Raw genomic sequence first — 72,089 nt, 5'->3', positions numbered from 1 at the left:
ATCTCTGGGTGTAGCACCAAACTAAGGATGTAACTTCCACCTCACTTCCGTTTAATTTACTGACTAAAATCTCTCTTAACAGCCTACTCTTACTGTCCATCTACCAAAACCCAGAGGGAGCAGTTAATTGTGCTTTGAGTCCTGAATTTCGACTCTCAGGCTACAACAGCTTGCTACAACAGGCTACCCTAAACCTCTGACTCTTTTGTTGTTTGCTTGTTGGGTTCTATGCAGTTTGATAGCAACATTTGCAGATGCTACTCAAGGCTGAAAAAAGCACCTCCACTGCCTCTGCATGTTTTTCAGGGAAAAAAAACATCTATATTTTGATTTACAGGTACAATGTGTAATTACAATAGTTAATAGTTCATAATATTCTCCTAAATCAGTAGTTCACAACCTGAGAATTGGGACCCCAACAATGGGATGGTCACTCAGGGAGGAAATAAGAAATAATTTCTGCTCAAACAAATTATGTTTATTTTTCAGAATTTCTCTAATCTTTGCTTTTTTTAATCTTTTGAATACCATATATGTTTTACCTCTTCGGGCCAGAAAATAGTAATGCAACAATCTGACGAGACAAAATGACTCTGATTGAACTGCCCATTTCTTATGGACATGCTACCTATGCCAAAGATTCACAAGCTCACAAGTTATTGCTGTGTATTAAAGAGTCACAAGCTGTAAAATCCTGGGAAACACTGTCCTAAAAGACTGTAAAATATAAACTTCTGATAAAGTACTGTAGTAAAGGAAAGTGCTGTTTTACTAAAGCTGGAAATACAACGTTATAAATCATTAAAATCAGGTCTAATTGAATTGAATGTGATTTTAAGTAGGGTTAGTACATTAATAACAGCAATTTATATAGCATTTCTTTTTCTTTTTTAGACTACCAATATTATGGGAAAAGACAATACCCAATATCATCATAAAGTGTTATTTCAAGTTTTATATAAAGTAGATAAATAAATGCAGAAAACACACCCGTATCCACATACTTCTGGGTACTTTTAGTCTTGGGCTTTTTTTATGGTTTGGTGCTAGGCAGTAAGAGTGGGAATCAATTCAGAATTGAATTTCTATTCAAAATTGCTTCAGTAAATAGAAAAGGGGGCAATATTTTCAGGCTCTTACTCCAGTGCACTGTGTGCTAAACCATTCATTCTCTCTCCGTCCGGTGAATTGTTATATGAAACATAACTGGCTAACAAAGGCCTTACCAAACAAATAAAGCAGAAAATTGTGAGGGAGCATGTAAGATTTTTATTTGAAAAAGTTAATTTACTAATTTGGAAAATGTTACAGTCTTCTGCCTATTGTTATGTACGCTGTCTCCCCAGCGTTGGAGAAGACTCTCTCCACTGCAACACTAGTCACAGGGAAACCCATCATTATCCACAACGCTGTGCAGCTGCAGATCTTTTAAAATGAAAGAGGCCAGAGACTCAATTTCTTGTCGTGATCATATTTGGCAGGAAGTTTTGTAAAGTGGTGCAGTGTGTGTTAGTCTTTGGCTCTTTGGTGCTTCACTTTAGTTAGTCTCTGGGTGATGTCGTATGATCTACGAAAATAGTTAACCTTCGCTTTGCCATGTTCATTATTAAGTCATTAAATCTAAAACAGGCCCAAATGCTTGCAGTGTGCTCAAGCTGTTCCACCTTTTAAGTTCGGTCAAAATAGCAATGTGAAACCATAACATTATAAACAAATCTGTGATTCACAATTGCAGAAGACAATAATCTGTTCTTATTCCAATCAATATTTCCTGACCCACTAATAGGTCCTTAGTTCTAATTAACTGAAATCTTAATGCTACAGTGATATTGGAGACAACAATTTTCCTCCAACTTTATGGCAACAGTTTGGTTGTCCCTTTCCTGTTTCAACATGCCAATGCCTTGTGCTCAAAGCCAGCTCCATAAAGGAAAGGTTTTCCGTTTTTGGTGTGGAAGAGCTTCACTGGCCTGCACAGAGCCCTGGCCTCAACCCAATCCACCACCTTTGGAATGAAGTGGAACACTGACTTTGAGCCAGGCCTCATCACCTAACATCAACCACACTAATGCTCTTGTGGCTGAATGAGAGCAAAAGCCTGCAGAGAGGTTCCAATAAATGGTAAAAAGCCTTCCAAGAAGATTGAATGCTGTTATAGTAGCAGATTAATGTCCATGATATATCATAAAGTGGGTGAAGTTTAGGTTTCCACATAGTTTGGGTGTCCATAAACCAATGGCCATATAGTGTAGCGTATCCATAGTTTTATTTTGTTTGTTAAGAGAACCATGACTTCATTATGTCCCTTCACTGTTGATACCTAACCTATATAGACTCATGATGGAGATTTAGTGAGAGAGTGAAAAACAAAGTGAGAGGAGGAGAGAAAGAGAGAGAGAGAGAGAGCAAGAGAGAGAGACCAATCTGACCTCAAGAGGAGAGGCAGATAAAGAGATAAAAGGATAAAGAGGGATGAGAGACGAGATAGAGGATGCAAGAGAGGAAAGGGAAGGAACAGCCTGCTTGCTTCCTGTGTTCATCCATATTTCACAGCACTTTCAATTAGTACCAGTGTAGCTGCAGAGCTGAGAGAGATAAAGAGAGAGATGGAGAGAGAGAGGTTTGCTCCAGGTCACTGTGGCCAGGTAATGGCCTCTCACTCTCTCTTTAAAGGTGTTTACACACATAAAGTCTGTTTGCTTTGGCCTGAAGCAAGGCACAAGCTCTTGGTTTGTTACATCTACATATTACTCAGGTTATTTTTAATGTGGCTAAACTTTGAGCACGCTGTAATTTATCAAGAGAAGCCACAAGGAAGCATTCCTCTGTTTACTCAGTCAAAAAACTGGACTTCTTTTACTGTGGAAGCTGCTTTGAGGGGCTCAATTTATAACTTTTACCTCCAACCAAGAGGAGGTCAAGTTCAAAAATCTCTGAATATGATATTGTGACATGAAATGCATTTCAAAATAGCTGTCGAAACTGTTATAAACTGATAGTAGAAGGATTTTATGCCCTGAGTTCAACTCATGCAGATAAAAGTTCATTTACAAGTTTTTAAAATTTGTGTAAATGTTGACATCTATTCAATAAAGTGCTGGGAATATACCAATTTTTAGTTTGACATTTGGGGAAAGACACTTAGTGTTTTCTTGCCTAGAGTTAGGTGAGAAGATTGATACCACTCTCATATCTAGACACTGAGTGTGAAGCTGGATTCAGGAGTTGATTAGCATAGTTTAGCATAACGACTGGAAAGCTTGGATGCATTAAGAGAGCTGGATATGGAGCCACCACTCAGTCTTGTTGCCAATTTGTCCCTGTGCACTCCTGGTTTCACAACAGAAAAATCCTCTGTGGCCCAAAATACAATTTCCCCATGGACCACCATTATAAAAGAGACCTCTGTAAATCTGTTGACAAAACTGCAAACAAGGTCAGTTATTACTCTTTTTATTATGAATTTTTAATCCATGGAGGTTTTATATTTATAAAACTGTACCTTGAAAGCTTCTGATTTTGCACAACTAAACACAGCGACACTCACAGATGTTGCTGTATTGTTAATGTTGGGATCTAAGCAGAAGAATTTGCACCGGCAATCAGCTCAATTATTTTCTCCACAAAATTTTCCACATTGTGTTCAGTGGCCCCTCAATTCCTGGACTTAAATTGCATTTCAAGGAAGTGATCAACCACTGCTCCAACTGAACACAGGATATGCTGGTTACCCTTTGTTAAAATCTGAAATAATTGATTTTTGGGACACTTTGGGGCAGATTAAGCAGCTTTAAAAACAAAACTATTGGTATCACTATTAAAAATTGTAGGTTGAGATAATATATATTGCTCCCTGTGGCCATAACCTCCATCTCTCCAAGGCCTGTGTCTGATTTGCTTGATTACTGTGTGCTTATGCCCAATTGAACCCCCATAGAGTTAGAAACAACTGGTCTCTATACCAACTAAATACAGACACAAGCAAATGAAAGACCTGTTGTCAGAGGAAATCAGCGGTAGTAAGGCATTACTGATGATACCTCCTATGACGTGTCTGAGGTGGCTTCTACTGGGTCTGAGTTCTCAGCTGGTTATCCAAGCGTCAGGAGGGTTTGACTTTAACCACTCAATACAGTCAATGAATCCACAATCAGCCATGGAGGTGAAAGTCAAACTCTGTTGTTTTTGTTCGAGTACAACTCTGAGGTGGCCTCAAAGCGAAGAACGTCAAGTTGAAACATTTACTCTTGTGGAGGAAAACGCACATGTTAACAACCCAGCATCAGAAAACATCTTTTAAGTTTGAAATGGACTGCATGCTGAAAATTTTGCAATCAATTATGAAAAAGGTTTTTATTTTTTTTAGCTGCATCGATGAAAAGCTTTTACAATGAATCTTAGGCCAGTCAATTTGTGTTTGTACACCAAAGCTTCTTCAGTTCATCTTCAGCAAGTACTATTTCATCCAACTTTCATCCTCCGCTTTGAGATACATTTGGAATTTATTTCAATTTTTACTTTTCAAAATAAAATCTGCAAAGCTCTCTGTTTTATTAAGCTTTTTATAAAACCAGTCAAAGTCTGATTTAAAAACAAACAAACTATGATGCGAAAATCTGTGAGAAAACCTGACTTTAAAATTGTAGCACAAACACTTTTAAGTTCATCACTTGTTTTAAGTTACTTACTTAGGGACTCTCATAATTGTCGGTGTATCCATGACTTTTAATTTCAGTATTTTCTTAAGAATCACAGCTGTCACTGTCACTAGTGGCCTGTGTCCTCTTGCTGCTGAAAACATCACAACTTCTAGATGCATAATCATGTAACAGTGATCTGCTCCTTCTCGGGGTGGGTAACTAATGAAAAATCCTAGCTTGCCAATGGGGAAACTTAACATTAGCTACTAATAGCTATGGTGTGGTCAAATTCACAAAACTTCAGGGTTACATTGACTTTTTTAATTGATAGATAAGCTTAGCATTAAGTCTAATTCACGTTATCTTACACGTAGTTGATTTTCTGTCTTCTGTTTTTAAGTGACATCTGACCTTACCAGTATGCTATTTGGTTCATGGACATGACTCAGCTAAAACATTACCACTAGCAATGAACGCGCCCTGTACAGGAATGTGATTTAATGACCTTCACATAGGAGGTCAATGTCTACAGCAGGAATAATGGTAGAACATTTTTAAATAAATGATTTTATTGCTTAAATTATATTATTTAATGTACTGAAACTTTGAAGCTGCTGCATGTTCATTAACAACTTGTTTAATAACAGTACCACAGAACCTATGGCAAACATTCCAAAACACCACACTGGTCCAAGCATACTAGAGGAATTCACTGCAGGAACATGTAATACGGGTGATAAAGTACACAAAGACCATGACCAACCAACATTGCCGCCCCTAGAGCCATGCTACAAATGTGGCTAAAAATATTGAATGATTTTCAGCATTTTAATGCCACATGAAAGAATAGACAAGACAACTATGGGTTCTGCCATCTTTGTGTCATCTTTTGTGATACAAAAGCTCAACAGTTCATAGGTACTGCAACAGTGGGCCATTCATATGAAACTGTGGCTATGACCTCATCTGATGGCAACAAGTACAAACATCAAACATGTGACTGAAAAAGAATGTACACCAATCAGCCACAAAATTAAAACCCGCAACTGGTTTTTGGCTAATCGGTGTATATTGAGAGTACTCTTGGGCCTGCATGACACCCTGTTGAAAACCACTGGCGTACCACTCAGTGTACTGGTTAGACTGGGGAGAAGTGGATTTAAGGGTGCATGTGAGGAGCGACCATTCCTGCTGCATCCAGCAGCTGTTATCTGGCACCACCTGCTACTCAAGGGAGCCGAGGCCTACAGAGAAGGGATTTCAGCCCCCGGGCATAACCCCAGGCAATGCATGTCAGCCATATGCATGGCCTGCTGCAGGAACCATCACGGCGGGGAAAGAATGACTCCACTGTTAGGGTTGAGACAGAGAGACACTGTCAGTTTTGGGCTGTACTCTGGCTGACAGCTCAGCTGACACCAGGCCAGGTCAATCCTCGGCCACAGAGGACGAGGGGTTCAAGCTTACCCCTTTGTCACCACGGCAGACCATTTTGATGTCGAACATCTCGCCGTTTGATAAAAGCAGAGCAACAGGACACAGAACAGAAGATGTTACTGCAGGGAATGACGAAGAGTGACGCGTCAGGAAATTAATTAACATGGGGAAAGGAGCGAAGCACCTGCCGCTGGGCGTGCAGAGCAGAGCAGACATCTGAATCAGTGAAGCTGTGTTCAACTCTCTTTGACCATCCGGCCAACCTGCAGCAATTAGCAGTATATGAAAGTGTAATATGATGTGCATTGCCTGGCTCAATGTCACCCCCTCTGTTTCAAGCTACCCAGAGCTGGACGGCAACACTGAGATATGATACTACTGCTGACACCTTGGGAATTGCAGAGAATTTCCCCCTTCAAAAAAAAACAAGAGAGCAGAATCTGGAGGCGGATAGTGTTTTGGGGGAGATGATCCCTCTGTGATAGATGCAATCTACCTTTCATCCAATCTAACACTCCTGCTCTCTGCTCCTGCCTCTCAGTCTCAGTCTGATACTGCAGGTTTCCTCACACATCCTCTGAAATGGAATTTTAATCATGGTAGGATGGAGAATCAACATTCCTCCCTGCATTTTTGCGGCAGGTTCATCTTATGTCTTATCGAAACCTCAGTTTACTTAGCACACACACTGTCACACACACTGTGAATTACAGCCTTGAAAAAAACTACTTTGTCTTCATCCTTGGTGCTAAGTTCTTGTGGTGATATTTCTCCACTTTGTTTCTCAGAGATCATCTGTCAATCAAATTGTGTGTGCTTTCCTGTCTTTTTTGTCTTGGCAAATAACCAACATGTCTCAGTCATGCTGGTTATCTGCTACAGCTATTCACTTCCTTTTATTAAAAAAGTGAAAAAATACATCAAATACATCACTCGCTATGTTCCAAGAGCATTTTTCCCCAGAAAAGACCCACCTTATCTGGTCCAAACAGTACATGTTAAAGCTCTTCTTAAAGGATAGATTAAGCTGCTGGTTGCTTTAAGTGCTCAGTTGTCAAAACCACATTGGAAAGCAGACGTGTTTATAGTTGTTCCAAATGGCCATACTGGAACGCAGAGTGAAAAGCTGGCTGTCAATCGAGAGAAGGGAGATGCAGTATCGTTTAACTATGAGGATAACGGTGCACATTTTCAGACATTCTGTCCTGGAAGACATTGATTGATGTTGCACTCTGTTGTTCACATGAAAAGCGAAACATGAAAAGATCTTGTTATAGAAGTTCCATCCCTGGTTCCTTTCTGACCTCTGCACAGCTGGCCAGTAATGGCGTGAAGTGGGTGTGAATGTCAGATTGTCAATTTCAGATAGTTACAGAAATGGGCGGACACAGCCTTCCCTAATCCAACTTCCGAAAGGTGTGTGTGTGTGTATGTGTGTGTGTGTGGGGGGGGGGGGTCATCTTGACCCAGCCAGTCACAAGTAGGTTTTTTGCCAGTGTTTTGTGCCAGCAACAAGACTGGTATCTTTTAGCATTTTGTTTAGCTTGTTTTTTTTTTTTACTGTCCATCATGGACCCTACATTGATACAGAAGTGCAGTGCTAAATCGGTGGAATACTCTTTAAAGGTGAATTAAGAAAACAGCATATTTTACATGCAAATTAAGTTGCTGGACTGCAGTCTGTTTGTGTTTGCTGCCACCAGTGGTCCATACACCTAATTTCAAACCAAAATCTGGGACTCACATTATTCAAACACACCTAAAGTTCATTACCACCAGTAATAACAGGTGCACCAAAATCAGACACGAGTAAAATATTACAGATTTTTACTTCAATTGGTTAAAGGTTCAATTCCTGCTTAACACTATTACTATTCCTTTACACCTCTATATATTTGGATCATCAAACAGAGAGATCTGAGCTTTATAGCCACTTTAAATTTGGATCAGGAGTGAACCACCATCAAAATTGTCCAGTGATGATAGTTTGCAAGAGGTGATGATGCCACTCTTGTTTGCCCAGTTTGATCTTAGTTCCTCTCCACTAACACTCCTTTCTTGTAGCTTTTCCATCACCTGATATGGTGTTTCATTGATCTGTTTTCTCTCCTGCTTATTTTGGCATCTTAACATGGAGTCAACAAGAAAAAGTCCCAGGAGCAACAGAGACTTGCTAGAAGTAGGATCGCTCAGTTCAGGTTTAAGTCCCAGATAAATCATTTATTTTATTTTATTTTTTATTGTATGTCTTGTGTCAAATTGATTGTTTTTATACTGTTGTTCTTATAGCAACCTATATCTTGTTTTTTAAATTTCATTTTAATTTACGCTGGAATGAATTCTATGGTAATTACTTAGATAGTGCTATATAAATGAAATTATTATCATTGTTATGTATAACTAACCATGTTAGTGTTGCACGGTATACCAGTACTAGAAAGGTAACGCAATACCCTGCCATTAAAAATGGTACCATACCCCATTTTTATTTCTAGCATTACTTTAATAATCACAGTGTTTTAATAAGAGCCATATGTCCTATGAGTAGAATTGCATCGATGTGCGACAGCAGGGCAGTGTGTGTGTGCAGCGCTCTGCTTCCACTCCCTGCAGGCATAGTGGGAATGCCAACCGTTTTGTTTTTTTTTCTCTCATATACACGCTGCAGCTTTCATGGCTACAAAATGAGAGTCATGGCTGCAATACAAGTGCTCTTGCCGCCTGTCCACGGCTTGTCGACAAAGCAGACGCACAAAGCGAAATATGGCATTATTTTGCTTACATAGCTGACAGTCAGGGCAAGCCCACGTACACATAAAACTGTATGTAAAACTAACCAACGCAGACCAAGGGAGCTAACATGTCCAATTTGGCAAAGCATCTTGACAGACATGCTGACATGTCAAAGAATTCAAAGAGCAACAGGTTAGCAAATGTTAGAGGTAACAGAATTACATCATGCCCATGCGCTGAAATATAAAAAGTCAAACAAGTGGAATATATTTTATGACTTTTCTCACCTTCTGATATTGCCGTGGCAATTAAGAGCAATGATAACTTTAATTTTGCTTTAAAATTTTAGCTAACTTACTAACGTGGCAAGCATCTCTATATGCAAATGCAACATTCACGCTAGAAACATTAACTTTACCATAACTTGCAAGCTGCTAAAAATCAGGCATATCCCAAGTATGATCAACAAAACCAGTTATAAATTATCAATTTATACTCAGTAAGTGCTCGTAATGGTAATCATGGCATGTATATTTGTGTCGATAATTATTTTCTGCAACTAAAAATGCACTCAGTAGAGTGTAGACATCCACCAGTAAGTGATATCTGGTTGCAAATATAAAGCTGACTATCAAAGAAATCACATAAACTCAAGTATAGGGGACATCAGATTACAGCATACCATGTAAAAGCTTTAAAAACACTATGACCTTGATCTAATTATTTACAATAATCCAATTATTAATGTTATAAATGTACCAATTAATTGTCAAAAACACACCTACGTGTATTAAAAAACAAAACAAAAAGGAAAACACTTAACAGCACATAAACTACAATTCTATTGAGCCTGGAAATAATAAAAATAAATGACATTAACTTTAAATCAGCCTAATTGGGATGTCATTACCTTTGCAGATTTTTGGTCATAAACCAAAGTAATGGATTTTGATTTGACGATAGTGCTAGATGAAAAATCAGGGAATCATCAAAGTTATTACAGCTCTTTCTGAGGTTATGACATGAGGCATGAACATCTGTAGCAAATTTTCATCACAATAAATGCACTCTGCCCCGCCCTCCACCCAAAAGCCCCAAACCTTTTTTCCACCAAAAGACATGGACAAATGATCTCAAGTTAGGGTGTTACACAAGGATTTTGACAATTATCACACATGAGCAAAGATGCAAAGAACAAAGACTGCATATAAATGAGCAGCTGCATACAGCAGGCAGACCAGAGGGTAATAGTAGGACAAATGGTATTCGTCCCAACAGACTATTGTCAATAGTATTTAAACAAAGAGATGCCTAATACATTTCATTAGACAAAAACTGGGACACTGGTTGAGTAACACATCCTTGGCTTTGTTTCTACAGCATGATGTATAATGAACACTTGAAAGAAATATCTAAGAATTAATGAAAACTCCAAATTTTAAGGAAGAAAAAAGACTTTTTCAGAAACACACCGATTGAATACATTTTGAAACTTCAACTAGCAAAATTGAGCCAGAAGGAATTCTGAAGAAAGTGCATCTTTGATAAAGTAATTTTATTTACTGTATTAATAAATGATCTGCTTCTGAAGGTTAGCGAAAATTAATTGTAGAAGACTATCTTTCATGCTTATTCTCACCAAAGATTTTCCTTTCTGACTTGCAAATTAATCAGCTGCCTCAGGGGATTGACAGTTTTCACTTCAAACAATCAAATGTCGCCACAACCTTTTTGAGCCAGTGATCAAGTTGCTGTACAAATCTTTCCAACTTTAACCCATTCACCTCCATCAGAACCAGTTGTTCAGTGGGTTCTTCCGGTGTACTCATCTGGAATTCTACTTCAGGATTGGGTTGTCCAATGTAGCCTGTCACTAAATTCATATGGAAAGCCCCCCAGGTTTGTAGTAACTACTAAACAAGAAGTCACTCCAGCATCACCAGCTGTAGCGTCATTTACACAAAATCCACAAGTTTTAGGCAGCCGAACAATATCTGATCACACTAACCTAGCTGATCATCATGCCATTTAGTTGAACGTTAATGGTATTTATGGTATATGTATATGGTATATTAATGGTATATGTTTTGCAACTGGAAGTTTATTGTGTTATTTTTGTTAAATTTAATTTGAAATCTTCCCAGTTTACACCTTTATTCAACAGAATAAAAAGTGTCGGGTCAGATAGTGTATATCGACCATATCTCATTACCTCTTTACCTCTTCATTTTAATGGTGAATTGAAGGACCGCTACAACCTGCAAGATAAGGGTCACATGACCAAGTGACGCTGCCAAAGGCATCAGGCTCAGCGCGTAACACAGCTGTCCTTGAAGAAATTTGTAAAACTTTCAACAGAAATATAAAAATGTAGTAATGCTGTTAACCATTCTGTTGCATTTCTTTACTCTTTCACCTCAATTAAGTTTTGACAATTTGTGATTTGAACAGTATAACATTTTTAAAATAAATACTATGATCATGAGAGTAAAGATATACACCCTAGCAAGCTACTCTTCCTCTAAAATATGACAGATCTGTTATGAATAATCATTCAAATATAAATCCAAGTTATTCAGATTTTTAAAATGACTTTGAGGGATCCCTTCAAAGTTTTTCCTAAACTCTTGGTTCTGTCACCCAGCTAAATACTTCCAGCAGCTCTGTTTAGAATGTCTAGAAAAATATGAGAGAATTAAAAGGACACATCTCAATGCCATTGTAATTATCAAATAACAAACGCAATATTCACTAGTCAATTCCTACTGAAACAAGTCCATTGTGCCATTTTTTCAAATAAAACAACGAACAACATTGTCAAACCAGCAGATTAGCCCGCTAACCATCAGTCACATGACCCTCACCTGGCAGGTCGCAGTGGCCCTTTGAGAATCTTCCTCAGCCTAAATGGGTCATATATTAGCAAGATAACATTAGTTTTGTCATCTTATCCAGATAGCTGCCCTAAAGTTACCCCTGTTACTGGGTAAAAATATTTAGCGATAACTAATCTCTGAGTAAGAACAACTTTGTGTGGTGAAACCCTTTTAAGTGACGCGTAAATCTATACTTACTAACTAATTAAACTACTTAGTTTGTACTTACGAACAGCTAGCACAACCAGCTCCACATCTTAAGCTAGCCTTGTTCTAAATTCTGTTACCCCTACTGGATTCCATTGGGGGGATATTCAAGTATGGTTCATGTTGTGACTAACCCAGTAAAGTATTCTCGCATATCTCTTTAACCTTTTCTCTTTTGTGCATTCATTTTTGATAGCTCTTGAAGCCCCTTCTTTCAAATATCTGTTCCTGATTTCAATTACTTTATTAAATTGTATCGTTTCTCACATACTGAGAGCAAGTTGAGTGTCAGATGGAATGATGATGAGGAACAGTGCAACAAAAATTGATATTCCAACGCTGAAATATGTTATGCTAATTTCCTCTGTCTATGTTTTCCTGTGGATAGGACCAGTAATGTTAATAAAATATGAAATACTGTATATTCTCATACGGACTGACCCAAACACATTTCTTTGATAGAAAAATCTATCTCGAGTCTTCACTCTCTCTAGTAACTAGTAACAATAAACTTTTAGATCAATTAGTCAGTCAGTATCAAATCTCACTCAGTATGTACTAAGACCGAGCCATGTATTATTGAGTGGATAATTGTGGCCTTGCGGTGGTTTGAAGTTGCTTGCTGACTGACTGACTGACACTGATACATACACATACATGAAGAGTAATTACCAACAAACACATAGAGACACATAAAGAATGAGTGACACTGATAATTAACACACATGCAACACATCCTATCCTCTTTGTTGTGCCTTTCAGAGGGGCCTGTGTACACCCCAGTCAGAATAATCCATCTCCATCATGTCGACACAGCGCTCTGTCTCTGGGATTGTCACACTCACTAATTACTCTTTAAGATAATCAGTCTGTGTGGCTGGAGATGCAGCTCCCCTCCATGGCTCTGTCTTCCCAGGGAATGAGAGGTTTAATCTGTGGTGAGATCAGAGCTACTGGGAGCATTAGGAGGAGGGATGGGAGGCGGATGGAGGGAGGCGGGTGGAAATGAGAAGGAATTTGGGCATCTTAACAAACTCTTAATTACGTTTTCTATCCTCTGCTGGTGGCAGGCATAAATGGCGGTCCCCAGGGAGCCTCTGATCCACTTTCTGATCTGCAGAATTCACAGCCGAGCTGCTGATCAAAAAGATGGAGCGGCCTAGATGCTTCAAACACATGGGACCTTTTTCCAGCGTGGGACTCATAGCTTGTCATTGAGCGGAAGTTTGAAATTGTCGAATTTGTGCTCAAAAAAGCAAAAAAAACTTGGCTTCCTTTAAAGGCAAGAAAAAAGCTAAATTTGAAGAGAAACAGGGAGTGTTCAATGGCTCCATGAATTGATAATGAGCATTCATGCAATGTGCTGAAGGCATTTGTCCCATATATGAGGCAGAATTCATTGGAAATGACCTCCACCCACATCCTTGCTGTTCTGATATGCCAGACACAGCTTTGATGTTCGCCATCAGCTGAATCCCTGGGGAGGCTCTGCTGTAATAAACTACAGAAGTGAGCGTAATGTAACACACTCACCAGCAGGAAGTCCCCTCAGCCTGTCCCATTGGGTCAGGAGGCCACTGAGAGTGGCTCACGACACATTACTGTACAGTATACAGACTGACCACCAGTGTTACATATTACATCCTCTCTGGATGAGTAACTAAACATCAAATACAGCAAGACTATTGTCTCTGTGAAAAAATGCTTATCTCAGAATTTGGTGTTTGCATGCCCCTTTATAAGTTGAGACAATCTTTCATGCAATGGCCCTGAAAGAAACTAATTTCTAATTGGCTTGAAAGTGTCTATAGGGATTGATTAATGGCAACTATAAAACAAAGACCTAAAGCACAGTTTGACTACCATTATAAATTAGTGCAAAAGGTATATTAAACTGCGAGTTAGTATGGCAACAATCCTTCTGTTTGATAACTCTCACTGTAATATACAGTCCAAAAGTCTGAGACCACTTTCCCATTCACTTGAATGGGAAAGTGGTCTCAGAGTCAGATTCAACCACTACTGTACCGTGAGAAACACCCACTCAGAGGCCAAAGGCTTAGACCCAGTTTTCATGTGAAAATGGGCTTTCTTTTTTTTTTTGTCATCTTGTCATTCAATCTTATATTTCTGCATAAAAAGTGAGGAGAATTATCAAATAATAATAATTATGTAATCTCAATCTGAGTAGCTAACTTGTTTGTACTATCAAACAAGTTTAAAACAAGACTTTTAATTTTAAAGGTAGGTATGGCCCCCATGCTAAGTAGAATATGTGGCTCATGTGCGATATTAACAGTTTCATGAACCAATATTGAGGGAACTGTAATGGAGTTATACCAAAATTTGAGGATATCACTTTTCATTATAAATGGAATATGAACCAGCAAGGGTTATAAATCTCTTTATAAAACCTTTGAAAGCCATCCGTGCAGAGACAGTAGCTAAGTAGAATGTTGATATTTTCAGGATTTGTTGTGTTGTACCCCAACAAAGCTCCATGAATCAAATGGTTAGTTTGAGGTATTTCTGTAGGTTGGAGATGGTTCTATTAAGCCTGGAAGTGGTTTGAGATTGTAATTAGTGCAGAGTGTTTGAGTGGATACATAGCCTGGAAGTTAGTAGTGCGCTTTATTCTTCTGAACTACTAATACCAAGAATAGGTCAAAAACTAGTATGTGGCTGGATCACCCTTTATCTCTTTGCCTCTCCCCTACTCTATGCACTCACATATACAGTATTTTAATACAGCCGAATTCCCAATAATGCTGTTCTCATTTACATGTGTTTCTGTTTCTGTTGTCAGACAACGGAACAAGTATGAAATAGTGATTGAAACGCAGCCCATAGAGACTACATTTTAACCATCAGTCACTTCCAAGCCCTTTCCAAGCTGCTGCTCTGCTCTGCTAAAATCCTGATTTTATAACCGTGATGTCGTTTGACAAAATCACGATACACATAAGTTAAAGACAAGCTGCTGTGCTGTGATTTCAGCTGTATTTGCTTGCAAAGTGATCATTCAGAGAGAAAGTTAGAAGTTCATCCACGTCTGTTTCACCTGCTATGTGGTCAATTGAATGAGAAGCATAGAGAAGTGTGTCTGTGGAGGGAAAGCCCGACGTCACGCTCACGTAGCAATACTGGCGACTCTCTTCTACAGAAAGTAACAAAGGTTTGTCCAAAAAGTCACAAAATTTGTTGCTGGAGGCTTTTGTAAAGAAAAGTGGCTAAAAGGTTGTGAAAAGTCGATAAATCTAGCGACATAGGCTAAGTTGGCAACAGTGCCTGTGAACAACCCCAATGACATATTGGAAACTGGTCACGCTAATTCATTTTGAAAGAGCAACGGCCAATGGGGCCACCCGACCAATGGTGTAACTTCAGCACTCAGTCACACGGCATTCAGCTGACCAATGGTATAACTTCATCATCCAATCAGTCAGTCAGTGAATCATGGATAATTGCGTTTCTAGGGCTGGCCTCACTGTTGTTGTCCACCCAAATACAGATTACTAACAAATTAGCTCTTAGGCTTAAACTCTTATTTTAAACTTGAACCTATTTACTTCTATTTAAGGAAAATAAGGTTTGACTGCAACAGTAATTTCGATTTGCATCAGTACATTTTTCCATATGAACATTTTTGATTAAATATTGTAAGAACTGGATAAGATCAGGGCAATAACGTTCATGAGCAGGCCCAGACTGGCCATATAGAGCACAGGGAAAATTTCAGATGGCCTGGCCAACGCAAAATGAAGTGGGCAAACAACACTGGGTTTTGTTTGGTCGGTCTACAATCACTCTGAACTGTAGACCTTTGGCCCTCCCCTCCTTCTTTTAACCTGCTGGTATGATGCCTGCCTTTCATTACATGTGATTGGTCACAATGCATGTATGCATCAACACACCATTCAGTGAGTTTGTGATGTTCATGCGGATGATCAGTGTGGAGAAAAAGTGCAACCGGATGCTTCAGATATGTTTATGAGCAAAGTACATGGTTAGCTGGTAGCACAACCATCCTGAGTATGTCATAAGATCACACCTGCCCTCTCTGTGTTGATTCCATGTTTTACAAAAACAATAAATGGCATCAACACTTAATCATCCTATGGAGGAAAGGAGGACATGTGTGTGCATGAAAATAATACTCAGAGGTACTAGAGCTTCATGATGATCAGCACAAGTCAGAGCTTTGAGGAAATGCCGTGTGTACAACACACACTCCTAAAGTTCACAAAAATGTATGAATATTTATGCCTGTAGCTTTAATTATGGAAGTATAATTGACTAACTATTGAAACTGAAGACACTTGGCTGTTTTAAACTATTTCAGATTTTGGTTGAAGCAGTTTTCATGTTTAGTAATAAAACTAAAAGATAGGCTACGGACATGAACAGTAAGAGATTACTGTTAGGGTCGATATCTCAACAAAATGGTTACGGTATACATGGTCTATTGTGAGTGTGTGGACACTGGCCTGGGCTGACATTAGATTCCAGGCCTAAATTATCAGCCCAGTCCGGCCCTGTTTATGGGCAGCAATTAGTGCTCTGTGGACATAGGTTTCTCCTGACGGGCGAAACGTCCCAGCCTGACGACAACACTGAGGGCCAAAAAACTGTGAACTCCTCTTTATCTTTTAGGGAAAAAATTTTAATTAATAATTTTTATTTACAGTTGGAAATGTCTATTTAGAATCTTTTCCTGAAAAGATGGCAGAATTTATCAGCTGTCAAAGAAAAGGCAGTAAACAACAGTATTTTTTTTTTTTTAATCTATCAGTAAAGATGCAAATACAACATCAGGTCTTTATGTTTTAGTGTTTTGTCAGCTTATTCAGCTAGTGCATTAATAATACAGCTTTATAGATAGAATTTCTTTTGTTAGACTATTATCATCATAGGAAGCACAATAACAAGTTTTATAATAAGAAGTTATTTGCTATTCATTCACAAAACTACAGCACTGGATTTCATTTCCAAAAGGGACTGATTAGTAGTCAGAGTCTTGGGTTTCAGTGAAGAATTTTAGTGTTTCGTACTAATATTTACTGACAGAACCTACACATTATACAGCACCGTACAGTTTATGCAGATATATACACCAGTACAGAGCTCGCATATCAGCCCACAACCGTTGTCAGATCACAAAATTCCATATCCTGTGAAATATGGGGATGTCTCTGAACTAGCTGCAGAGGAACATGGGAGATTAGGGAGGAAAAGTGCATTAAGATGCCCTGGTTGTAAATATATACGAGAAGGGAGAGAGTGAGAGGGAGAGGGATGTAGGTTTTTAAGTTGCTGTCACCGGGCTGTCACTATGTCTGTCAGAACAGATCCATCATGGCTCTGACACGTCAGGCTTCACATTTGCATGGAGTTCAGCAGGAGCCCATCCTTATTATGCATTCTGTCTCACACTAACCTTCCTCTTTCTACCAGATGAACTAACTAGCATCCAAGAGGCATATTTTATGAACGGCATGAGCTGGGAATGATGGAGAGCTGTTATTGGCTTCTGACAGTGTGTGTGTGTGTGTGTGTGTGTGTGTGTGTGTGTGTGTGTGTGTGTGTGTGTGTGTGTGTGTGTGTGTGTGTGTGTGTGTGTGTGTGCAGCTCTGGGTGCCGCCATCTTCCCAGGTGTACAAGGATCAGCCATCTTGTCAGGTGAGCTGCTGCTAACTAACTACGTATTGCTGTGACTTTCTCCCTACAGGCTGACGACACACACACGGTAACCGAAGTGAGGGGGCGATGAGGACACAATCGTGTGTGTGTTAGTGTGTGTGTGTGTGTGTGTGTGTGTGGCACAGTATGTCAGTGCAGATGCAGTCAGTCCCTCAGTGAGGAAGCCTCCACTGGGACAGACACAGCTGTGGCACGGCATCGGGTTGCTAACGAGCCTTATCACACAGGCGCTAGACTAGAAACACACACATCAAAACACACACGTGTGTACACATGCAGTCAGTTGTGCACCAGTACACACTCAGACAGTCACAAAACTTTAATATGGGGTGATATACTGGTGTGTTAAACTCTCAATCATACAAATTCTAATAACACACATGTATGCACACAAACACATACAGTGCCTACAAACACACACTATTATCTCATTAACATGGTGTATATAGATACACTAATGCACATGTAGTCACGCAGGCCTGACCCACACTTTCATGCATACACCCCACACATTCAACTAATTATGTACCTTGCACCACTACACACCACTGAGTCACTGTCATCGACAGTGTCCAATATATACTCTTAATAATAATGTATAATGTATGACAAGTGTTAAGTGTTAATGTGAAAACCTCGTAACTCTGGTTTTGGTCATTTTCGTGTTTGACCTTAAAAAAATCCTTTCACAATCTAACTCAAAATTTAAAGGATAATTCCAGTTTATGACAATGTTGTTCTTGTAGTTTCTGCCATCATTTCAGACATGTAATGTATGGAACATTGTACTCATTCAGTTAATTGTTAGGATCTAGGAACTACGGGGTCAACACTGAAAACAAGTCAGATGGGACGAAAACATGAGCAGTCAAGTCATTATATCCATCGCAAATTACAGACTGGCTTCTTACTTAAACTGACTGCCATTACTTACTTACTGTAATTTGCACACATAAAGTTTTCCTGAGTTTTGAGGATTTTTTTCTGAATTTTCTAGGTTTATTCTGTTTCAGTGTTACCACCAAATCAAGTGGTTAAGATAGAAGTGGTTATATATAAAGTGATTAAACTGGCATGATTAAATTCTCTTTTATCATTTGACTATGTGAGATCCTTGCCCTGTCATTGTAGCATTTATGCTTTGTTTCCTGACTTTGTCATTTATTTAGGTAGGTATGTTATCACAACTGCTAAAAAATACATAAACTACAAAAATAATACCCAAGTTTTAGTTAACCAGATTTATTTTAATATCCATTCAACTAGTCTTTGGCAATATCTGGAATTAGCTTGATGCCTTCCCTTACCATATTCCTCATATATGTGTGCTCTTAATTTGCCTAATAATGTCAATATTCTGTCCTCTCTGTACACACAACATCTATTGCACATCTCCCTGTCTGAATTGACTTGACTTTATGTTACCTGACTAAAAACAAATTGCTTTTCAAAGTATCCATAAGAATTCATACAAAGGAGATACAAGGTCGTCATCTCACAGCCCTGCACATGAGAGTATGTATGATTATGAAATAACAGAGACACACAAAAAACATGTATGTTCTTATTTGTTTTTATTTTACGGTCACCAGATGAGCAGATACATCATTTTAGAAAAGAAATTGATATTAGCAAAAAAATTATAATACAATTTTCTCAATATAGATTATGTACAGAATGAAATGTAGTCAAACTGAAATAGCGTTCTGCCTCTTTGTCACCAAGAAGACAAAGCAGTGAGATGTCTGAGCGGTCCTCCATAGACCCATCTCCCTAACCAATAAATATAAACTGTATATATTATGTATGCTTCACTCAGCCAGGCATGGACGATACCAGGGCAAGTTAGTTCTCAACAATATTCCCTTAATCAGTTCTTGTACATCACTGTGCTACACACACGCACGCACACTCGCACACCCACGAGAAGCTTAACACACAAATGCACACAGGCCAAAGAACAAATTACAGTTGGGTTACAACAATGGGCCATCTTAACTCATGAAAAGGAAAGAGGAAAGCAAAAGAAATGCGTATGGAAATACCCGTCATTGTCCTTGATCAAGAGGGAGAAGTGGCTTTCTGGTCAAAGCTCACTGAAGCTGGCTGAGTAGCACTTGACATTTGGCCTGATTCAAACAGCCAATTCTACAGAAAGCTACTGAGCTGGAAAATCTCTCCCAGTCTCACAGATCCAGCCTACTCATCTAGCTCCCTCCCTCCCATTCAGTCTCTTGCTGTATCTGTCTACCTTACTTCTCTCTCGTCTTCCTACTCTCTCTATCTTCAGTGGGACAAGGACCAGGACAAGGATTGGCGATTGCCCCGTTTCCCTGTTTTACCCCAGGGAACGAAGAAAATAAAATGCACACGAAAGCTCCTACCCACGCTGTATTGAAACAGGACAGACAACTGCACAGTCACAGAACAAGCACAAGAAAAGACGACAGCAAAGTAACGCTAAGGCCAGGACGGGGTGGGGTATGCTTGTTAAGAGGATGCTTGAAGGACACCGTAAGCACAACACTTGCCAGCCGCTTTACCTTGTCACTGGACATCACCTCTCAAAAATCACCCTCCTTGAGCTTGGTGGGGGGAAGAATTATGACTTTGTGCCAATGAGCGAATACACACACTTGCATAAATCATCCATCTTGTTTGGCGGTTAATTACTCTTGTTTACCCTCCGAGTAACCTCGGGATGGGGCGGTACGATAGGAGGGAGCCTGGGAAGAGGAGATAGCACCAAATAGTAATCTGCTGACGCTGTTCATCAGTGTGCAATTTGCAGGAGTAAAAGCACATAGTGGGCTTGAACCTGGGTGTTGCTTGGGGTCTGAGGACGGCAGCTCCATCAACATCCTTGCCTGACCACTGCTGCTCACTAAGCTGTTCTGGGGTCAGCTGGTGAAGGAGCCATGCTGAGGCAGCCCAGCGCAGGCCAATCAGAGAGCTCCTAAGGATGTAAAGCAGGCTCTGATCGTTGCTTATTTCATTACGGGGAAAGCTACATAAATCCACAAAATGGAGAGGAAGAGGCACAGAGGGAATATTTGCATTTCTCCTCTCCTATCATCTCCCCACAATGCCCCCCCTCCCCAACACCACCCCTTTCAATCCCACCCCCATTTAGTGCAGAGTGACTTTAATCATCACTTTCGCCAAAACACATTAAGCTGGTGTGTCCGGAGCTGAAGCGGGGGGTTGAAAAAACACAGAGTGGCGCATTAGATTCGCAGTAGTGATGCATCACTCTGGCATTACTTTGGAGATTAAAGAAGGGACGTTGTATTTCAATGGCGTAGTGCTGATGGTTGCCTGATGGATGACTGTCTTCCTGCACTGAAACGAACAGGAAACACCATTGTCCACCAGGGAGAGAAGTCACACTGACCATGGAGTTCCCTTCCTTTATGACCCTCCATCCCCCTACTTCTTGTTCCCTCTTCTTCCAAAAACCTTTTTCTTCATCCTTAAAACTCAATGCCTCCTCTGCCTTTTACCCCCCAATCTGAGAGCACCTCTACTCTGAAAGATATTTATGCAGCTGTTTGATCATGTTCTGAAGTCAAAAACAACACCTCCTTTGTGGGAGGAGATAATACTGTGAAGTGGATTGCATACATTAAACTTAAGCCAACACACAACGTGACTTTGCCTGGTCTTTGTGTTACTGCATCTGTATGAAAGGATGGATGTAAAGTGCTTGAGAGCTTAGAACAGGCAGGACGAGACTGGGAGGAGATCATAAAAAAACAGAACAGAAAAAAACTGAAGGGCATGAACAAGGGGGTCTTTAGCACTGGGTTCATTGGGGGCAGGTTCAATATGGAGACAGAAGGCTTTATAAACAGGGGGGAAAGAGAAGAAGAGTAGGATGTGGGGGTGTAGGGAGTCCCCAGAAAACAAAATGACAATACTTATTTTGCTCTATTGTCTCAGAGAAACAGAATCACAGTCAGTCAGTCCAAGGGTACAGCCCACCAGCAGCGTGGCCCAGTTGGTGAGCTTTCCAGTCATGTGTCTATCCAAACATTTGGACCTGGGTTCACCCTGGCACCCAGCTCTGGTTGCTGTGTGCCGGTGGAGGGCAAGCAAATGCCCCTAAACTCATGCCCATCCCCATGCCCACACCTTGGGACAGAGAGCCATCAAAGTTAAAGTCCATGCCTTCTGTTTCCATAAAGTCATTGAGCAGGATGGAGTCTACATCACAGTCCAGGCTATTAGGTATGTTCTCCATCTCCAGGTTGGCAGCCATTCTACTGTGGGAGTTGTGCTGTTGCCCCTGGTAACCAGCGTTCCCTGGCTGGTGATTGTTGTGGTAGTAGCCATGCCAGGAGTCGGTCATACCCTGATGATGAGCTCCTGGGTAAGGCTGGTGACGGGGGTGAGGTGCAGACGCCAGGCGACATGGGTCCTGGGGAACATCCATGACCCCGGCAGGGTTGGGCGGCAGTGATGGCGATGTTGGGAGGTGGGGGCGGGGCCTATAGTGGTTAGAAGTTTTGAGGCTGTAGGGCTGCAGAATGTCAGTGCTAACCCGTGGGGAAAGGGCCTGTGGGTGAGGCCCGCTGTGCATAGGGTTATGGGGGTTGTGGCTGCGCATGTGACTCTGGCTGGAGCGAGGGTTGTGATCATGGCTTGGGTTTACTTTGTTACTGTGACCATGCTCGTGACTTGGACCATAGTCATGGGCAGGGTGGGGCTTGTGGCTGTGGCTGTAGTCGAGGCTGGCTTGGTGTTTGTGACCCTGATTGTGGTTCTGGTGGTGGGTTGTGTTCTGTTCATGGACTGAGCCATGGCCATTGTGTAGACTAGGATTGTGAGTGTGCTCTTGGCTGTGATTGTGGCTATGATTGTGGCTGCGATTCTGATTGTGGCTGTGCTGGCTGTGAACGCCATTAGTTCCCTGTGTTATTAGTGTGTGTGTTTCCCGTCCCTGGCCCAGCACTGTGTCTTTGTTGCAGTATGAAGGACCTCCTGTAAGCAGACTCTGCAGGGCGTTGTTCTCTGAGTAGCCCCTCATTGGGCGCTGGAAGCTGACTGGCTTGTTCTCCTGGATGGTCTCCATGGGAGTGTGGTGCCGGAGCATGCCCATGGAGGGCTGTCCATACATGGGCCCGCAGTAGGAGCCCTCCGCCTTGGGCCCAGGCACATAGGGATAACCGTTGCATTTGATTTGCTGTGGCTGGGGGAAGCCACTCTCATCTAGACTGATAGCCCCAGTCAGGTCAGTCAGCTGGGGCAGTTCCACAGTGGGGCAATGGCCGCCAGTGCCCAGGGCAGGGGAACGGGTGCTGGTGGGGCTGGGGTACAGTCGAGGGGAGGCTGAACAGGAAAGTCCGCCTTCATCTGCTTCATCAGCCTCTGCCTCAGCCAGGATCGGGGAGAGGCAGCTGCTCAGTGTGGAGGCAGAGGAGGAGGTGCGGGAATGGAGATCTGTCCAGGTGTCGTACTCCTCGCCCCCCATGCCCACACCTCCTTTCCCTGCTGGACTGCCATGCTCTGGGGAGCCTTGCAATGCAGGTCCACCCCCCTGACCTTGTCCCCTTCCAAGGCCTGTAGCCCCTGCTCTCTTCCGGCTGATGCGACCCTTGGTCTTCAGGTAGCGATTGCCGTTGTCTATAGAGGCTGCACGTCGTCTTGGTCCCTTCCCCATCTTCCCACCTTCTGGGTTCAGCATCCACCAGGAACTCTTCCCTGTCCCTTCATTTTGTACCCGTATGAAGCGACTGTGCAGGGACAGATTATGTCTGATTGAGTTCTGGAACAAGAGAGAAAATTGGGAAAGAGATGGTGGGAGAGAGGGAGAAAGAAGCAGAAAAGGGAGAGAGAAGAAAAGAGATAAACATTAACACCCAAGGGAACATTTAGGGTTAAATAATAATTTCTTCAGAACACAAAGTCATTTGAAATTATGGTTAAACTATCAAGGGCTGCACAGCAAGCAAGAAAAAAGATGGATAAAGAAAGAGAGGGAGATGGAAGGGAGAGGAAAGAGGACAGGGAGAGTGAAGAACCAATCGATACCTCCCCTGACCACCCTCTCCTCTCCACACGCGCTCACTGAGTCATAATATGGACATGGGTGCAGCCTCCACATCAAACTATCACCAAGGTTACAGAAATGAATCACGCGACGCAACCCAATCACAGACAGCCTGTATCGATTGCAGGGCCTCCAAATATGAGAGCCTGAGATCCAGCCAGACACAGGGAGGGAGGGAGGGAGGGAGGGAGGGAGGGAGTGTGTGTGTGTGTGTGTGGGGGGGGGGGTTATTTTGGCAGGAGAAGATCTGGAAGAGCACCAGAATGAAAAAAGAAACACTCATACACAGGCCTGGAATAAGATAGAGGGAAAGTAAACAGGGGGAGGGAGGAGGGGAGGGACATGCTCATTTAACCTCTTTTAAAATCATGGCACAATTAACATAACCATAGGCAACGATGGCAGATATCATTATGGTGAAGTCTTCCTGTGAGTAGCTTTGAAGGGGGACAGATGTGGCAGTTGTGGGCGAGTGTGGAGTTGGGGGGGGGGGGTAAGCTTCACCAGACCCCTGTTTAAGTGTCTGAGTGACGGCTGTATAGTTAATCCAAGGCTCCGCAGCAGCATTTGAAGCTAGTGCCAACCTGGAGCGAGTTGATGAGATCTAAGCCTGCCTAAAGGAGAGCTTAGCAGGGATACACATCATCTCAGCTGGCCAAGTTAGTTTAAGTACAGCATGTTCATCCAAATCTTTCCTGTTTGTGTCATTATTCACACTCTCTCCAGCTTTCTTCCCTTTGCTTTTTCGCCTTCTTTCTTTTCCTCTCTTTTACCTTTTTGCTCTTTTTGTTCTTTTAGGAGAAACAAACCCCCCTCAACCCCCAACTTCTTCCCCATGTGCACCATCACTCACTTTTCTTTTTCCTCTCCTGAGAAATCTGTCTATTTCTGCCTTGTTTATTACCTGCACATAGCTCACAATCTCTGTCTCCCGGTATCTCGAGCCATTCTCTATCTTCATTCACTCCCCGCCTCCTGTCCAATTTTCCTGCTCTCAGCCCCATTCATCTCCCTCTCTGAGTCCCAGCGTCTCTTGATCACGACATTGCTCATTCGCTCCCTCTCTCCACATCCATCCTCTCATCACCTTACACAACTTTCATCCTGCCCCCTCTGCCCTCTTTCATTCATTCACACTAAAAGGCGTGTAAATATCAGAAAAAACAGCAGGAGATGCAAATCTGTGTTCAACAGGGGGCCAGCTTACATTTCATCCTTCAGTGCAATCCATACAGTCAGCATTTGTACGTCACTTACTCTGGCAGCATACAGAGCTGCGAACTGGACAGCCAGCTGAAAGAGGTAGCACCTTTGTTGCTGCAACTTAATATGAAAAGCACAGCATCCAGAACAGCAGGTAATAGGTTTCTGGCAAAATGTTTACTGGGGGAATTCAGCTTTAAGTGGGTTTCAGATCAGTATTATATCTTACTACTATTCTCACTCATGTAGAAAAGCCTCCTCAACACACACAACCATCCCCTCAGCATGACTCCTAACAGGTAATTTCGTCCCTTCCTCCATTCAAATCACGCTGCTTTGGCTAGACTCACTTCACAGACATGGAAATTGGATAGGAGAGATCTTTTTTTTTTTTATGCTGTTCAGCAGGGTCCTCTCCAAAAAACCAGGTCGGCAAAATTGCACACACTCAACGTTTGCTGACGAAATAGACCAACTTCACTTCTCAGCTGCAGCACGCTACGGAGCAAAGACTTAATCAAAGCCAAATTGAACGATGACGCTGTGTGAAAGAGGCCACCAGTGGAGGCGACCTGCATCAGGTGATCTGAGAGCGGCACCCTGACAGGTTCCTCCTCAACATGACGGCTCTGGCTGAGCGTAGCCATGGCAACAGAGTAAACCAAAAGAGGGAGAAATAAAGAGAGTGGAGGTGATGGTGGGGAAGAGAGGAGGTGGATGGGTTTTTTTTTTTTTTTTTTGGGGGGGGGGGTGAAGCTGTTTGATGCTGCAGGCAACTCCAAACAGCCTTTTATCTGAGTCTGTCAGATTCCTGTTTCCAATCCACCAGGGAGGCTCAATCACCAGTAGTCCCAATGCCTCACTACCTGTACCAAGCTGTGATTAGCAGTTGTGTGTGTGTGTGTGTGTGTGTGTGTGTGTGTGTGTGTGTGTGTGTGTGTGTGTGTGTGTGTGTGTGTGTGTGTGTGTGTGTGTGTGTGTGTGTGTGTGTGTGTGTGTGTGTGTGTGTGTGTGTGTGTGTGTGTGTGTGTGTGTGTGTGTGTGTGTGTGTTTCTGTGTCTTTATGTGTGTGAGGAGAAAGAGAGCTTGTGTATAACTACCAGAGCAACAATTATACCCCAAATGCTGTTCCTTCACCTGCTGATACATTGTACAGTACTATAATGTGGCAGCTCTCTGCACTGTCCTCTGTATATAATAAGATTAAACTGCCATTCCTTAAAGGCTGAGATGGACATTTTTGTACTGCAACTGCTAAAAGAGAAAATTTGGTTCTGATACTCACCTCTTAGTGTTACAATTTATAATATGATTTCTGATTGTCTACCCCGTTATTTGAACACAGGAGTTCAATAAGGCTCATTGAATCGTCAACAAATTAACAACAAACATATAGGGCTATAAAAGAGCTCTAGAGTTCTTTAAACGTCATACTCTGTAGTTTCCTAACAACTGGTCTCACCAACATGAGTCAGTTTAGGTTATGGACTTTAAATAGACAACCAGTGTGCAATTCATCAAGAAAATAAATATGTTTCCAATTAAACTAAATCAAATTCATCATAATTGTGTTTACAAATATAATCTGATATAATTAATTTTATTTCTTCTTTCTACTTGGCATCACTACATTCTTTCTATCTATAGAAAGAATGTATATTTGGTTTCTGCTGTTACATACCTTGGTAAAACTAATGCAGTCTAATACATAAATAATTCCTTTGCAATAAATCCTACCCTCCTGAATGTTATAATATTCATTTTGTGTTGAAACTGTTATAAAGAGGTGCTCATTCAACTATGGGATCATTTTGGAGGATGTAGTTTGTGGTGCTGTTCAACTATATTGCAATATACTAACAGGTTTTTCTATAATTTTTCCAACCAATTTATATCAATTAGGGTAGGCAAAATAACACAAACCAACTCTTACCCACTCTAGCAGTGGTAGCTGGTAAAGTAAGTTTTGGAGTGATACCACACTGACTGTAATTTATAAACAGAAAGTCTGATTAAGGAAAAAAAGATCTTCCTTGCCCATAACCCACTTTGTAGCCAAAATACATGTATCCCCATGGTTTCTAAGTTATTCTTGATTTATTGATGGTATTATGGCTATTTTTGATGTGTGTGTTGGCTTCATTGGTATGTTGAAGTGAATACTGTCTTGTATTCACTACGAACAACACTATACTGTCTTGTATAGTGTTGTTCATGGTGTTGACACTATGAACTCACTAAAATAAGTTCCACACAAGTTTGGCTAGACTGCAACAGCGGGGCTTGCCCTATAAACACGAATGTCCGTGAGTGAGTGAGTGATAAAGTTACACCACTGGTCAGCCGAAAGCTGCGTTACTGAGTGCTGATATTACACCACTGGTTGTTGCTATTTCAAAACAAACTGGAGCAAACAGTTTCTATTCCGTCATCAAGGGGGTGTTCACAGTCATTGTTGCCAACTTAGCGCCTTTGACACTAGATTTATCGACTTTACACATCCAAATCTTATTTGACTTTTTGGACAAATTTTAGCAAATTTCCATAGAAGAGAGTCCCCGAAATTTGCCCCACAAACATGAGGTTGGGCTTTCGGGGCTCATTTTACAAGTAAATATAGTTGAAATAACAGGGCAGCTGTAGTCTTTAGCTTATGTGTATGATGATTTTGTCAGATGACGTTGTTGTTATAAAATCGGGATTTTAGCAGTGCAGAGCAGCAGCTTGGAAATGGCTCTGAAGTGACTGCTGGTCAACATGTCGTTTTAATGGTCCGCGTTTCAGTCAATATTTCATACTTATTCCGTTGTCTGACAACAGAAACAGAAAAACATGTAAATGAGAACAGTTTTATTGGGAGCTGCATTAAATTACTGTATATGTGAGCAAAGACAGTAGGAGAGAAGCAAAAAGATAAAGGGCGGTCCAGCCATATACCACACACTAAGTTTTGACCTAGTCTTGTTTTTTAATGGCAATTAAGTTAACGCAAATGCAACCTATTCTTTGGCCAATTCTATGGTTGGAGAATGTCCTCCCAATAAATAAAACAGCATTGGTTGTTAAAGCACATGCCCAAAATGACATGTTTTCAAGTGACAAAGAGCAGCAGTGAGAGCTATGGCAGTGGTTAGATGGCTAAACAAATAGTCAGACATCAGAGACCTTCCCATTTTCTACCGACAGTCAAAGTCGAACCACAATTGCTCCATAACCTTAACCAATTAGTTCTGGTTTTAACCATGAAAACAAACGTTCCAAAAGCTTTATGAAGCAGTAACTAACTGTTACCCTAACCCAAACCAAAATATTTACCTAATCTTAACCATTTAGTTTTTATTTCTAAACCTAACCAAACCTTAACCACATTGGTGTCAGATCGGAAAATGGTTTTATTTGCAACAGTTTGGAAAGGTACTAAAAAATAAGATTATCCTGCCAGTAGGCCTGTAAGATCAGAAAACACGTACATATATGTCTCACTGTGGAGGGCAATATATGGAATTTGGAGCACTTATTGGTAAAACTGTGGCAACTGTAGCTACAGCTGATGAAACAATTAGCCACCGAATCAGCTAGTAAAGATATATTGCAAGTGAAGGGACACATGCAATGGGAGCAAAACTTAACCAAAATACAGTCGATCAACACCTGTGTGTTAAGACCTACCCTCATTAGCAAACAGCCTCTCAGCCCTCCATTGCACATAGCTGCCCATCCCTGCTTCAATGTATATATTGTCGGAAAGACGTGAAGTGGAAAAGCCTGTTCCTTCTGCTCTCAATCTTTGCTTTTTGCTAATGCAGGAGGAGATGGACTGTTGCAGAGAAAACAATGACTGAATCTGGCCTCACATTCAACCTGCTCCTCTACAGGGAACCCCCTGCACTGTATCTAGCTCCACTACTGTATATTATTCATAAATACTGACTGAGTTTGATCGTGATACACTGCTACTATTACTGAGTCAGGGTATAGTCAGTCAAGTGGTTAGCTAATGGTCCATGGACACCCAGATCTCTCGACACACCAGATTCCTAAACATTTTACCTTTTTCAAAATGTCAGGCAACAGTTTATGTATGGGAAATTTTAAATACCTAAATGAAAACAAATCAAACATAAAGAGAAATGCACTTTTTACTGTGTGACTTGTTTTTTGTTGTGACAGGAATTTACCATGTTACAGTACAATTAATTCATAACCAAGAAAACAACGTGAAGAGATGGTGTCTAGCAGAGGGCAGAAGAAACCTGCCAAAACTAAATAGAAAGCACTGAGGAAAACTAAGCGTGGGAGGGAGCTTTTTCTTTTTTGAGAGGAAGTTGCATCATCTACGCCAAATTGAAAAATAATCAGCTGTTCAATCATAGCTTTCGGGGCAGGATCATGGACAAAGTTTATCAGTGTCCACCACTGATAAGTTTTGTCTATATATGTATTAAGAAATCTGGACATCGCACCGCCACTGGGCCTTTTAGCCAATTTGTCCCAGTGGCCACTTGTGGTATTACAACTAAAAAATCCCCTACTGCCCAAAAATAATTTTCCTCATAGACTACAATTATTAAAGAGATGTCTGTAAAACTGTTGACAGGACACCTCCAACTGTAAACAAGGTTATTGGTTATTACTCTTTATTAGATAAGTTTTTATTCCATGAAGGTTTTCGTAAAACTTGTAAAACTTGTAAAACTTTCCTAGAGAATAGAAAAGTGAATTTCATTTTCGTGAAATCTTCACAATATAAACTCTATGGGCTGAGTGGCAACATGCTTTCAGGGCCAGCGGGGTAAACACTAATGTGCATGTGCAGTGGGCAGCACAACATGGAAGCACACCGAGAAGTTAGAGAACTTTTTCGCCCTACAGCCCTGAAGCTCTGAATGTGAGACTACAGTGTGGATGAATATTGCAGTGAATAACCTAACTACTACTGATGAGAGCAGAAAGTCTAGTAGGCTAACCTGTACCAAATTAGATAAAAATAACTTACAGGAACAAAAGCACACTCACAGTAGGTCTCTCTGAACAGTATTTTTTCCTGAAATTTTGCACTTTGATGTGCAGTCAGATCAAACATGACAGTTACAGTCAAAATCATTTCAGGATCAAAACATTCTCCCTGTATAGACTTAAAGGACTCTGTTAAAAGTTTGTGGTTATATTTGAGTTTAAAGAAAAAGATCAGTTAATTAGAAATTAGATTATAAAAGGTAAACTTATGATGAAGCACAAAGATCTGTAATTTTTTGCCAAGTGATGCTATAGGTTAAAGTATAAAAGGTCTCTGCTGACCTAATTTTCTGAATTGTAAAGGTTAGTGATGTGACATTAATAATCTTAAAAAACAAAGGAGTTACTAGTTGGTTTACACTGACAGCCGTTCTTCAGATGAGATGGAACTCAGTATGATTTCTTTTAATTTAACTGATGTTTGTGTTACTAGAATTACAGCAGCAGCCTCATAGGCAACCCTGTCTGAGCCACAGACCCAGCAGAGGACAAGCAGGACTCCTCTAGCTTTGAAAGTGGACTCTCTACAGTACAGACCCTTTATCAGCCCAAACTGCTATTCTGTGTCACTCTTTGAACGAAACAGACACCTAGAGATGGACAAAATTCTGAACACTGACAGAAAACCATCAACAGGGTTTGTTCTTTGCACTGTGACTGATTCTGACTGCCATAAACTACCACTCATTAGTCTCTAGTACTTGTTACCTGTGCAGCTGATTTTGATGTCAAAGACCTGGCTCTGGTTCCTGTCTTTGTTTACTCAATAGTAGCATGAAAAGTTAACCCCGTGTGACAAATTTAAAGTGTGGGAATGCAAGATGTCCTCTGTAACAAAGCTAATGTAATGCAAGGTCAGTGGACTTATCATTATGGACTGGTATTACATCTTTCATTGATGTAGACACTCAGTAACAGAATTAGTTTATAATCAGTAAATTGTTACTAATGTAAAATAAACATGTTTGCCTAAAACTGTACTCACTGATATTTGTCACATTCAATGACTCTGGTGTAAGTAATGTTTAATGCTACATAAACTCACACCAGTATATCTGATATTATTTACTAAATATTTATGTTTAAAAAAACACCACATTCAGTTGGGTAAAAAAAAAAAACGTGGCCTAGTTTAGCTGACTTTTTTTTTTTTTTTAATCTAAATACAGCATCCTCCCTATTGGAAGTGAGGTTGTAGGCAATGAGAAATGTCATTGAAAAATAATTTTCCTCAAGTGCAAGATGAGCTCTGTCATGTGAAAAAAGGTTAGGATTGCTGGGCATTATATCAGGATGATGTACTATGCTACCATCAACACTAACAGAGATAGCCATAGCTCCTGGTTCATTGTCTGCAACTGGCTTCCCATATTTCAGGTGCCCAAGGTTGTTATTTCTGCTGCAGTGAATCGGTAGGACACTGGGAGCAGCTGGAGATAGGGAGAAGTTTCTTTCAACACATCCAAACCTCTGGACCCTGGCATCCACATCAAGACTGACTTTTTTGTCACTATCATCGACCTTTCAATTTTTTCCTTACAATTATATTTTTAACTTAACTTAACTGTTATGTAGACAGGACTTGGTTAATTTGCTAATTGAGCAATTATCATAAAATGTCTATTACAATAAATCTGCTGAGTGATGCACACAGGTAGATATATGTTTGATTCACCCTACACCATAATCCATTTCTTCACTGTCCATCTGTATGCTCATTTTTTTTTTTTACCAGAATATCACAAAATATACAGCTTGCTTGAAAGTTTATATGGACATCTTGATCCTTGTTTTTCTGTCAAAAACTGGTCACTCTGTTAATGTTTATTTGAGAAAAGATTGCGGGGAACTGTGTCACTTGTGTTCTGACAACACAACAAAGTGCTAGAGACAGATTTTAAAAGAATGGTCAAAATTGAAGCAGCAGAGACCCAGATATCTTGACTTTTAGTTTGTAGTATGAGTAAAGCTCCAAAAACAGTATATTTTTTATAATGCAACTCAAAAGCATCTTTCATTAGACCCTGATGACATCATGAGGGTTAATTTTTCAGACCTTGAAAAGCTCGTTCCAGAGCAACATAAACATTTTTTTTAGTACTCCCTGTGATGAGTAAATGAAACCTCATGTGTAAAAGCGGTGAAGTGTCCCTTTAACATACTCCTCTTGACATTCTGACCTGAACATACAGGGGGTGGACAAAGTAACGGGAACATCTGCACAGTCCGCCTCAATGTAGTACAGCAGACCTTCAAGAAACACGTCCTTTGTCTCAGATTGTGTTAAAACTGTGTCAGACTGAAGAAAGTTGATTTCCCTCTATGATTTGACATTACATTGGACTGTGAGTTGCTATTACTTTGTCCACCCCCTGTACTTACATTTTTATTGAGACCCTGTCTCCAAACAGTTTTTTAAATCATCAGAAGCTGTGTGTTCTCTTCAACAGGATGCCTTGTGCCCACATCCTCCATTTCAGAATAGCAATAACAGAGCAATGGCTAATTTTCTTGATTATTATTATTTTCAACCCCCTTGTCCCTCTTTTATTCTGGGTTAGCTAGCTAACACTAATTACATCTATTGCAAATTATCCAGTTTGTGTTGCATAGCAACAAGAATGATGTAACCCATTGCACCTTTTTCCCTCTTGCTGTCTCTCGGTTAGTGGCAATTCTCTCAACAGAGCTTTGTGTCTGAGCAGAGAGAAGCCTCCATGTTCATTCTACAGAACAACTAAGCGCAAAATATATCGGGACCTTGTCATAGCACAGAGGAAAACACAGTTCCCAGCCATTTCCAAACCTCTTTCTTGACAGTTGAAGATATGGAAGTCAAATCATATCTGGTGTTTTCTAGATTTTTCAGTCTAGGCAGTAGAGACACACTAAACATGTAAACAAACGCCGACATATATTTCACAACTTGACACATGTTCACCTCGATGTGCGCGCGCACACAGCCTCAAACACCCCCCCACCCACCCCAAACTGGCAATCATACTTAATCCCTCTCCAGCCTGAGTAATCCCCGACAATCCAAGGCTAATCCTGGTTAATTCTGGGCACTCCTCAGCTGGGTTTCACCCTGAAACCACAGAGACAGGGTGGGGATTGGTGGGATCATGGCGACTGAGGGTGGGCGCGGTGTTGAGAGACATAATTGGTCGGGCAGTTATTGGGAACCAAGAAAAACAAGCACAGGTTTTCACGGGTCTTCAAAATAAATCTGGATTGACCCCATCTACGTCACATCACAGCCATACTGTTGTTGCTGCTCCTGGTAGAAAACATGTTTTTCACCAGAGTCCTGTGTGTTTGCATGTCCACACTAATACAAGGATGTGTTACTTTGTCTGACTGATGTGACTACCCGAACCTTTTGTTATGAAATTTAAAGGAAAATAAATAGCACAAGCAGGATCTACAGACTGAGCTATCCCTCTGCTGTAAGGGGCTTCTGAGAAGTCATTACCCCCTCTATTCAATCAGCTCTACCTATTGAAGATCCTAGCTCAATTCTTCTTAGCGGCTATTGATCCTGATTCTAAAATGAAGCACTTAAGACGCCTTGATAAAGCTGCTCCTTAATCTAGCATTAAGGAAACTGAGACCTTTTCACCTCATGTCTCAGACTTATTATATTGGCACAGGGGTACAGTGACAGTCAGAGCACACTTCACTATCACAGCCTTAATTTGGGTTTTGTAGAATGTTTAAGCACCTTTTGTGCAGCGCGGGCAGCAGGAACACTTTTAATCTCTGCCATTTTGAAAAAACTGTCAATATACACAAAGCCAAGAGTGTTAATGAAGTAATATGTCACTGACAGCGGATGGATGGAGATGCTTTGTTAAAAACAAGGAAGCCTCTGGTGTTTGTAGGCTCAACTGTGTGCCTGTTCGATTGAGTTTGCAAATGGAAACTGCAGGATATATGTGTTTGAACTGTTGGGATACTCATGAGAGCGTGAAAGCAGAAGCAAAAAGGAAACTGATTTACCTTCTGCTGCAGCTCTGTCAGCAGCAAGATGGGAAACAGGTTGCAGAGGAGTTCTGCTCGTGGACATTTTTATAGGCTGCTTTACCTCTCTATCCTCACAGGAGAAAAGTCTCTTGGAAGGGATTCTTTGGAGGATTCAGTAGAACATCATGTTGTGGATTTTATACAGTTTTCTGCTTCATATTTAAGGAGCCCACCTCTAATTTATGACGCATTCCATGGCGCATTCAAGAGGAGGGTTGTGTTTTAAATTCCATGCAACACTCCATTAGATGTGGTCCAGCACAATCCCGCCGAGTGTTGTGGGGATTGTTCTATGCCGCCTTGTTGAGAAGTAGTGGGACTAGGCAAAGCTGTTTTCTCCCCTTGCTCAACCATTATTTATTAATCCATTTCACACAGCCAGGAGTCATTATGCACGGTCCTGTCAATGGGTATCTCTCTATGCCGCACATTTATTTGATAATAAGCAGGAGTGGGGGAGAAGATAAAAGCGCTGACTGCGTTCATTGTGGAGCGTTTTCTGCAGGCGGGGAGACTTAAATGAGAGCAGCCAGGCTCTGTGTGGGAATGGGTCTCGTCTGCTAAGCCTGTCTGGAGGCAATCGATGGAAATTAGTCAACGCTAAAGATTCACTTCCTGTGACTGATGTCACGGGCAGTGCTTGTCTCTTTGAAGGGAAATAAAGAAGTGGGAGGCTAAGGGATTAATGGGGTTGGAGAAGGTGTGAGCATGCGGAGTTTGGGTGGGAGCTAAGCTGGGGGAAAAAATGCTTTTCTTTTGGTGGACTGCGGGACAATAATAGGTCTGAGCATAAAGAGGAATACATTGTAACTAGGAACATTTAAGGGACACAATAACCTAGTTGTATATAAGGCCAGCAACAGCACAGACCAATCAGTTACAATAAATATGTGCAGTCACATTTTCATAACAATAGTTGTCCTGCTACCTTTAAAATATTACGGCCAACACAGTGTGAAAAGCTGCAAATGCTGAAATTATATTTAGTAGTCGTAACAGTAACTGAAATACTTTCTTTTAAACATGTTTAATTTAACGTACCACATAGTAGATCATTTACAGTAATTTAAGGAATCGCTTTATAAGATTCTGTGGTATGCCATTCTGAATGTAAAAAACATTTTGTGCTGCAAAAAAACATTTTAAGAAAAGACGGAATGTTATAATTTGAGAATGTTTGAGAACAAGAGAGGAACTACATTTGTAAATTGGTGGTTCTTCAAATCATGATGGTTGTAGAGAACCACTAACCTCATAAAATAATCTTTGAAGAATTCTCCTTTTTCTGTGTGAAGGATGAATGATAGTGTTTATAGTACTAGCAGCAGTTCCAGTTGTACAGTGGCAGTAGCTGTGACAATATGATCAGAGTTAGTGTCTCCAGTAGTTGCACTGAGGCCGCCTCCTGAAAGGTGCACCAGTTAGCTTCTCCTCAAAGTACAGCCAAGGGACTAGAGCCGGCCCTCAGGCGACAGAAGGCCTTTCACTCCCCCTTACTCCCTGTGGAGCACCATAAGCTCAGGGGGAAAACAGAGAAACAAGGCAGACAGGGAGGGAAAAGACGGGTGGAGAGAAACAGGGAGCGAGGCATCGTCTGGGGCTAACCTGAGAAAGGTAGACGAGAAGAGAGCCTGAGGAGCCAGGGGCGGACAGCAAGCCCAATCCCCAGCGGAGAGGCCTCTAATTGGAGCTGCCGGCCTGCCGAGGCCGCTTCTCCCTCTGTGGATGGACATAAGGAGTGAGTGAAGGCGGAGAGCCCGGGGGTGGGAGGAGAGGGCAGATAAAAATAGAGCCGGCAGATTAACGAGCATCTGAAAGCAGGGCAGGGGATCGGAAAATCCTCCCTACGTGCCAGAGATGCCCGGTCAGCTCTGTAAAGACTGACGGACACAGAGTGGACATGAGTGGTGCTTCCTTCCTGTTGGCTTTCCTTGCACTACGAACACCGGGGGAGAAGGAACACCGCTATGTCCTGCTTGAGGACTTTGCTTAAATTTTAATGAAGTAGTATACTAGTCAATTTACTGGGTAAAAATACAGTGGAAAATGTTCATTTGTTTTATTGACTCAATAAAAGTTATCCTTGTCTTTATCTTTTGTTTTTTTAAATGACCCTCATTTGTATCATATGCTTAGATATTACAGCTGTACGATGAGCTATTCACTCTTTAATGGTTTTTAGGAAAGATTTTATGAATAAACACAATAAAAGAGAGGTTTTCCCTTTTCCCTCTTGTGTTTATGACTTTTATTAGCGTGAAGCTTCTCTGCTTTGTATTTCCAGCCCTTCTTTGGTAAAACCCACAAGCTAGCTGCCCAATGAAACCAGAGAATTCAACAATGAACCAAAGGTTTTACTATACTGTTCCCATCCAGTGTAAAAAAAAAAAAAAAAAAAGGTTATATTACCTCTTGTTATTGACTGTGTTGAGAGTTCAAAGAACAATATTACTATTCCAGCAATTATAAACTAAAAATGCTCACCCTCAGTGTTTACTTAAGTTGTTTTGTTTTTAGCTATCAAGCTACTTCACAAGGCAAAAAGCTAGCAAACAAGCCACACAGCAAGCTAGTCTTTCTCCTTTGTTAAATTCTAGCCCTGTGAACTACCCTGATAGCTAAAAAAGAAAGGAGAACCTAAGGGCAAATTCCACTCAGTCTGTATCTGAATGGATAACTTATTGGCTAATTTAAACTAATCCGGGGCTGCTTAATATTATAACTAACATTATTTTCTACATTATAAATCATATTTGAGGCAGCCAGTTTCTGATGCAATGCTTATAAAAATGACAGCCAAAAAACTTTAAATACAATGCAAATATATAAAAAAAAAAAACGTTACAGTATGAAGAGTAAATGCAGTTTGTCACCTCCACCTTTGACTCACACTCACAAAAGGAGTAACCTCCATGGCTCCATCCCCTGGGAGCTTTCACACGCCAGGTGGAGCATTGTGACACCTATGGGAGCCAAAGGAGAAGCTGAGAAACAGGCCTGATCACACCTGCCATTGGGTCTCACGGGAGCACCACCCACCTCAACACTCAGCTGTCACATCATCCACACACTGACGCTGTAGAACAGCTCCAACAAATGCAGTGATCCACAGTGAAAAGCTGATAAACTGGCAGGAATATGGGATAAGACTTTCTGAATGGCACATTAATGAAAAGTAAGAAAGGCTAGATTGACTTGAGGAACTTGAGAGATGACAACACACTCATAGAAACAGAAACTGCCCCACAGTTTATTGTAAGAATAACAACCATTTCTCATCTTCAAATAATTCAAATAGTCCAACCTTTGGCCTTTCCTCCATAACTTAAGAGAGTTTCCAAACAGAACGCTGTGGCCTTGAATGAATAATAGACTCTTGACAAAGAGTTGATCAACTTTTCTTAAAGTGTTTTTACTTCAGTTATAGGTTAGTTTGATTTAATCCAAAGTAGCACTGAAAAACCACTTAATCATGACGATGAGTATTCAACAGTTTGTATCGAATATTCATTATAATTTGAAAAGAGGGAGGCATTGTTGAATATTCAGAGCTTGAGTACCTGTGCTCCCAAACTGCTGCTTTTTTAAAGTATCAAACTACCAACTTGAATATACTACTTCAACAATGAATTTCACTAGCCTGTTATTCAGACTGAATTGACATTTTGTTTCACTTTATTCATTCAAAGTGCCATTGTTGTCATGTTAGCTGGATTCTAATTTCGGAGAAGGGGATTTTCTTATTTTGTTTTTCTCTAACCATTAGTGAGATATCCATCCCACTAACGCCATTTTCAGTATACACGGAAATGAGCAGGTAGGGTTTTTAATGATAACTGAAGAAATATGCTGATCTAAAATATATTGAACATGCCATTTAAAGACTCATGGGTCATTGTAATCACTCCCTCCATCCCTAGTAGTTGTGAGGAAATACATTAATTGAGTGACCACTCTATAGGAAAACCTCTTGTTCAGAACAAAAATACATTATAAAGTTCAGCAGAAGCTAATATGAAGATATAGCAATCTGAATTAGCCAAACTGAGTGGGTATTATCTAACGTCACTGTCTTTTTCTTGCTAAGCTGCATGGATATGTTCTGGTTGCTGCAACAAAACACCAAAAATAAACCTACATCCAACTGCCAGGAGACGCTCTCACTTTAGATAACTCAGACTACAGAAGCCTCATGTTAGCTTTGGCTGAACTTTAGCATGTATTTTTGCACTCAGTGAGGTCTGTGGATTTTGTCTCTCATCTTTTACATACAAGTCACTCTTTAAAGGTATCCCTTCAATATGTTGATTCAACTGACTAGTCACTCTACAGAAGTATTGCTTCACAAACAGTACAAACGCAGAGTATGCAGGAATGATTACAGTGACCCGTAGGTCTTTTAATATACTTCTGGGTGTGAGTGTTATTTAAGGAGGACTTGAAAAAATCAGCACCTATCCTTTAAGAGTAGTCATTTCTGCAAGTCAATTTACAACAACCTAGATAACTGCATGAGTTTCATCCATGCTTGTCGTCATTTATGTGGCAACTTCTCTGTCGCTATCCATGTTTCCATAGTCATTTTTCTGGCTCTGTTACAGGAAGATGATTCTTAATCCTCCTAACAAAGCTTTGATTGCTGTTGAAACAGCCGTAAATCTCTAATATAATAAATGTTGTTGGGCAGTAATTCATCTGGAACCAGGCTAGAACCTCACATCATTGCACTGAAAAAACCTTAACAGGTGACCCATTTCATAAACCTTCACAGTTCAGTGAATCGCAGGAATCCTCACAATGACCTCTGATAGCAACATTTATCCCAAAAAAAATGCACACAAAGATCTGTTTTTATCATATTTCACTGCAACCTGGGTGGTGTCTGTGTTCATAATGGATCATCATTAGTTTCATCTTCAATTGCTTCTTGGTAACATGATACCTGCTTTGGGGCCCAGACTCAAATACCAAAGCAAGACAGGAATAGTAATTATAGCCATTTTATTGGAATCATACACACTCATTGCGTACAATAAATATTTTAAAGTAGTGTTTGATTCAATTAGTCCTTTTTTTAAAAATTATCCAGTTTTGGAGACTGTCTTCACAAAATCATGGGAATGTGACCTGAGGTTGATTTTTTTTTTCCCCAAAAAATGATTTTGCCAATTCACACTGTCACACTTTATGAGAACTCAAATTTCTTTCAAGAAAAACACATCTCTCATCAGATGTGCTATTTTGAAGTATGCCAAGTTTAAAAGAGTTTTTAAAAAACAGAATGTCTTCTATGTGTGGTGTGTGTTGACGGTCATAATTCTCAGACAAGGCTATAAATTTCCATTCAGCGGATGCAATCTGGGAAATTGATATAAAATTGATGTTAGAAGACATTCGAGAAAATAATATACATATTTACAAGTCGTAAATTTAATAGAACTTCTGATCCTGTACTATTAATTGACATCAGAACAGTCAAACCCCTGTGTAACAGAGTGCGTATCACCCTTGCAAAGACAAAGCCACAGAAGCACACATACTAAGACACACACTCACAAGCACACATCTTGTGCTTCACTAGCATGGCATGCTGGGCCGGCTCATTACTACAAAGCCAAGCTACTAGTTGCTAAGGAGACCTGTGGGAGAGGGAGGGTTCCTGTTGCCATGGCAGCAAGCCTGCATCCTGCCAACTGTCTTCCCCCATGAGACCTGACCATCATAGACAGAGAGAGAAAAAGAGATGGGGAGGGAAAGTGAAGGCAGAATGGAGTGAGGAGATAAAGGCTGGAGGGGGTTATGGTTAAGATGTTGAAAGAGAAGGACTTGCCTGTGAGGCATCAGGCTCGTTGGAGAACCACAAAGACTGTTGAAATAATGCATGGAGAGAATTGATGGGGTGAGAGCAGGAAAACAGGGAGATCTTGAAAAAAATGTTTAAAAGTACTACTGTAGATTTCCCACGGCTAATATGGTCGCTGTCTGGCGGACCACAACTAGATCCAGACATTGACAAAATGACGTTAAGTATCTTGAAGCCAAACCTCTTCTTGACTTCCACAATCCCCGCCCCATAATACCACGCATGTCCCCAAGTGAACCACCCGCCTCTCGGCTTTTACTACATGAGCAGAAGATCTGACAGAGCTTTTGGATGAGCGTTCACAGAGCCCATCCGTCATGGAAAGAAATCTGCTTTGGTGAGAGTGAGCAGTAATGAACGACGGATGGGAGGGAGAGAGAAAAGAGAGAGAGTGAGAGCATCTGGGAGGGATGAGCAGAGGGAGATTAAACTGATTGGGGAGTGCAGAATAAGGGCGAGGAGGAGGTCATATGAGGCGAAAGAAGAGAGAAGAAGTCCTCAGTCTAAAATTCAAATTAGCCTTGTTGGTTTCCAAGGACACTGAATTGTTTCCATCCTCCATTTCTCTCTCTGTGTCATTGTCTCATCCCACCTCCCTCCTCCCCATGTCTCGTCTTTTCTCCTGTTTCTTTTTCTGTCTCGAACTTCACTGGCTTATTAAATCATTCTTTTCATTGCCTTGGACTGGTTCTTCACATTGAGGTGTACATGTGTGTCTGCTATAACTGCAGAGCTACAATGTATTAACACCTGAAGCTCAAACAAAATGGGAGTTCTTCTACTTGATCTGAACCCAACAGGTCAAGACAAACTGACTTTCAGGTCAGGTTTAAGTCAGGTAGCAGAACTCTTATTTTGGTCCATAAAGCTTCAGATTCAGGGCAGGTTCCAATTTCTCGAATGGAATTTATTAATGACTTTCTCTCTCCAATTATCTGTGCCCAACCTGAAAAAAAAACTACAGTGAAGGTATGATTAAGGTTAGGAAACTAACTATGTACACTAATACTGGCAAATTGTTCAACATGAACAGAATTTTGGGATACTGGGCCTTTATTATATGTTTCAAGTCAATAGCAATGCCCAATCGGAAAAGGGAAAAAGACTTTAGCTAATATATTGCATTAGCCTCTCAAGGTAACAGTTAGGAATGGATCGTATAAATCAGAAACTTGTCTAATCGGAAGAATTATTACCTTGTTGTCACAACTACTAAAAAATCCAGAGACTAAGAGTTCTTATACCCACCATGAATTTGACAGGTCCCAAAAAGTATTGGGATTATGGTCAGGTTCCTCCCGTTTTGTTGCATAAAGCTTTGGGCTTGGATTGGGTTCGGTTATTTTTGAATGTACTTCATCAAGAATTTTATCGCTTTCTCTCTCTGACTGTTTGAAATACAGAAAAAGTATAGCTTTGGGTCTTGCTTCTGGTCTTAGATTTGCTAGTAACAGTTGGTCATTTGGGTTTCGTCATAAAGACCTGGGTACAACCGACTTCTGGTTTCAGTTTTAAGGCCACGTAGATATGCAATATACTATACATTATGTACAGTGTAGATACTGCAGTGCCATTCTAATGTACAATAGCAAGAAAACTGGTAAACTGGCAGTTCCACAACTCCTATGGACACTACACAACTTTGCTCTGTTCTGGATTACGACCGTTTGAACTGCCAAGTTCAGCCAGGAAAGACAGTCGTAGTTTACCAGCCACACTCATCCAGCCAGTACTGGGAAAAGGCAGAGTCGATCTTGGTATGAACAGGTAGTGCAGATAATTTATTAAACTTCATACTATAATGTCAAGTACTGGTTGTAATTTGTGTTGTTGCCACTGAACATGTAATGCCTTTTTTGGTAAACGGTAAATGGACGGCATTTATATAGCGCTTTTCTAGTCTCATTAACCACTCAAAGTGCTTTACACTACTTGCTAAACTCACCCATTCACACACACATTCATACATCGGATTCACACACACAATCACACATACTGATGGCACAGTATCTTGCCCAGTATCAGTATCATGGGGTTCAGTATCTTGCCCAAGGACACTTCGACATGCGGACTGGAGGAGCTGGGGATCAAACCACTGACCTTCCAGTTAATGGACGCTCTACCTCCTGAGCTACAGCCGCCCCAGCCGCCCATTGGCTAGTATAAAGTACCTGTGTTTTGTGGTGGTGGGCTGTTGTGACTAATTCTTGTTCATCTAATATATATTGATGCTGTTCCCAGATTGGTACACTATATGGCCAAAAGTTTGTGGACTCGCATGTCCAGAAACTTTTGTACTGGGCTGTTTTTCATGGTGTGGGCTAGACCTTTTAGTACGTACTAAGGGAAATGATACAGTGATATAGTTAAGACAATATTATTCTTCCAACTTTGTGTAAGTGGTTTGTGTTTGGCCCTTTGCTTGCTACAACATGACAATGCCTTGTGCACTAGAGGGGGGACACGACAGGAGAATATAATTTCTGTGCCATCCCACTCACACAAAAATACTCCTTTCCCGTACTAATCCCACAACAGAATTTAAAAAAAAAAAAATCCTGTCCCGTCCCAATCCAGGAAGAATGACTCCCCGTCCCAAGTTGTGTTTTTTTTTAGGGAGGGACTTCATGTGAGTACCTCTGGCAGTTATGTTTCGCAAAAGAGATCATTTTTGCATTTTTCAACCACCTGCTTTAGAGTGTGTCTCTGAAAGCCATGGTCCCCAGGTCAATAGTGTATTTGATAACTGGTTTACATTTCTTACAAAGCATACAGCGTTTTAACACCGTCACTCTCAACCCTTGGAATCTTCTTTAAAACTTCAGACTTGCCTGAAAGCTTTGTCAGTGTGATACACAGATCATTATCCTTTACGCTGCACTGCGACACTGTCTTCCCCAAATCTGACTCCAACTCCATTGTTTGCAATGGCAATTATTTTGGTGGGTGCTCTATTTGTCGTCAAATCACACGTCTTTTGCTAGCCAGGTGGCTGCCTGCAACCAACCAGCCACCAGAGCAGACAGGAAAAAAATGACTTGCATTATGTTCAAAATAAAGAAAATGTTTTTTATTTATATTAGAACTATATATTTATATATAAAAAGTGACCTAATGTTATTATGTCCTGCCTGCTCCGATTGACTTTTTTTCCCGTCCTGTCCCAGTCACATGATGAATATGAAATTGACTCCCATCCCGTGGGAATCCCACAGGAATCCCGTGACCCACGGGATTCCCGAAAAAATGTCAGCCTCTACTGTGCACAAAGCCAGGTCTGTAAAGAAATGGTCTTCCCAGTTTGCTGTGGAAGAACAGAGCCCTGACCTTAACTCTATCCAGCACTGGGATGAACTGCTACACCAACTGCAAGCCAGACTTTATTTCCCAACATCACTGTTGGACTTCACTAATGCTCTTATGGCTGAATGGTAGCAAATACCTGCAACCAAGCTCCAACATTGAGAAGGAGATTAATGGTTCTAGAATGACATGTTCAACTGGCACATATGGGTGTAATGTCTGGGTGTCCACAAAGTTTTGGCAGTGATTTTCTATCAGTGAAAAAACATATTTGTCAAGCTGAATCAAGCACATCTCTTTGTCTCTGAATTAGAAATGGCAAGAACGTGGCTTAGATTTCAGGCGGGTTTGGGTTCGACATTCAGCAAGACCAGTCAGGTTCAGTTGGGTTCAGTCGGGTTCAAGTCTCAGCTTGAGGCCTGTGCAGAACCCTAACAAACACACACAGAGCATATTCCACCATGCTTTAGCTTCCAACCATTTTCGTGCAATTTGCAAACATGCTGTAACTGTCCCAACCAATTCAAAGCACTCCTCTCTCTCATTCTCTGGTTTTGATCACTCGTCCTCTTTCTCTCTCTCTCTCTCTCTCTCTCACTCTGTCTGTTTCTCATTGTGAGGGAATGTGGCGTCTGTCTCATTGTCACAGATGCTGGGAAACAAGAAGCCTCGTAACCCTGATCACTCTTATCCTCATCTGATGCTCTCCCCTTCCCTCCCTTTACTCTGTCTCACCCACCCACCCACCCACCCACACACACACACACACACACACACACACACACACACACACACACACACACACACACACACACTGCACAGACATGGCGTTATTGACTTATTCATGCATGGGTTTGTTTCGGGGGCAGAGCTCCTGTCTGCCAGTCTGACAGACACCCTGTGAACCCTCGAGACTCCCCTCCCCATCTTTCTCTCTCCACACTCACACAATCACACAAACTCACATCATCCCATCCTCCCACTCCCACCCCAGGGCCCCCCTAACCCGAGCATGGCACAGGGAGTACTCATAAAGCAACCGGGGTTCACTCAGGTTTCTCCTCCATCATTTCCCTCCTCTTCTGTTGTTTCCCTCCTCCTCTTAACTTTTTACTTCTCTTTTCTCCCTGTGCTGGGGAGAAGGCGAAGGTATGCCCACATATCCCAGAACAAAGACAGCCCAATTAAGTCAGTTTGAGTTAAGGTCTGTGTGGCAGAGAAGGATGGGAAGCGAGGAAGCTGAAGAGAGAAAGCGACGGCAAAGGAGTGAACAGTGAGGAGAGGGGAGGAGAGAGACAGTCTAACGAACAGTGAAAAGAGGGGGTAAAAAAAAGTAGAAGAGAAAAAAAGAGGAGCGCAATTCACTTTGTAGCGGAAGCGGGTCGACTTCGTTTTTAGCTCCTCAATAGGAGACTATGAAATATTAATAACTGCTGCAGCCATATACTTCAGAGGCCTATGGTAAAACTTAAAGTCTAATGAGACGCCGCTCATGAATTGCTAATGGAGATGCTGGAATGTGTGTTTTTGTGTGTGTTTGAGTGTCTACACATGTGTATGTGTGAGTGAAATTGGGGGGGGGGGGGGGTCAAGCTGGTAGCTGGCGGGTGGAGTATAGCAGAGCGTTCAGTCTTTCAAAGCGTAGACGAGAAACTTCATTAGAGGCTTGAAGTTCTTCCTGCTGCACATCTAAGCGTTGTCGCGTTTTCTTGAACTGAGAAGTAACTTGACTGTTCTCAATGGTCCGACCGCAGCTAACAAAGTTTGAAACTGTCCTGTTAATTGAAACACAATGGAAATGGATTTTGGTTTTTTTGCGGGTGCGTGTCAATCTTTTGTAACATCTCCATTGTTTATTTTTGGTTAGACTTGCATGTATGTTTGAAGGACAGAAATTGCTACAAGAATGGAATGTTTCCTTCAGAGTTCTTCTTCTTACAGCCCTTCGACACATGTGATTTCAACATGTTGCTTACACGTTTAAGTAGGGGTTTCAAGGGGCAACAGTTTCATATGACTGTGTTGTAAGCAGTTTTGTCAAGAAGGGATTTTTCCTTTCTAACCTAGGACTGTTTGAGTAACTGGTAGAGGTCTGAAATAGCAAAATTATTCATGCGAGGATTAGAAAACAAGACTGAGTCTACAGTGATGCTAGCAGCTCTGTGAGGCTGTACTTTGGTACACTGTACACTCTAACATGCCAATTTTTATCAGGTATAATGTTTAGTGTGTTAGCATGCTAACTTTTGCTAATTAGCACTAAACGCAGTACAGCTGAGGCTGGTGGGAATGTCATTAATTTTGATATGTGGTCATAAGGCAAAGTATTGAACAAATGGAAATTCTGACCTGATGATGGCGCTAGAGGGGAGTTAAGGGTCACCAAAGTTCTCACAATTTATCCTAAGAGGGACATGAATGTTTGTATCAAATTTCATGACAATTCATACTATAGTTGCTGAGACATTTCACTCAAAACCATAAATAGTGATGCTGGAGGAAAATTCAGTCCGCAGGATACGTCCTCATCCTCTGTTAATAAAGTCCTGATATGAGTTTAAAGTTTGTTTTTGTTTCTTCTCTCAAAGAAAATATCCTATAATGTCCTACAATGTGTTAAAGAGCATTTTTAACTGTTTAAACATTTATTTAGCATATGTTACCTGTTTATACACATTTACAAATTATTAATGGGTGAGTTTAAAACAATTTGTAACTGTATATTTTTGTTAAAACGTAAAAACTTTAACTTAACTTAATAAGTTGTTTTTCTTTTCTTACTCTTTTTTCTGTCTTTCTTTGGAAACTACTGTTTCCAAAATAAACAATGAACCTCCATGTTGAACTGTTTACAAAAGCCTTTAAAAGTACAGGAGATGTATTGTTATATTTGATAACACCTATTTTCATAGGACATATACTGTAAGTGTTGACAAATATACAATACCATTTTTGAACCTTTACGAGGGGTTTATAAGTTGTAAGCAAAAGCTTAATTAATGATTAATAATTTGTTTACTGATGCTCTATAGGAGAGTTTGTCATTATGGAGAACAACGTTTGTGTCTCCAGGTTGTAAAAAATCTTTTTCTGGCTGGTGTTGATCCTCCTCTAGCAGTTGGTGTCTCATTTTAATTGCAGAGCGTCTGACCACAATCCATTTCTTAACCATTTATTAACATTTACAGCTGCAGACTTGATGGATTAATGGAAAAACTTTGTAAATGACTAACCCAACTTTGCTGAAAAACTTCTGAGCCTATGTTAATGACTTTATTAACATGTGTAACTGCAAAGTTGGTGTTTATTACCCTTCATTAATGACTTATTATCATTTATAACTGCAGACTTGATGGCTAGTTAGAGAGTGAATAACTCATGAGCACTTCTTAATGACATGTCTGTTAATGACTGACCAGAAGGAGAGGTTTTTCACAACCTGACAACCCAAAAATTGCTGTCATTAATGGCTTGTAGCTGATCTATAAAGTATTACTAAATGGTCTTTTAATAAATCCATCAGTTTTAAGTGGTACCTAATATTCTACTAAATAAAAATACTATGTATTGATAGAAACTAACAATCCCTGCTCCACGTCAGCATGCTCTGTATTCCACTGTACCTCTCATGTTGGTCTTCAGCCCAGATATTTTGTACAGCACCGAAGTACCTGGCCGGGTCTCCTGGTCTTATCTGTGCCAGAGCCGGCAGACCTCACAGATCCTTGCGTAACAGAATGTAATGGCAGGGATGAGCCATCAGCTGGGGGACTGTGGGACGTGTTCAGGCTGGGACTGAGGGGAGCCCAGGGGTGTCACCCTACACCACAGTGTTGCTTACTGACCTAATTTCTTACTTCTCTGAAACTCCCCTGGCAGGGCACTGATGTTGAGATGGTGTGGCTGGCCTGAGTCGAGCACGCTTAGATAAATTGGTACTTTTAAAAAAATCAAATATAACCATGCCAGCGTCTTTCAGTGATATATAATGGATTGATTACATATTTATCATAGAGTTATCAATACCACACTGGGTATCTGAGAATAATTTTGAGAATAAATTACCCTGAATTGATTCAAATATGCTATTTTGATCAGATTTCCATATGCATGACTGTTTATTATTAGTAAGGGCCAATTAGTAATTAGGAGCAAGAGCAGCAAGAGAATACTGTGTTAGTGCTTGAGCACACTCTAATGAAAGAACAGAAAGATTTTCAGTTATTATTTCATTGGGAAAGTAGGCTACATCCACAAGCTGCAATTCGAAGGTATTGCAAAATATGTGAAGTGATTTATTTCTGAGCACTACTGGAGTTTTCTGCCTCATTTCCGACTGGCAAATATGTGTATAAATACATTTAATATGAGGGGGGGTTCTCAGCTACCAGCAGGTTTATGAAATGGTTTGATCAGTGCTGGCAATCAAAACCCATAATAATCAAGCCCAGAGACCAGAAAGAGGCAGTAAAGTCAACCAAGGTTTAGGACAATCAGAAGCAAAATTTGGAATGATGCAACAAAATGAGGTGAATTACTTGTTTATAAGTCCAACGTTGAAATGAATAACTAAGTTTTCTGAATGTGAAAATATGTGGTGTCAGATAAAATTTGTTACACGTGTCGAGAAAAGTGGGAGGAAAGAGACAAAAGACAGGTTAAAGGCACAGATATAGTCCAAAAAAAAATTCAGAGAGCACGTGGCCAATCCACCTTGACCCCCTTAGACATGGCCAGATGAGGGAACTTACGTCATACACAATCTTCCCTTCGCTGATGCACAAACTATGAATTCAAATTAAGAGGTAAGAAAACAGATGAGGAACAGCTTGAATTAAATAAATAAACTTAAAAAATACTTTAAAAAGAAGGAATAGGAATTAAAATATTTGTGCAAAAGAAATACTAATCTTTTAGTGCAACTCGAAGTCCTTAGTAATGAACATGCTATACATGCTAGGGTTGCAGCTAATGATTATTTTTAATATCAATCAGTCATTAAGTCACAGTTATAGGGTGCATATAAACATGTAATAGATGGTTTATAACAGACTATGAGGTAGTTGTAAGCAGATGCAAGTTTTTACTAATGTATCTGTTAACAACTCTAACTCCTCCCATGGACACCCCTTTGTGGATGCTGGTGTATCAACAGATAGTGAATGACAATATAGTAAAAGATATATATATATATATATAACAATATAAAATATGTCTTCATAAGAGGAGTTATGATTCTTGAAAACTACAGCACATTAATAAGCACCCAAAAATGTCCTCATAGCTACTTACAAGTGCATTATAGTGTGGCTGAGAGAGAATCTGAGAAGCTGGAACCAGATGATATTTTGGCAGTTTTGCATGATAAATGACTTACAATCTATAATCAAAATTGATGACGATTAATGTTTTGTCAGTCAACTAATCGATTAACTAATGTTTGAGAACTAAAACATACACTTATAAACATATTTAATGTGGAAACTAATGTGAACCTTCTTGAAAGTTGTGTGAAAAAGAGATTTTACAGACATTCCATGTCCTCAACATGACAGACTGAGGCATTTACCAAGATTATCGTGTCAATCCTGTATCATTACTCATAAAACTAATACACTCCCATCTTTATTTATTACACTATTTCTTTATCAACATGAAAAAAAGTTTTATGCTTCAAGCTAGCAAAGAAACTATTTCCTGACACTGTGGGAATTTCGGTGAAATGTGCCACTTTCCAGTCTGTCCAATTCAATATGTTGTTATTTGCATAAAAATGCATGGATGGTAAGTCAGCTGATACATTAGCATGCTATTGTATGGAAGAGGAGGAGTTCTGTCTGTGGATAATGTATACAGTGTGGTCTATTTGTGTGTTTGTCATCTGCTCTACATATATGTCTGTTGACATGTGACTGAACAAATGGGCGTGATTTGTTAATGTGGATCTATCTATCTAACCGTGAGTGCTTACGCAAGTTGGCGTGCGTGGTTCATGTGTGTCACATATGCATAGTAAATAGGTTGCGTAGGGATATGTAGGAGTTCATTACTCTGTGTGTGTGTGTGTGTGTGTGTGTGTGTGTGTGTGTGTGTGTGTGTGTGTGTGTGTGTGTGTTTGTGAAGGGGAGGAGGGGTGCAGCCTTTCCGCATGAGTGGGGCTGTCAGTGGGCATCAGTCAGCCAGGCAGCGACAGGCGGAGCAGATCATTAGCAGAGACGGAGAGGGAAAGGGAAGGAGAGGGAAAGGGAGAATGGGGAAGTAGAGGGAGTGCAGGGACAGAGCGGAGGGAAGGCCTCAGTACTGCGTCTTTAATATCTGTCTTGCGAAAATTACACAGACAGACCTGTACACTGCACAGTCACGCAACCACAGAGCTATATGAGGATCCTGTCCTCCTCTGTCCTACCATCAGCTTTTTAACTGTGGGCTTCAACTAACATCGTACCTGTCAGTATCTCTGGAGTGAAGCTGCAAATAGTTTTCAGTGATGTTCACTATTTGTCAACTTTCATGTGGAAAAATTTCCAGGCATTCCAAAATAATTCATGTTAGAGTGAAAACACTTCAGTTACAGCATTTAGATTGTCATAGGACATTAAAACTGAGTCAACTGAAACAGAAACAATAATTCATATGGCTGCTGATTGTATTAATGCTATAATAGTATCTGGTCAAAATAATGGATTAGATTCAGAACAGAGTGAGGTCTTCCCATCGACATGTGATAGTGGTTATCACATGTTCAGTCAACTGAACTGCATTCCGTTAATCAGTGAAGTAAGAATTACTGAGATTATCGTGGTGGCACCTTTTTTTTTTTTTTTTTTTAAAAGGTAAAAGAAAGGATGGTCGAAATGAATGCATCAGAGGTTGCGATTCACTTCCCACGATGCAAACCAATGATGCAATCTTTCTTTAGACCTTGGTTGCCTGGTAAACACCGATGTCTTTTAAGTGTCACATTCCTAGATTGTAAGGTAGGTTTCCAATAAAAATTTGCAGGCTCCGGTATCGACAACATCAGAGTTGTTTCCTCAGTCGACAAACCTCCTCCAGAGCCACAAAGACATTACACAACTCTTTTCACAAGCTTAATAGTACTAAAAGTAATTAGAAAAAATTGATATTTATGTGTAAGATTGGTGGAATGCCTCTTTAAGTATCAGCGTTGTAAGGTAAAAGTGCTGATTTTGCAGGGCAATCCCCCACTAACATTGAATTTCTATTACCGAAGCTACAGTTGAAGTTGTAGCTGGTTGAGGTGGATTGTTCTTTTAACTATTTTACATATCGATGGCCAGTTTCATCTATAACTGTGTGTCAGATTTTGTAAATTGATCATAAAATATCAATCTGCAAAGTATCTGTAGCTTTGAAATAAATGCAGCTTATGTTTATATATATATATATATATATATAATATTTCCCTCTGAAGTATAGTGAAGTTGAGGTAGAGATTAGTTTAAATAATACCACAATGTCCAAATCACACCTAAAAGTCCTGCATTTGAAATCTTACTTACACAGAGATAGAGGTACAAAAGTAGCAAATTGTATTAAAAGCATCAAAAATCAAAATTCTCATTACGTGACACATTGGCCTCCATTGGAGCGTTACATTATATCACTGGACTTGTATTACTGATGCATTAAGGTGTAAGCAGAATGTTAATGTTTTAGCTGGTTGACAAGGGCTCATTTTGTGTACTGTACTATGGGGTAGTTTAATCTATAAAAAATGCATCATATTTTTTTGAGCTCATCATATGTATTGCATGATCTTCAAATTATCTAGCAGACATATTTGTCAGATAAATGTGGTGGAGTTAAAGAACAATATTTCCATTTGAAATGTAGTGGAGTAGGAGCATAAAGTAACATTAAATGGAAATAGTCAAGTAACGTAAAAGTACCTCACATAAAGTACTTGGGTAAATATATTTAAATTACATTCCACCACTGCTCACAAATGTAATAAGGTAAATTTCAAGAGTAAATGTACTTAGTAATGTTTCACCACTGGTATTTATCCTATCAGAGGTGGATACTTGATGTCACAGTGTACATGATAAAAGACTATTATCATCCTCCCAGTGTATTGCCATAACCTTATTCACAGCCAATTAAACATGGAACAAACTCCTAAATGGGCCTCATTACAAAAAAAAAAAACCTGTCACAATGGTGTTTTGGGAAACACCTGAGAAAAAAAGGTGTATATTTAGTGTAGCTATGTTTTAGCAGTCTCATTAGCTAGATAGGGTTATTAAGAGAAGAGAAACAAATCTTACTTGTGTAATCCCATAAATTATCACATAAGAATAAATCATTATGTGTTCTCAATAAATTAGCAAAGATGCAAACTGTGCTAACAAATAAAATATCAACTCAGGCATGCATTTAGCAACAACTTGCGACTGTTGACAACCCGCAGCAAACATTGACAGCAGTGTCTGAAATGATTTTTTTCACACCATGTTCAGTAAGTAGCTCAGTCTCTATCTGTCCTCTCTCCTACACAGTATAGAGATAGACCTTGTTTAATTCCACCTCTCTCCTCCACATCTCCAGTGTTTTGCATTTCGTCCTTTTCATCGTTCACGAGCGGGGCCCATAACTCATCTTTTAGTGCTGCGTCTTGCGGTGACCACCTTCCACTCAACAACACCATTAAACAGGCAGATTAATGCTGCTATTAAATCCACACATCGACTTTGGTGGCACTCATCATAGACGGTATATATGACTAGCGGTATCAAGGATTTGATGAAGTCAGACTTTCAGAGGGCCAATAAATCAGTTAGGGAGGCACAGTCTAACATTTCAGAAGGTAGAGGCTGACAAAGAAGGAAACAGATAGTGGACAAATAAGGCTTTGTAGAAGGTAAACATAATATACGTTTGTTTTTGGGCTTTATATACCTCAGTAACAGTAACAGTAATAATGAACTTTGACTGTTGCATGACTTGGTCTTCTCTTGAGGAATAAACAGAAATGGTCATTTTCTTTGCTGTATGTTATTAGCCGGCTGCATTGACCTGGTTGGGGGTCCTGGAGCAAAAATTTGCTGTCGGGCCTCTACTGACCACTCTCTGTGCATCGTGTATATGCTATGTTGCACATAGCAGTCCGCACGTGGCAACTTTGTTAAAAGCTCAGACGCCCAGAGACCGGCGAGTATACCAGGTATTCTGTGTGTCAGTTAGTTTCCAGTACTTTGATTAAACATAAATTTATTTGGAATATGCACCATGTAAGCACAATATAATAAGAACTATAAAACTAAAATAATACAGGTAGGTAGGTATAACTAGATTTTGACACAGGCCCCCTATACAAGGCCAAATCAGCTAACACTGCACGACCCACTTTAGTTGATACTCTACTTTAGTGGGACAGATTCCCTAACAAATCTTCAATAATCAAATCACCAAACACCAGTTGACTTGCAAGTGAACCTGGGACTTTTGAAGCGCCTGGAGTCTTGGTTATCATAAGTGCTTTTTCTTTTTTTCATGGTTGATACATGTGATTATCCAACAGTTAATAGGTCTATCTGCATTTCACTGCCTTGTTGAATCTAATTTTCCCCCTTCACTGATGGATCTGTTAACAAGCCATCAGAGACACTAAAAAGCCAGGCCAGCGGCCCCTTGGAGACTGAAGTGGTTGTTTAAGCCAACAATATGAAAGTACCGGACAGTACCAACAACATTATTATAACTTGACGAGTCTTAGATTAAGGGTTCAAATACAGTAAATAATAATAACATTTTTCCTGGGGTGACACTAAAAGCAAGACCATAAAAATATTAAATATAACCAGGTTCATCCACTTGAAATTCGCTTAAATTAATTCAGAGTTGAATGCAATACCTTAGATTTCTATCCTTGAGAAAGTGGTGCATCTTTTTCTGCACTAGTCCCAAATATTGTTTTCAGACAACATTTCATTCACTGCAATAAGCAGTGTTGTTTAGATTATGGGATATCTTGTGTTAAAAAAAACTGAGGTGAGGTGGCACTAAAGCAAAAAGCTAAAGGATTCATGCTGTCTCTAATTTGCTCAGTACAATTTCATGGCAATCTGCCCATTATATTGTGATATTTCATGTGCACAAAATGTAGTAGTAAGTAGTAAGCTAATCAAAATCATTCAGACTATTTATAACCATTCTAGATTTTAAGGTAGTCTGAGAAGTTCTTGTTGCTGTCTTGTAGTGTTGAATGCACAATCTGATAAACATCTCCATCACTAGGCTCTGGCGCTAGCAGAGCAAAAACTAGTATTAGCTAGATAGCTTCAAGCCACACATTCAAAATTACATTAGGCTAGTTGTTTTGCTAAATCAGTTGTTGGCCAATAGCCAGCTAAGAGAGCCAAGCATTCTCAGTCAAGAAGACAGTGTTTTGAAGGCTATGAAACAACCTTTTTTTGGTCTAGGTAATCTAATTGGACACAAATCAACCTTATCAGAAAATTCACTTAACAGAATTGACCTCGTGCAGTCTTTTCACTTATCTCTACCTGCTGTTAGCTTTATATTTACCCATTATTTGTGTACAGCCAATTCTCACATGCCAGAGGTGGCGGCTGTGACTCAATTGAAAAGCCTCAGATGTAGCTAAACACTGAACTGGCCCATCTGTAAGTGAATTCACCTTTATGAGAGTTATTTTTAAAGCACGCCAGTCATGAGAGATGAGGGCCTGCTCTGTAGGAGAATAATAAATCAAGCCCTTCTCATGGTGACCAAACATACTGTGGACCTTATGCTAAGCTAGGCCACTGCTGGCCACAGTTGAATTATTATCCTCATAAAACTTTGCAGCACATCTATTTTCTCTCTCGAAAGCAGGACTACAATACTCAAAAGTACATCTAAATCAAATAACTCTACCGGACAAAGACTATTGTGGATTTCAGTTCAATTTATGTGGAGGAGGAGACCTAAATCTATGGCATCAGATTAGGATACCTTTACGTGAGCTTGAAGCGATGCACAGCAGAGAGACAGAGGACAACATGACAGAGTTTAGTTTAAGGAGGAATGGGGAGGGAGGGCGACAGAGAGGGGGAGCAACAAAGAGACAGAAAAAAGTCTAGAGTTTATTCGAGGCTAGCTGTCGTCAGGCACAGCGTCAGCCATAACATGGGCAGAACGCTGAATGCTGAGTTCTGAATCCTGACCTATTTTTTATCAAACTGACACAGAAATCCAATGTGGGCCGTCTCACGCTGCTAACCTCAGTCTGCCTCCTTGACCACCCTCAGCAGACCATCTCTCACACACACACACACACACACACACACACACACACACACACACACACTCTCACACACACACACACACACACACACACACACAATAGGTACAACCTGTACATACCATAATGTAAATTTGTTTAGCTGTGATTACAGAAGTTCAATGATGTTTGATTAATAATCTCCAAAATTACCAATTTTTTTTCTACTCAGCTCCGGCTTGAAAGGCTTTTATTGTAATTTGTCCAAATATGCAGTAGGATTCGTGAATATTCATTAGTGAAAATACTCTTCCCTGACCCTCCTTTGTGCTGACAATAGACAGTAGGCATGTTGTTCTTTTTCTGTGTCTAGGCTCGCCTTGACATCGTTAGCAGGCACCTTTGCGAGTGTAGCGACAGCCCCAACTGACTTTTTACGAGGACAATCAACAAATAACACAGCAAATGACCCTGCTCTTAAGACATCATGGCATTCATTTTCAACGGCCTTATATCAACTATGATCAAAGTGCAATTACACACATCTTTAATGAAAAGAGATTCAATTGCCAGAAAATGAATGTGACTTGACTGATGCTGAACAGGACCTGAACTACACTGAGAACAATAAGCATTAAGGGTGATTGATAGGACTGTAAAATTATGGAGTGTAGGTTTTCTATGAGATGCTATTGTAAATATTAATTTCTCTCAAAATTTCTACATATCTAATTTTTAAATTCTACCACTGTCTATTACTTTTTCCTCCTTTTTTTGTTTCCGCCTTCTGTATCCCATCTGTATATGAGTAGGAGTTTGTTTGTGAGATTTGATCGTCAGTATTATCGATACCCCCAAATTGCAAAGCCAAGAAATTTTGTACAGACATTACTTTTAAAGCTGACATTTGTGGCTTCGAGTGAAAGGTTTCGACGACTATTGGATGGATTGACATTCTTGTCCCCTTCAGGATAAATTGCCTTTATCAGGTCAAATGTTTAATTTGTCTAGTAATACCTGCAATACAAACACTTGTTTTAGATGAGTGACAAATTAAAGCAGAAAAACCAACATAAAGTTTCTTAGTAAGAGTCAGCAGAACAGCTTCAATGCACCTTGGCATTGATTCTACAAGTCTCTGGAACTCTCCTGGAAGGATGGAACACTATTCTTCCAAAGGATATTCCCTCATTTGGTGTTTTGGTGATGGTGGTGGAGAATGCTGTGTAACACATTGGTCCAAAGTTTCCCATAGTTGTTCATTTGGGTTGAGATCTGGTGACTGCAAAGGCCGTAGAAGATTCACATCATTTTCATACTCAAACCATTTAGTGGCCCCTCGTTTCCTGTGTGGAGGCACCTGCATTTGCTATATTTCTTCACTCATTTATTCCTGTTTTTCCTTTAATTTGTCACCCATCTGTAATTAGCAAATATTAGAAAGATGTATGCTAAAGTAAAATGGGGAATATGGTAAACATTATACCAGCCTGATATCAGCATGTTAGCATTGCCTCTGAAAGTATGTTTTCATTTAGCTCAAAGCACTGCTGTGTAAAAGTACAGCTTCACACCAATTCCTTACTGGACGCAATGCGGACAAGCGAACATCAGATTGCTTCATTGTTTCCCAGTGTAGATGTCCTAACCTGCTCCATGAGTCAGCCAACAGGCTTAGCGATGTGTCGCTTGTTGGAAAAAAAAACGCAGGCCCTTGCTATTTTTCTGTGGAGGTTTTGTGCACTTGCCCCACCCCCAACCTATTTTCACATTTATATTTGAATTTAAACCTGATTAATAGCTAGGTGCTACCTAGATTTTGGCCTAACTGATAGCAACTGACAGTTAATCAACATCACTCTTTATTACAACCTATATAGTGAGCCTATTGCGGTGTACAAATCCCAAAAAATAATCATTCTAGCTGAGGAATTGATTAAAACGTACTCAATTTCAGAAGGAGAAATCACCAGTGCCGCAGAAAAACAACTTTTACTTTTACATTTTTCAACATGAAAGCTCTAACCCTGGCTGTGTTGGTGCCTTCCTCACCTCAATGGGGTGCAGGACCACTGATTTCTTTCTCCTCATTCATACTAAGTCAGAGATCTAAGTCAGAGACTTACAAACACAATGTCCAGTCAGCTCGTGGTTCCATGTTCTCTCACTTTCTTAATCCAGTAAATTTCTCCAACAAGAAAGTAAAACCTTAAAGCTGCGTGGTGAAAAAGAACTGTCCACCTATCATGACTGGATCAATTTGCAGGGCAAGAATACCATTTCCAAACAAATATCCGTCTTTGACTTGACAATAGCAGGCTACAGCTAATTACTGTTTCTTAAAGTAAAAGCAGCACAAAGGCTATTATCAGCAGCAGGGTGGATACAATATACATTTTTCATTTCTATAAATCTCACTTCAGCATGACCAACAAAGTTTTAAATGCAATACTTAGACATTGATAAGTCCTGGCAGGTTATTTCATACTCCATCTGCAGAGGAGACTGTCCCATCCCCACTAACACAAGCATTGTAAATTTGTTCTGTGTGACTGAATTTAATTCCGGCATCTGGTAGATTCACCTGTGGGAAATCTCTGAACAGTAAATTCACTGTGAAATACCAGGCGATTATTTAAATGCAACATAACTGTGATGCTACTTGTTAAGCAGCAGCAGTTCTCTTGTTTTTACATGCCCTCCACACTTCAACTCTACAGAAAAATTGGGGTTGAAAAGCCATGATGCAGGTCGTCCAGCATGGCGCTGAGAGCTTCAATCTCCAGCAGCATTAATCACAGAGCTGCTGTCCTCCGACTGATTACCTGCCATCAATCTTAGTTTTCTGGGCCCTCCAACAGGAGAAGGCCCTCATGAAGATCTGATTAAAAATGTAAGTGACTCATAATAAGAGCACATGCCTGGCCTCAGAGTCAATACTCTGTGATAGTCATAAGCTCTGAGTGGGATTTATCTACTCATCTCCAAATGTCCATTCACCTGCTCTCACAAAGATCCAGCCCTGATCTCAGAGAAGGGACCTGCTGCACTGAGGTGGGGTCTGTAACAGAAACAGTGGAGATCTCTGTGTGTTTGTGTGTGTGTGTGTGTGTGTGTGTGTGTGTGTGTGTGTGTGTGTGTGTGTGTGTGTGTGGTAGTCATTTGCAGCTGCAGACAGGAGGGGGAGTGACTTTGAGAGTGTGTGAGAGGCACATCCTGCCTGCAATTAAGGTGGAATCAGAGAGAGATCTGTGCTGCCTTGATAATGAGCCTCATCTGAATTATTAACTAGAGCTGTACCCCCCAGACCTGGACTCCCATCAGGCCTAGCTACACAAGAGCAGATACACGTACACACACACACACACACACACACACACACACACACACACACACACACACACACACACACACACACACACACGCACACACTCTCACACACACACACATACACAAACACAGAGAATCTTCAGATCCATACAAACCTCTATCAAACCCATTTCAGCGTGTGCAGGAACTCAAAAACTAATCCCATTTGCAGTAAAAAAAAAAATAAGGCCAACGTATTACTTCAAGTGGTGCTCATAAGGCATTGCATCAAAAGCCCATTATAATCACACTGTGAGTGCATGATGATTTATTAAAATTGGTACATAGTATAATGAGAACAATATGCAGAAAGTTACGGGGTTGAATACTTTATGAAGCAACTGTGTCATTAATCACATTAAAATTTAGTGCAATTTTAGATGCATGATTACACTATAACATTTTTTCCTCCAATACCAGTGGGATTATAATCAGGTTGTTTCTGGTGTGGATTGATGGATTGGGGTTGTTAGGATGAATGTATTTCAAATCTAACTCCATGTGTGATGTATAACATTAAAGTTTGTTTCAAAGAGTGAAATCAAACATTTTCTGTGTGTTTTATGTTGTTGCTCTCGTTTTGTGTAGTTAATCATAGCAGAAATATGAAGAATTCAGTGATTTACAATAGCCTTTTAATAGCTTTCATTCTATCGCTATACCAATGTACTTTGTCTCCTTAACATCAAATCATGTACAGTACACTTAATGTCATTTTCAAATGCATGCTACTCAGTTTTTGGCAGCCAGTGGTTGCAATTATTTCTGTATGGTGTAAAAATCAATCAATCACATGTGCTTCACATTATGAGTAGATTTTGTTTTGTTTTAGAAATTGGAATATTCTGAATGGCATCTACCAGTTCAGGCAGCCACTGTTTTCCATTGATTTCCATATGATATGAAAATCAACCAAATTTACTTTACATTACAAGAAGCCATTTTGGTAATCACACTTCTGTGTTTTAGAAATTTTGGATGCATGTTGTCTATATTCCAGGAAGCGTTTATTTTCTATTAATTTCTGTGGAAAATCAATAATTTGCATGTACTTTGAATAACAAGTAGCAATTCTGCAAAGCATGCTGTCGTGTTTTAGAAATTTGGTTGAATGTTGTCTACTGATCCAAGCAGCCATTGTTTTCCATTTATATCCAAATGGAAACAAAATTACTTAGTAGATTCATAAAACTTGCCTATGTCACATAAAAAGTCACGGTGAAATAACTCTGCATTAGAGCGATACCATTTATTCAAAATTCAAACTACCATTTGAATGTACAATGCACTGTCACGTTGATCTACTGTTGGCCTACTCTACCAGTAAACTAGGCTATTGTACTCAAAATTTAGTAACACCAAACATAACCACTGCAGTAACATTACCCCAAATTTCTGAAGTCACCTGTTAGCTTGTCACTCAAATGAGGCAGTGGGGACATTGTGAATGCACTGAACAACGTTAGTTTGACGTAATTTAGGGTTAGACTGTGTCAGTGTTATACATTAACTCAAACCAATTCCATTTTAATTCCCTTGTGTTCAAAATCTATTTTAGAAAAAGTGACAGCCCTAATCTGTATTAATTTTTGTCACTGTTATATTATCATTAAGGAGTAATACAATGTAAGCACAGATTGATCTGAAACATCTGTATGGCATTACCGCACATCTATAATGTATCTGTGACAAACAAATGCAGGCCACTGTGTTGAATTATATAACTCGAGCAAATTTAAGGATTCTGCTTATAGATTTTCACATCACACAGAAGTGGATGGACACCAATGGCTGTCTGGAACGCTCGACAAACTACAACTGAACTTCTAAAACACAACAGCATTGTTTGCAAAATGTCTACTGTTATGTAAAGTATATATGATTTATTTTCGCACTGCACAGAAATGAAGGGAAAACAATGGCTGCCTGGAGAGCAGGAAAAATACACCAAGAAATAGAAAATGCATGCATTTGAAAATGGTGAGCAACAATCTTAATTATACATCATGTGTGTTTAGGGTGGGAAAAAGTGCAAACACAATGGTAATGTGAGAGGATGAATCCTGTGACTTTTTTTTTGCTGAATTCTTTATATTCCTTGTCCACAAACTTCCACAAACAATGCATAGCATATAAAATTGTTTGATTTCACACTTTAAAGTACCCTTCAAAGTTGAATGTTACTGAAGGAGTAACTGTAATGGATTATGTAACTCAAGTGCGTTTTACGAGTCTGTCAACAGATTTTCGTATGATATAAAAATGAATGAAAACCAATGGCTGCCTAGAGCAGTAGCCATAATACAAATGTATAAAGCAGAACAGCATGGTTGCCACAATGGTTAGTTGTGATTTGTTTGATGTGCAGAAAATTAGCAAAAATTATCTATAGTGATTTGCAGAAAATGAGAAAAAATGGTCGAAAACTCCAGGTATGGACCATACCTGGAGTTTTCGACCATTTTAAATTTCGTGCTGACCCGTTCCTGAGTGGCAGTGTTTCAGTCAGTTCAGAGGACTGAATGTTTTTCGACTAGCGCTCTGCTCATTGCCCGAGCCAGACACCAGAACATTTTGAAGCCCTTAGGTCTGGTAGACAACATGGAGAGAATGTGTGCTGGGCCGACATTTTACGACACACCACCAGGCACGATTCCCAAGATCTGCCTGCCTCACTGACTCTTGTGTGTCTGGACTCGGTTTTCTCTCTGGAATTTCCGTCTGTAGAGTGTTTCTCAACATTTTATTCCAGTTGATTTATTCCAACTGATTGAAGTGTGAGGGCTGAGGGCGAGAATATTATGTTCTATTCTAACCAGTATGACTCATTTAAGCAGAGAACACCCCGCCTCCACTGCCGGTGCATCCCTTGTTTATATCCCAGCCCTTCTCCAGATTGAAGTAATATCTGCCCGCATTCTATTCAAATGCTTTTGTAGCTCGGCATCAACTGATGAGGCAACTGATCCTCTCAGATCAAAATCTGTCCATCTCCACATGGCCTCCTTTCCATTCAAGACCTCAACGACTCTTCCCAACTGTTTTCTCTCCATTCACAGGACTGATCAGATGAGGTTTACCATAGTCTCAGATTCATCAACCAACCCCCTTCTCCTTCCAAATTCCTCTTCCCATTCCCCACCCCCAGTTAACCCAGCGCCAAGCCCGCCAACTCAAGAGCTGCCTCTCCTTCTGCTGCGCCTTTGTGATAATAACAATAAATGTGTAGCGGTGCAGAGGGCTTTCTGTTGAGCCAGCGCCAGGACGGCTGGCACAGGGAACCCTCTAAGCCTGTTCCACCATCTCCAACCAATTCCCCTCTGTCTCGGCTGGCACTAGAGCATCACAGGCATTAAGGTTGCTATCAATGTGCTCAGCAGCAGGGGCCATCGCCACCACTCTCACACTCACTCTATCTTTTCTCTTTCTCTGCTTCTATCCCTCTCCCACTCAATTCTGAATCCAATTCAAAAAAGGTTTTCCTGGCAGGACAAATAATACCTTGTTCCTCAAAATGTCTCCTTGCCTTCTATTTTTTCTCTTGGTCTCTCTCTCTGTTCTGTGCAACTTATTCTCCTTCTCTATCAGCTGCAAGTGGAATCTCAGCAGAACAAAGTGATGGACATCAGCGTGGGTGGTAATACTTTGCGGAAAGTGCATTGTGATGCATTACAAGCAGATTAGAAGCATATTAGAGGGAGAGATCCACTTTTACTCTCAGTAATCAGGGATATAGACGAAGGGAAACCAACGTATAGTCAGTCTGCCTATTTTTAGGGCTGACATAAATCCTGTAAGATTTTAATTAACTTTGTTCAGTATATATATACTATTTACTTTATTAATAGATTTCCACCACCAAAAATATTATTTTTGAATTTATTGTCTTACTTTGAGATATTTGTAAAAATGTCAAAAACAAGCCCCTGTGAACAGTTATACCATCAGTTAAGTTTTGGAACATTGCCTATAGATGGTATTCTCAAAACTGTTATTTGGTGTGTTATTGAAGGTTTACCTGAGTAGGCCTCAAAGCCCTGAAAACAGAGCTTCAAGTCTTATGCTTTCTGGATAGAATTAAATATTCACGAAGAAACAAGCAGCAAATTAAAAAACTTAACATTTCAAAAAAACATCTTTAGGTATTATATGATGTCACATTTTTCCAACTGAGCGCTGCCCACTCCAAACTAGTGAGAACAGCATAGACAGAACACAAAGATACACAAATTTCTCACGTGAAATAACTTTGTCAGCTTTTTACCGTATGTGTTCATGTAGGACCCCATCACTTGTAAAATTAAGCTGAGTGAGAAAATACTTTAGGTTTTAGGCAGTGTTCAAATTCTTTCTCTTCCTCCACTCCTTACTAGATGCCTGTTCTCTACATTCTACAAGCTGTGAGGTGTCTACATGTCAGACACCTGACAGCTTGTCCCTAGGTTTGGTTGATGTCCTTCTGAAGTACGCTATACTGTATATACAGTACATATACACGTACATATACAGCCGTACATTTACGTGTGTTTACTGTCACGTAAATAAAATGACTCTCCGTGATTTTTCAAAAAAACATAGCTATTTAATCAATTTGCAATACATAAGTATTGACAGTGTGCAGGAGCTTAAGCCCTACGTACTACAGTGCTGCACCGACCTTAAACTGAGATCCTATCCTGACTCATACCCAAAGCTATATTTTTTGTTTATTCCATCTTCTGTCCACCATTATCTTACCAGACTAATGAAACGCCTCGGCTACACTCTGGCTGTGTCTGAAATCACTCTTTTTTTTTAACTATAAGTGTACTATTTTTACTCTCGGCCATTTTGAGTGTCAGAGTGTAAACTCTATGCCCTATACAATAAACTAAAAAAAAAAAACTAAAAAAAAACTCCATGGTATGTACAGCACTTTGCGCTAACAATACCACCATGCCATGAGTTGCATTTTTTAGATGCAAAAATTACAGTCATGCAACTCTGCAGCAGTCAGTGAGGATTCAAGATGACAATGATTTATAAATCTCCGTAATCTCGATTTACTGCTCACTATAGGGTTAACTGCTGTGTGTCTATTATAATCAGAGCTGTGAATAAGTGAAGGAGGGAGTGATTTTGAACACAGTATCAGTCCCTTTCCCGCTTCTCGCTTGGCATTGTGCTTCTACTTGCAACATATGACACATGGATGCAGGCGACTGGCAAGGCCATAGAGACAAAGAGAGCAATTTCTGTCTAAATTACATTTGAAATACACGAAACCCCCAAAACATCTTAAACCCAACCTAAAACCTAAAACCCTCTGCTGTGCGCTCATTCTATCACCGTCTGATTACAACAGTCTTACACCCACATTGTGTCTTTAATGTGTTGCTTTGTGAGGCCTTCAGGTAGAGTCAGTGAGCTCCTACCTGCCTGCCTCCCTGGTGCTGAGTCTGTGTACAGTACAGCCTGCAGACAGACCACAGCTCAGCACATCCATTCCCACGCAGATCCAATTGTGTGTGTGTGTGCTTGTGTGTGAGTGCATACCCCCCATCACCACCACCACCGTGACCACCTACAGAACTGAACTTATTTCATATGACCAAAAACAGCCTCCCACCTCAGATGCAATAACAAACATGGCCAAAACACTTGACCGCAATTACTGAACCACAGTCAGAGAAATCCATACATAGTCATCATGGTAACCCTGCTGCCAGATGCTTAAGCAACACAGTGAGTGTCGATGTGTATGTGTGTGTGAGACCACAATCAAAGAAATCCATACACTACCACTGGAGACAAGTAGTGTGCAAATGTGTGAAAGAAATTCAATCCACTACTGTGGCCTTAGCACTTGACACTTGGACAAGCGAGAGACACCTCAACAGTGTGTGGGTACAGTATGTGTATATATGTGGTATTAAGAGGCAGGAGAAGCTGCTGGCCCAGATGAAGACAAAGAGCCCAGCGGCTGAATTGAGCAGCAGCTCTCAGACAGCATTACACAACAGCTCTTAAAGACTGCTTTTAATAGCAGGACTCTGACTGGATCTTATTTCCCTCCCACTTATCCCATCCAGCCATCCATCCATACATACCCACCCCTACCCCACCTCTGTGCTGTTCAATCTAAACAGAAACATACAGGAATGTATGAGGGTGTGTATATACTGTACACAAATGTGTGTGTGTGTGTGTGTGTGTGTGTGTGTGTGTGTGTGTGTGTGTGTGTGTGTGTGTGTGTGTGTGTGTGTGTGTGTGTGTGTGCTTGAGAGTAATTTTGTACCTCCGTGCTTCAAATCTCATTAAAATCGCTGCCAAATGTTAACAGTTCAACATGTGCGTGCATGTGTCTCTCTCTCCTTTTTTTTTTTTTTTTTTGTTGAGGACTATTATTACGATTGAATCAAGTTGTTTTTCACCTAAACTTGGAGCCTCTCTCCACCAATCAGCTTCCTTGCCACACTGGCCAATCAAAACCTCCACTCAGAGATGGAATTGGAGCAAGCATCAAGCTGGGCATCCCTGGGCAGCACAAACAAGGCCCTGGGAATTAAACCCTGCTTTAAATCCAATTTTAAAACCCCACCATACCATAAAGATTGGACGGGGGTTGTTTCCGCTCTGCTCAGACCTAAATCAAATGGTGATTTTATTGAGATTAATCTGTGTCTTAATACTGTCCAACTGGAGGCTGGTATGGAGCCAAATGAAATGTCAAGGCAGGGGAGAGCATTGAATAAACCTTGTGTGTGAGAGAGAAAAGGACGGAGACAATGGCACCTATCAAAGTATTCTTTAAGGACATAACATTATAGGAAAAGCAGATGGAGGACCAACTCAATGTGAAACACTCATATGGGGTAAAATGCTTGTTCATCCCACCGCAACTTGTGCTTCCTCTTCTTCTGTATTCCTTCTGTTTACATCGCCTGGCTGTTTCCAAAAAGTAAAACACACAGGAAAGTAAACTCCTACTTAAAAAGCATCAAAAGAATTTTAACGGGGCAGCCCAACAAATTTTACACATGAAGTTCCATTTACTCACCATGTGGAGGATTATGTAGGCTGTAAAAATAAACATTTTTTTTTAAAAAGGTTGTATAATGTCTTCTGTGTCTCTGGAGGGGGGATTTAAAGTTTGGGGGAAAAAAAGAACCCTGATTATGTCCCAGTGATGTCATCCGGGTTATCTCAGCTTGGGTTTCGAGGTTTAAAAATTTAACGGAAAACCTGTTACAAGCGGGGTTTGAAAGAAGTAGGCAGCAGGGGGGATCTACCATTTCTGGAGCCCGGCCCATACTAAGGACAAAAACTCCGGATATCTCAGCTCTGCCGCTTAAATTGTGACCACTCTTTCTTAAATATGTCTTTTGTGAATCTGCACGTTCCATGGAAGCAAACTACGAAACTGCTGGATTGCCCCTTTAAACATGCTTCCTTGCCATCTTTAAGATTATTCTTAAATTTAATGATGTGTCTCTTTTTAAAGCTCCCAGATGGAGCCTTGCCAGTAAATGTTAACGCCTGTTGTCACATTTAACAAGAAGGGAGTTATTGAGGCTACTCCTGCTCTGTTGGACTTAACAATGTGTATCTGTTGTAGAAATCCCCATTAACTGACTCCCACTACAAACAAAATAGCATAACAGACAAGTGGAAACACAGCAAACCAGATTTTCTTTTTTTTTTTCTCTCTCTTCCTTTCCTGAAAAAATCGTATTCAAATGTTATTTACTTTTGTTTAAATAAGACTAAGGGCCCAGTTTGGACAGCTTTTGACTGATGCGTTTAATGGAACATTTAATGCCAGGAGACCAGATGGCGATTTGCCAAATATTGGAACACAGTGTACAGTCATGTAGAATTCCCTGAAATAAATTTCTAAGCAGCAAAGCTGATTTGGAATATTTACCTTCCTCTGAATTTGCTAAAACGTTCAAAAACGTGGCACATGGATGACAAACTTTGTCAAACATAAATAATGGTATGAGGGGGAGCTACAGTATAGGGCTAGGAAACAAAAGACTATTAATCCTCACACAGAATGGGTGGTAAAGTTAAATAGATTAGCACAACCAATCTATTAGATTAACCTCATATTAATTTGAATTTAAGGGATAATCTGTAGTTACATCTGTTTGCTGTGACACCCCATGTCATCATCTCTTGTTATTGTCCTTTTAAACCCCTCACCTTGTGCCATGCTTTCGCACCGCCTGTGCGTAATTCAACGTGCGCACAATGGATAGCGGGGGGGGTGGGGGGGTGGCTCCAAGCGCTTTATCCCGAGCACCCCAACGGGAGGCATGGGTGACGCTCCAGCCGAGGAGCCGCGAATCGGACCGGAGGCACACTCTGTCCCCCGTGTGACCCGATAACTCAGAGAAATCTAGGCGTGAAAGAACAAACCTTACCAATGCGTCACAACGCGTAATAGTTGCCTATCCAAAGGAAATCGTGAAGAGAGGACGTTTGGCTGTTTCCTATATGCACAGGCTGCGACCCCTAAACACGATGAACCCAGTGAACCCTTACCCCACCGTGCTCGCCGCCCCTTTCCACACACTCCACTGTGGAGTGGCGCGGGGACTCGCCGCTGACATGAATTGCTGGAACCATAGGGTCAATTATGTGGCTTTCAAATATGCAGAAAATGAGTTATGCTGCAGACACGGGCTGAGGCTAAATATAGTGTAGCTTCTCCACTAAAACCGTCACCATGTGGTGTTAGAAAATTCTGTCATGTGGCCTACCTTCCATCCGGCTGAACTGTTGCTGTCGCCTTTATCCTTGAAATAAGGAACAAAGCGAACCATCCAGTCATAAATTTGGGACAGGGTGAGTCTCTTTTCCGGAGCGCTCTCGATGGCACGGGTGATGAGGTCTGCATACGACAGGTTTCCCCACGCGTTCCGCCGGGAGGACTTGGCTTTGCGCAGCTGGCCGGCCACGTCGAGCGCAGCCCCGGACATGCAGGCAGGAGCGGCCACGACCGGGGCCGGGGCGCCGGCCGGATGCTTGATCTCCGCCGGTGCGCCGCCTTTTCTCTCGGCCCGGCATGCGGGCACGTTGTACTGCTCCACCTTGACCGATGCCAGGGCCAGACCCCGGCTCGCCTCTTCTCCCCCTGGGAAATCCTCCGGACACGGCAGCGGCCAGGTGCACGACCGCGAGCGACTGTGAGGCTCAAATTCCGAATCGATATCAACCTGATGCGCATCCATACCGCTGTTCTCCATCATCATCAGCATGTTGATCTCCTGCTGAATAGATGTCAAAACCGGGCAAGGTCACTTTAACAAAAAGCTTGTCAATTTTGATGTCTGCCAGTGAGTTCAAATGCCCAAACTGGTTCCTTCTACAAAAAAAGACTACGGTCGTTTAGTTTCACACACAGAGATGATCGACCAGTATGAAAAAGCCGGCAGCGGTGTGGGATATTATCATTCTCCTCAGTGAAACAGTGTGGCATCACATCAGGACAGATGAAGGTGTATCCGAGGCATCAACAACAGTATCAGTCTCTCTTCCATGTTAATTGCACAACACCGGCTGTGTGGCTGCATACGGGACCGAGTGACGGTCAAACATCCATTATTAAAGCCAGACACACTTGGAGAATGTCTCTCTATGCCCGCTCCGGCTGCAGCAACAGTTGATCCCTTTTTTTTTTTTTTTTTTGACGGATGGGGTCCAGAGTAGGTGAAAAGGAAGGCTTGTCAAAATCCCCACATTGATTGACTTTGTAATTTTCTCCAGGCTCCGGCTTTTGCTACCGTCTTTCTGCGGGTTGGTGGGTGACCGGCTTCAGCTGAAACTCAGTGCGAGCGCAATTACTCCCATAGAAATAGAAACAGACTCTATGAATCATTTATGTGAAGCCGCGAATTTCCCGACGAGAGAAAAGAAAAAAAAAAAAGCTCCCTCGTGGATTTGATTTGGAGCATCCTCCGTGTCTCCTGCCAGACGCCTCACTTGGTATAGTAGAGAGTTCTACCTTTGTCTATACATGTCACTTGGGTATCGTCCCTCTGCCTATTTCCTTGCCTATGTACTACAAGCCTGTGTCTCCTTGAAGGCTTCAAGCCACTTAACTGTAGCCTGAAATAAAGTGGAATAAGTGCTGCTTCCATATAATTGGACGCCGCCTGGATCAAGTCACTCCCTCCAGAACAGGTTTCCAAAGGAGGAGGAGGATGTGTGTGTGTGTGTGGGGGGGGGGGGGGGGGATACTCCCAGCAACACAATTTCCAAAGGTATTCATTTATATACAGCATATTCAGACAACATACTTTTTTCCCATTTTTCCACGTGAGAATCACCATGAGCTTGAATTCAGTTACTGTTAACAAAAGAAAACGCTGAACATACCTTCACAATTTGTTTTGGTTTTTTTTTAATAGACAAATTAGCATTAGATTGTGCATCAAATCAATTAATACATACCTCTTCAAAGAAACGCCTCGCTTTTAATATGTTTTAGTGTTTGTAATTCTGCCTGTCTGCCTGTCTTTTTAAGGAACTCCAAAGGCAGGAACCAATACTTTTCATCTGTAAATACTTATGAAGGTTATATATGGTGTTTCTGCGTAGTTCAGATTAAGGAGGCAACCTACAGCTTCATAGGATGCAGGCTTGATTTATAGTATTTACAATTTAATGTGTCTTCCAATGTAGTAATCCATAAGTGAGACACCTTGTGCAGCTGCCAATAACCAGGAGGTATATAAGTAATGAACACTTATACTCATGAGCCCTACCAACATACCACCACTACCAAAAGGAAGGGTTTTTTTTAATTATTTGAATTTTTCTTTCTTTTTCAAAAAATGTTTGCATCTAATTTATTCTGTTAAGTCATTTATACTTGCTGTAATGTGTAGATGCTGTTTCAAATCCTTCTCTACTCTACAGTTCTGGGGTAGAAATGCTTTTATTTGTTTGACATTTTGTTAGCCAAAAAGAAGTCAAATTTAAACTTATCCAGGGAAAAAAAAGACTGGAAATTAAGCATTTAAAATACCAGCAATGTGTACATTTTTATTGACAAGAACATCAATATGCAAAACCCTGAGGTATGTTCACTGTTTTGTTCGTTTCTTTGTTTGTTTGTTTTACGTCCAATGGTAGCATTCTTGCTTAAGATAATATCTACACATGGCAACTGAGGAATACTTAAAGTTAGGGAAAGACCATGGCTATGGGAAATAACCTGTGGTTAAGATACGGTCGGGATTTGGGGAATGAAAACCCTTGGTTAAGGGTTGGGGAAAGACTGTGGTTATGGTTAATAAAAAGGCAAACGTTAATTGCATCCTGACCGCCACATCCTTATAAAAAATGTTTCATTAAAAAAGGAAACATTCTGACGACATGTCCTAATTCTCCTCAACTGCTACATTTTGATGAAAGGAATAGGAGCTATGGAGTCACAAGGGACTAAATGCAGGAACTAAAAGTCCCTTTTGTGCGATTACACACTCAAGTTGTCGGCTTTGGGTTTGACCAGTGAGACGCATTCAGCATTGCAGATTCCACCCTTAGTAGTTCCTTGGTCATTAAAAAGTACTAGGAGAGCCGGGCATTTTTTCGGTACCAGGAGCTTCATTTAGAACCAGGTTCCTCCAGTCAAAACACTTTCCAGTTGAGTCCCTGAAATTGTTCCTGTGTGCCTGAAAGAGTTTCCGCAGTAGAAATGGGCTAAATGGTAGCCACAGCCCTGCTTTCTCCCCAGTTGACCTAATGTGTTCACCTTTCCACCATCAAAATTTTCAACACTCTTAACATTTTACTTGCTTTGTAGGTTAGTACTGTTTCCATTTGCATATTTTTATTTTGTTTTTTTGTCTGTTTTTTTTCCCTCTTAGACATATTACTTTTTGCTAGAGCAACCACCTACATAAAAACCCAACATATTAAACTAAACTGGTCAATGTACAAAAATCTGATGAAACTAATTATCTGATGGTGTGATTCTTCCTGTCCGCAAAGCGTAGAACATTACAACCTCATGATTTAAACTCACAGGGTCAAAGAATCAAACTACCAAGTCCCTTACGGTCTTTGTCACACACCATTGCCTTTGGTGGGTCTGAGTCCATAAAGCCGGCTCCATCAATAGCTGCTCTGTGTGCTGTAAGCTCCTCTGGAAACCCCCAACACTGATAGAGGCTGCCACTCTCTGACAGCCGGTTGTCAGTGACAACCATAACCTCAAATGCACCTAAATGGAATGCTTTCATGAGGACTAAATGGGCCTATCAACATGAAGAGAGCGAACATTCAGTGATTGTGTGTGCATGTGTTTGTGTGTGTTTGTGTTTGTGTGTGTGTGTGTGTGTGTGTGTGTGTGTGTGTGTGTGTGTGTGTGTGTGTGTGTGTGTGTGTGTGTGTGTGTGAGAGAGAGAGAGCGAGAGAAAGAGAGAGAGAGAGAGAAGAAGAAAAAATAGAGAGACATGCTGTAAATGGGAACAAACAGAGGGAAAATTTAAAACACATGGCTCTGCGGTTTCAAGGGGAGATTTTTATGCGCCACAGAAAAGTTGTAACTGGAATGTGGTGTGACTCCTATCATATGGAATGAAAACACTGAAACCGTGCCAGCAGGGTGGATATAAGGTGTTCAGCTGTGGCTCACAGCAAAGTTCTCGTCATCACGACTAGGTGATGTACCGCCACAGCGTAAACATGAGGAACATGAGTCACACGACTGGACAGGACACAAGGTAGACAGAGAATTGCATGGTGTCACACAGGGGGAGTGGATTTGTCAAAGATACTGTGGCCATTTGTGCAAAATATGAAGTGACTGCGACAAAAGCCTGAACATTCAGCTCTTCCAAGAAATATATTTTTACAGCATGTGTTCCATTTCCAGCAATTATTTCTCAGATTAACTGATTCTGCCAAGTGGATTTATGGGAGATTCATGTTTATCCATTGTCCCTCTATTTTCTCAGCATCAAATATTAATGATATGCATATTGACTGTCACTGCTGCATCCCTCAAGATGCCTCTTCCGATTGAGCTTTAAGTCCACTGGTTCCCAAATGAAGGGCTACAGTGAAGGGTAAATAACCAGCCACACCAAAAATCTGTTTACACATGCTTTAGGATGGCAAAAATACATCACATTTAACGGAACAGTGCAATATTTGGGGAAATACGCTTGCCGTCAAATCAACAGTCAGGCAAGAGGATTGATATGAATTACATATTTGTGTATCTAGTGCAGACATACTGCAGGTCCAGGCAATGTTAGCTTAGCTTTGCACAAAGACTGAAAGTAGGGAGAAACTGTTAGCATATACAATATCCCATTTAAAAGTAAAATAAATTACCAGCTCTAATGCTGTCTTGTATTTATGTTGGAAGCTATCCACCATGTGCTATGGTTGTTTCTTCAAATGCTTAAAACAACCAATGTTTTTGTTCACTGGACAAGTGACATCTTGGGCTCACACAAATAATGACCGGCTGTAGCATAGCGTGACATTAGTGCAATAAAATCTCGTAGGGAGGCAGCTGGGGTGGATGATTGGATGAACAAAGCATCTTGACTTTGGTTTCTTTTTTACAATGACCATGATCTCTTCTCAACATTAACAAAGTAATTCTAGTTGCAGAAATGTATCCAAACCTTAAAGCTGCACTAATCAATATTTTTTGCATTAACAACAGATCACATGACTATGTGCTATGTAAAAGTGGTCGGACAAAGTGAAGAACCCACCCACAGATAATTATCAGCCAACTTTACAGTTCCCATCAGCTTTGCAAAGGGTTTCATCATCTTTCAGGTAGTTGTTTCAGTTTTTACGGCCTACAGCTTTAGTGATTTGGTTCAGTCTTACCACTCTCGTGAACCTCATTTCCAGCTGTTGTCAGCAAAAAAAACTCCAGAAAACCTGCCCAGTAACAATAATAGACAAATTTAGCAAATAGCTATCAACAGTTGACCAGAAACAATGCTCCACTGACTGTTAATGTTGCGTCATGTCTGTAGGATTCTTAACCAGGCAAGTATTTACTAATATGTTCACCATAACAACTTTATAAGGTGATAATATGTCAGTTTTGTGTTTATAGCCAACCTACATTCAAACCTTGTTCCACTGTCCCCAGTGGCCAAAAGAAATCAGTTACTGCAGCTTTAATCACAGAGGTAGCGGATCAAAAAAGCTTACATGGGTTGTTTTGTAAGGCACTGACATGACCTACTTTGCCATTTAAGTATGGAGACTTGTGAAATGCATAAACGGCGGTGTCTTGTTCTTACATTTCTGTTTCTACATTGCATGAGAAGGGAAGCTTTGGAGTTGTTGGAAGGCCTATTTTATATCCTGCTGAAAGAGCTGGGCTAGGTGTTTTCCCCTGCTTTTATTTTCTGTGCTATAGTTGGGCACGCATCCCAGACCTGGT

The 72,089-nt window shown here is 40.6% G+C and overlaps 1 protein-coding gene across 1 annotated transcript; it reads right to left on the bottom strand.

The window, feature by feature from the left end:
• Positions 1-21,554: 21,554 nt before the first annotated feature.
• Positions 21,555-66,909, bottom strand: foxo6b (forkhead box O6 b). Its single transcript, XM_040122313.1, has 3 exons — positions 66,421-66,909; positions 22,280-23,360; positions 21,555-22,246 (listed from the first exon to the last, which is right to left on the bottom strand). Exons 1-3 carry the CDS (start codon positions 66,907-66,909, stop codon positions 21,642-21,644), a joined length of 2,175 nt encoding a protein of 724 aa, XP_039978247.1. The 3' UTR covers positions 21,555-21,641.
• Between the last annotated feature and the right edge of the window lie 5,180 nt (positions 66,910-72,089).

The sequence above is a fragment of the Xiphias gladius genome, chromosome 24, assembly GCF_016859285.1.
Source record: "Xiphias gladius isolate SHS-SW01 ecotype Sanya breed wild chromosome 24, ASM1685928v1, whole genome shotgun sequence".
In the NCBI taxonomy this organism is placed as follows: domain Eukaryota; kingdom Metazoa; phylum Chordata; class Actinopteri; order Istiophoriformes; family Xiphiidae; genus Xiphias; species Xiphias gladius.
The sequence above is the reverse complement of the archived record's forward strand: the minus strand, read 5'-3'. Positions and strand labels throughout refer to the sequence as shown.

What these genes read in the sequence shown, in the direction of transcription:
- foxo6b (XM_040122313.1), bottom strand. Translation starts at nt 66,909, where the DNA reads ATGATGGAGAACAGCGGTATGGATGCGCATCAGGTTGATATCGATTCG. An exon ending in ACAGTTCAGCCGGATGGAAG is followed by an intron (nt 23,361 to 66,420) that starts GTAGGCCACATG and finishes CTCTTGTTCCAG; the next exon opens with AACTCAATCAGACATAATCT. An exon ending in CCACCCTGCCCATGACTATG is followed by an intron (nt 22,247 to 22,279) that starts GTCCAAGTCACG and finishes ACAGTAACAAAG; the next exon opens with TAAACCCAAGCCATGATCAC.